The following is a 72,089-nucleotide window of genomic DNA, read 5'->3' as shown; positions in this document are numbered from 1 at the left end:
CGACATGCTTGTCAAGAGCAAGCAGTCTAAGTCGCATCTCTCCGACCTGACCGAAGCCTTCGAGGTCTTGAGGGCATATCAAATGAAGCTCAACCCTGCTAAATGTGCCTTTGGGGTCACCTCGGGAAAATTCCTTGGCTTCATGGTAAACAACCGGGGAATCGAGGCCAACCCCGAAAAGATTAAAGCCGTGATCGAGATGGAGGCACCGAAAACGCTGAAGCAGCTTCAGTGCCTCAATGGCAGGATTGCGGCCCTGAACGGGTTTGTCTCAAGGTCGACCGACAAGTGCCTCCCTTTCTTCAAGGTCTTTCGAAAGAAGGGGCCGTTTGAATGGACAGCGGAGTGCGAGCAAGCGTTTCAACAATTGAAGAGCTACCTCTGTTCGGCACCCTTGCTTGCCAAGCCCATACCGGGGGACAAGCTTCAATTGTACCTAGCAGTGTCTGACAGTGCCGTCAGCTCGACCCTAATCAGGCAAGAGGAGGCGCGGCAAAACCCGGTCTACTACACAAGCAAGGCTATGACCGAAGCCGAGATTAGATACCCTCAAATGGAGAAGTTGGCTCTCGCTTTGGTCACCTCGGCCCGACGACTTAGACCATACTTCTAAGCCCATACGGTGGTGGTGCTCACTAACTTGCCCCTAAAAAGCATCTTCCATAAGCCAGAAGCTTCTGGTCGCCTAATGAAGTGGGCAATGGAGCTAAGCGAGTACGACATCCAGTTCGAACCTAGAACTGCGTTGAAAGTTCAAGCAGTGGCAGATTTCATAGCCGAGCTCACACCACCTTCCGAGCTGTGTGAGTCCGACCTACCGTGGACAGTCTATGTCGACGGATCCTCCAATGAGAAGGGGTGCGGAGCCGGGGTCCTCTTGCTCAGACCAGGAGGCGAGCGATTTGAGTATGCCTTGCGGTTCGGCTTCCGAACTTCTAACAACGAGGCAGAGTATGAAGCATTTATTGCCGGCCTGCGACTCGCTCGAGCATTGGGGGCCTCTTGTGTTAAGGTCTTCAGTGACTCCCAGCTGGTCGTGAGCCAAATCAAGGACGAATACCAAGCCAAGGACGCCCGAATGGAGAGGTATTTGGGCAAGGTCAGATCATGCCTCGCCCAGTTTCGAACTTACGAGGTAAGCCGGATTCCGCGAGCGGAAAATTCTAATGCTGACGCCTTGGCCAAGTTAGCATCGACGTACGAGACCGACCTCGCCAGGTCGGTCCCCGTCGAGGTCTTGGATAATCCTTCAATCTCGGAGCCAGGTCTGATGGAGATCGGCGCTCCAGAATCCTCATGGATGGACCCGATCGTGGACTTCATTAAGGGCAGCTCACTGCAAGACCCCAAGGAGCGCAGAAAGTTGGCAATGCGGGCAGCTCGGTTCGTGGTCCGAGATGGTGCATTGTACCGACGCGGCTTTTCCCTGCCTCTATTGAAATGCCTAACCCCTGAAGAGGGCCTGTACGTCCTCAGAGAAATCCACGAAGGAGTGTGCGGCAATCACTCGGGCGCCCGGTCGCTGTCAGCCAAAGTGATCCGGCAAGGATACTATTGGCCGACCCTCAGCCAGGACGCCAAGACGTTCGTTAGAACTTGCGACAATTGCCAACGCTACGGAACCATAATCCACCAACCTCCCGAGCTGCTCACCCCCATCTCGGCCCCATGGCCATTCGCGCAGTGGGGGGTAGATATCATTGGTCCTTTCCCCTTGGGCAAGGGCCAGACCAAGTTCGCTGTGGTTGCTGTGGATTACTTCACCAAGTGGGCCGAGGCCGAGGCGCTCTCCCACATAACGGAATCCAGGGTCACGTCCTTCGTATGGACGAATATCATATGTCGCTTTGGTATACCGCAGGCCATAGTGACGGATAATGGAAAGAAGTTTGACAACGCCAAGTTCAAAGACTTCTGCAGCAAACTTGGCATAAGTCATCTCAGCTCGTCCCCCGCACATCCACAAGCCAATGGGCAGGTGGAGGCGGTCAACAAGATCATCAAGCGAGGTATCAAACTTAGGCTAGACTCCAAGAAGGGCAGGTGGGCCGAGGAGCTACCAGAGGTTCTATGGTCGTACCGGACCACCCAAAGGGAATCGACGGGTGAGACCCCGTTCGCCCTGGCCTTCCGCTCCGAAGCTGTAGTCCCGGTTGAGATCGGCATGCCATCTGACAGAGTCGAGCGTTACGAGCCTACGGCAAACGCGGAAGAGCTGCTCCTCAACCTCGACTTGTTGGAAGAAAGAAGAGAAATGGCATAGCTACGCCTGGCGGAATATCAGGGCAGAATGGCCAGACATTACAACGCCCGCGTTCGACCTCGGACCTTTCAGGTCGGACATCTGGTCCTAAGGAGGATCCAAACCCATGTGGGTGCCCTTGATCCGACCTGGGAGGGCCCGTTTGAGGTCAAGGGCATAATCCGACCTGGGACGTACGTATTGGCCAATCTGAAAGGAGACGTCCTCGCGCACCCGTGGAATGCGGAGCACCTGAAGCGTTATTATCCTTGAAATAACAAAAGGATTTTCAATGCACCTGTAAAGACTGTTCCAAAGGAATTATCATCGGAATAAGTGTGATGATTTAATTTCATGATTCCGAGTTCGACAAGAAATTAAATGGGGGACACGGACTCCCACGCGATCGCATTCCAGCAATTAGTTCAAATTCAATCCTTCGAAGCCTAAGGGTACGAGGTGCGATGTCAAAACCACTGACGAACTTAAAATTCAAACCTTCAAGGCAAAGGGGGCGATGTGAAAAGTTCAAAGTGGTCAAGCCTCCGAACTTGAGGGTACGAGGAGCGATGTGAAGAATAGCTACGGACTTGGGATTTTAGCCTTTTAACGTTTTTAAGTTAAGAGCACGATGTTAAAAAATCCAGAGTTGGTGCAATGCATTGAATGCTAGACAGAGATTCAAATTCAAACTTTCAAATTATGTTAATTAAAGGCGCGACTTCAAAAGTAGGAGGTGCGAGGTGACGTTAGCTGTAGTTCAAAGGAGAAGCAAAGAAAAACGGTTGCCAACAACAAAGTGGAGGCCAATGGGAGTCTCTTCATTAAATGAAGAGCAGAGCCAAGGCTTATAGACCTTGCAGCTCTGCCCTGACACTTACAAAAAGAAAAGGAGGAAGAAGAAAATGGGGGTCGCCTAAGAGCCTGCTGGGGGGGAGCGCCCTCCTGAGGAGAGCCGACCTGGTCCTCTTCGGGATCAGAGCAGTCAGAATCCAGATCCCTGACATACTGATCCACCAATGCTTGGGGGCCAGGGGTGCCGCCAGGACCAGACGCCCACTTCTCGGCATACCTCCTTTTCAGACCGCTGAGATCGATCTGAAGGTCGGGCATGTCGGAAGCAATGCCCTTCATGAGGAACTTGAAGCCCGCGTCGGAGAAATCTTTGGCAAATCCATCGAAGTCAGGATGTTGCCTAAACGCTTCCTCCAGTAGGACTCCATTGTTGAGGCGCTCCTTCACCGTCTCCAGCTCGGCAGTCGCATGCTCCAGCTCCTTATCTTTCGCTTCGAGCGCCTGGAGCATGTCGTCCTTTTCCTTCAAGAGCTGGAACTTCTCCCTCTCCAGGCCCCTGGTAATAGCATGGGCAGCTCGGAGTTGGGCCTTGCGCCTGTCCTCCTCCTTCTTCAATAGCTCGGCCTGAGACTCCACCTCGGCCTTCAAAGTCTCCACCTCAGATTGAGCCTTCAGCAGCTCATCCTTCATGGTGGAAGAAGCAGCTTCCAAGGCAGCGGAGAACTCCTCTTTCTCCCTCGGTACCAGAACTTCCCTCCCATCCAGCTCGGCCTTGACAGCCAGAGCCGACTGATGGAAGCAACGAACGCCTGCGAAATGGTACAAGGAAACAGTTAGATCGAACAACCTGTTGGGCGGAAATCAAGCAAAAAATGGGGCACTGGTCTTACCTTGGCGGCGTAGTCAATGGTCCTCTGCAGAACGGACCCAGGGGCGCTCACAAATTTGGACGCCCTCCTTAGGCAGCGGTCCAAACTCGCAGCTGAGATGCGGGTCACCTGCTCCCTCACCCCGAAACTTGACGGCTGAATTCTGAACTGTGCCGTCACGTCAGACGTCCCGCCCATCCTGGCCGCAGGATCGTCCACCCGATCAGCAAAGCCTGCAGGCAAGACCCTGCTAGCTCCGACCTCCGAGGCGGAGGTCGCCTTCTTCTTCCTGCGCTTCGGAGGAGCTTCCTCCCTCGCCTCCTCGCCCAAAGGCGGGGCGTCCGCCGCCTCGGTCTGGGCGTCCACCGCGCCTCGGTCAGATCCCTGGGGCGCTTCTCCCTCGAGGGACCCCCAGAAGACTCCAGCTCGATCACCGGGGCTGGATCTTCCGAGGCAGACCCTACCACGGCAGGGGTGGCAGGTTCCGAACTCTGGGCAGCCTCAAGAGCATGGGCTCGGCCCTTAGACTTGCGCTTCACGCCGCTTGCAAATCCGCAAACCATTGCTGCAAAATAAAACAAGGGTCAGCATAAGGTTAGAGGAAAAAAGGGGGGAGGCAAGCTCGGCATACCAAGTTCAGAGTTCGGTCTTGAGGATTCAATAGGACGAACTGCGGGGTTGTAATCTAGTAGCCCGGACTCAAGCAGCAGTTCGTCGGTCACCAGGGTTCCGACCTTCCTACCCTTCGGAAAGCGCTCCTTGTAGTATTTCAGCGTATCGAAGGAGGCTTGCGTAAGCTCGGGAACTGGTCGGATTGAAACTGCACGAGGACAAGATCCGAGTTAGACCTGAATGGCAGAAGAAATTTACGAAAAGTAAGAACTATTCCGTACCTAGGTTTCCAAACCTAGTGGGGACGTCGAAGAAGGAACGACCTGACTCGTCCTTTGCGAGCCATTCCCCGGGACGCATAGAACCACTTCCTCACCCATCCCTTGATGGAGGTCGGCCCCTTAACTATACCGCCTGCGCCTTTCCTTGCGCACATGTAAAACCGACCAGGCTTCTTAGCTATCCTTTTCGCCTCGAAGCACGCGAGGAGCTGGTCTACGTCCAACAGCTCAGCCTCCTCACTGTCCCGAGCTCGTAGCCAAAAGAGGATGGCCAAAGCGAAAATAACACCCCACCCATTGGGGGCCACTTGAGCCGGTGCCAACCCAGTCCGGAAGAGAAATTCTTGGACAAAAGGGTGAAGGGGAAGTCTGAGGCCGTACTCAAACATTTTGAAGTAGAGAGTGACCCATCCCTCTGGAGGATTGTCAGCTCTCTCCCCCTCCTCCGGAAGCCTGAGGAGGATGTTCTCGGGGATGGCGAACCCCTTACGGAGGGATCCGAGGTACTGCTCAGGTATCCTAGAAGGGTATTTCAAACCCTGACCTGAGGTGGAGGCATCGCTATCCTCCCCGTCATCGGAGATTCTAAAGTTTTCTATCTCCTCGAGCTCGGACTCTAACCTACGAGCTAACTCGGATCCTAGGTTGCTACTAATAGAGGACGACATGACAAATACGTTCGAAAGAAAAAAAGGGAAGAGACCGACCTACCAAGGGTTCGAGCTGCCTTCAGATCGAACTCCAAGAATTCAAGGAACGTAAGGTATGAACTGAAGGATTGTGGGTATTTATAGCCCGTCGGAGGAATTTCCCACCGTACACGTGTAATCAACGAGCGGCTAGGATCCTCTCTGAGATCCGAAGCGTCGGAATATTTGAATATTCCGACGATAAATCTTCCGCGACGGTTGCATTTTCCCACGAATAGGAAGTCGCCACGTGTCCAAAGCAAGTCGAATGAACTTCTCTGCCAGGTCGATATCGAACCAGACAGAGAGGGGGCCAATGTTTGGGGATTAAGTACCCTGGACACGTGGAGGACCACTATTGGTGCTCCAAGATGGCCCATGAAGTCATGCCTAGCTCGGATAGCCGAGATGGCTGCCACCAACGTCGGCGAAAGCTAAGTATGAGGGCCGAGGTGAACCTGGCTCAGGTCCGACCTGCCCAGAGGCTCGATAGGGGCCGATGTGAGCAACTGTCTGCGGCGTGATTACCGGACGTAACCGTTGGTCCCGAGATCACCGGGCGTAACCCACGGTCCCGAGATTACCGGGTGTAACCGTCGCAAGATTGGCGGGACTACCACCCATAAGTAGAGGGCCTCACTCCACGATCAGGTACGATGATTCTTGACCTCGAACTAAACTGGGAATCCGACCTATGCTGACTTGATCGTCGGAGTGCTCACCTTTTTGTGCAGGTCCGCCCAAGTATTCAGATCGGTCCGGAAGCCGAGTTCGAGCTGCAATCAAAAATACACTGTTGTGCATATCCTTGCATAAACAAAACCCATCATGTTTGAATAAAGTCAAACAACTTTTGGGTAGGGTTTGGGCATAACGGAAACGACGACTTTGCTTTTTGTTTCACTACCAATAAAGATAATTATCCTCATTTATATACCATGGATCACTCGCTTACCTAGTTAATGTGGAACTTTATTTGCACTTCTTTTTAACCTATCAGAGTTACTTATATGTTGTTAAGGTATATTTTTAAACTCATCACATTCGACATTCGATTAAAGCCGAATAATTTTTTTCTTAACCGGCTCACCAAATCTTACTCTAATGTACATTATTTTGTTGTGAGAAAATAATGCAACCAACTATTAATTATTTCAATCACAAATGCATACAAAATTTATTAGATGATCTCACACCAGGTTCTAGTTCTAATTAATGAGGAATTCAATGTTACTTAAAACTTAAAATAATATATAAACTAATAAAAAAAACTTTTAAGTAACAAGACTTATAAATAAAAGGAAGAAGAAAATTAAACATCGAGTTTATACTACTTCATCCAATGTGGATACGATTAGTTCTCTACTACAGTTGTAAGTTCTAATCAAATGGCAAGAAGAATCTCCCAATAATTTAGAAGCATTTTATAATGATTTCTCTAAGTTTATCTATCACAATGCTCACAAAATCACTCTAAAGTTTTTCAATCTCTCTAATAAATACACAAGTATATTACTTTCAAATTCACACTTATGGAAAAATTTCTCATGACTCTCTATCTGTACTCATGTGTTAAAAGAGCTTATCTATCTCTATTTAAAATAGATTATATAACAAAAGCTAAAAGAAAAAATGAAAATAAATAAAACACCTAAGCGGAGTAGGACAAGAAACTTTTGAAAATGCCTACAAACGAATAAAAGATTTTCCCTTCCTTTATTTGGCTCCATTTTCTCAATATATTTGAAATTTAATATATCTCTTCCTTGATTTCTTTTATTAACTTGTTGGAGGTAGATTTCAGCATACACGTGGCAAGCAGTAAGTGGATGCAAAGTGTGACACGTGGCTTACATCACTCGCAGAATAACGACCGTGTTCACACTTCGGCTCGTCCCATGGGTTGAGCCGAATCCGTTCAGTGCTGAGCCGAACGACTTCACTCGAGCATGCGTTCTTACGAAACTGCTCGAGTCCGTTGGCTTACCTCAGCTCGGTCACGCCTCCGACATACTTGACGACAGCACGCCGCATTTCACGGCAACCTTAATGAGCTGTTGAGGTCATGTCGGGAATGCTGTCGGGGTTTCTGCCTATAAATATGGTCATTTCACTCGTTTAAAGGTACGCGAACATCTCGATTCTCTCTCGATTTAGTTCAAACTCTTACTGACTTCGGCATTGGAGTGCTCACTCTGTCTTGTAGGTCCGGTTCCGAGAGATCGCGGTTCAGCTCATTCTGTGTGAGCCGACGTTCGTTAGGTTGGACGATTTTCTGATTCAACATAACACTAGATATTTTAATTTATTTATTTTCTAATTAGTTCTACATATTACAGTTTTCAAAAGAAAAAAAGAGTGTATTTTTTTTTTCAGGTCACCCAGCTACAGTTAGCTAAAATTGCTCCATGATTCTTTGCTAAATTTATGCCTGATCTCTCTTAATTTGCCACTGACTTGTCTAACATACATATCTTCCCTATAAGAAAATAATCTATAAGGAAATATGTACTCTAGGTCAAATTCTCGTGACCATTAAATAATTTCCTAGTTTATCTTTTATTGCCGTTGGAGATATGTTCCTTCTCTGATTTATTTTTTCCTTTTGTACTGTCCATTCTTCTTTTGTGCAAACTACATAATAGCTAGGTTGCATAAGAAATGTATAATTTTTCTCTTTTGAGGTGAGATAGAACAATCACGTTTTGGAGCATTTCTAGCAACCTTTTATGGTATCAGAGCTTCTCTACACAAAAGAAATCGATTTCTTATCTCCTCTCTTAACACTCATGGCCAATACTGAAACATCCCTCACTATTCAAATTTTTCACCAATGCTCCAGCCTAATTTCTATTAAGTTGAACTCCTCCAATTACTTGCTATGGAAATCACAAATTGTACCCCTTATCAGAAGCATGGGGATTGAACATCACTTGCTTGAAGATAGTGCTCCAAAACAAGAACTCATAGATAAGGAGGGAAAAGTGACTGTCAATCCCTAGTTCAGTATATGAGAGAATAATGATGGGCTGTTGATTTCATGGCTTTTGGGAACAATTACAGAAGAAGTTCTCTTTATGATGGAAGCAAATGATAGTGCCTATCAAGTCTGGAAATCACTTGAAGAACTTCTCCTAACCATGACCAAGGAGAATGAAATCCATCTAAATGAATCCTTAGTCAGTCTAAGAAAGGGGAGTATGAGCATGGAAGACTACCTCAAGAGATTCAAGGGATTATGTGACAAACTTGCAGCTATGAAAAAACCCCTTGATGACATAACCAAAGTATTCCACCTTGCAAGGGGTTTGAGAGGTAAGTAGAAAGATTTCAGAATTGCTATGCTTTCCAAAGCCCCTTATCCATCTTACAATCAGTTCGTGCTAGCACTAAAGAACCATGGAACTACAACTTACTATTCAAGTTGAAGAAGAAAAATCACATTCTATGGACCACAATCAAGCCTACTTTGAACAAAGAGGAAGAGGCTATGGGAGAGGAAGAAATTACAACCAAAGAGGAAGATTAGATCAAAGGAGAAAGTCAAATAGAACATCAAAACATACAGTCTCCTACTCAACACAATTCAAGAAGCTTTAATAGCCTAAATTCTAACCAAAAAGAAAGAATACAGTGTCAAATATGTGGGAAATTCAACCATACAGCTCTTAAATGTTGGAATAGATTTGACCATTCATATCAGACTGAAGAAATACCGAAAGCTCTAGCTGCCTTAAGCATGAATGAAGTGACTGAGCCTACTCTCTTTGCAGACTCTGGACCAACATCTCACATAGTCAATGACTCAGGTATGGTCTCTCACATCAAACCTTACAAAGGTATGGATAAATTGTATGTAGGTGATGGAAAAGGTTTGAATACCTCACACACTGCTTCATGTCTTGTTAACATTGATTTTTCCAAATTTAAGCTTGAAAATGTTCTTGTTTGTTTATGCAGAGATGTGCACAACAGTGTGTTCCTGATTGTAGCTCGAACTCGGCCTCCGGACCGACCTGAACACTTGGGCGGACCTGCACAAAAAGGTGAGCACTCCGACGATCAAGTCAGTATAGGTCGGATTCCAAGTTTAGTTCGGAGCCAGAAATCATCGCACCTGATCGGGGAGTGAGGTCCTCTACTTATGGGTGGCGGTCCCGCTAATCTAGCGACTGTTACATTCGGTAATCTCGGGACCGTCGGTTACACCCGGTAATCTCGGGACCGACGGTTACGCCCGATAATCACGCCGCAGACAGTTTCTCATCTCGGTCCCTACCGAGCTCCCCGGTAGGTCAGACCTGGGCCAGGCTCACCTCGGCTCTCATACTTAGCATTTGTCGGCGTTGGTGGCGGCCATCTCGGCTATCCGAGCTGGGCATGACTCATGAGCCATCTTGGAGCATCAATGGGGGTCCTCCACGTGTCCAGGGTATTCCCTTCCCCAAAAATTGGCCCCCTCTCTGTCTGGTCCGATCTCGACCTGGCAGAGAAGTTCATTCGACTTGCTTTGGACACGTGGCGACTTCCTATTCGTGGGAAAATACAACCGTCGCGGAAGATTTATCGTCGGAATATTCAAATATTCCGACGCTTCGGATCTCAGAGAGGATCCTTGCCGCTCGTTGATTACACGTGTACGGTGGGGAAATTCTTCCGGCGGGCTATAAATGCCCCCAATCCTTCAGATCATACCTTACGTTCCTTGAATTCTTGGAGTTCGATCTGAAGGCAGCTCGAACCCTTGGTAGGTCGGTCTCTTCCCTCTCTCTTTCGAACGTAATTGCCATGTCGTTCTCTATTAGCAGCAACCTAGGATCCGATTTAGCTCGTAGGCTAGAGTTCGAGCTCGAGGAGATAGAAAACTTTAGAATCTCCGATGACGGGGAGGATAGTGACGCCTCCACTTCAGGTCAGGGTTTGGAATACCCTTCTAGGATACCTGAGCACTACCTCGGATCCCTTCGTAGGGGGTTCGCTATCCCTGAGAACATCCTCCTCAGGCTTCCGGAGGAGGGGGAGAGAGCTGACAATCCTCCAGAGGGATGGGTCACTCTCTACTTCAAAATGTTTGAGTATGGCCTCAGACTTCCCCTTCACCCTTTTGTCCAAGAATTTCTCTTCCGGACTGGGTTGGCTTCGGCTCAGGTGGCCCCCAATGGGTGGGGTGTCATTTTCGCTTTGGCCATCCTCTTTTGGCTACAAGCTCGGGATAGTGAGGAGGCCGAGCTGTTGGACGTAGACCAGCTCCTCGCGTGCTTCGAGGCGAAAAGGATAGCTAAGAAGCCTGGTCGGTTCTATATGTACGCAAGGAAAGGCGCAGGCGGTATAGTTAAGGGGCCGACTTCCATCAAGGGATGGGTGAGGAAGTGGTTCTACGCTTCCGGGGAATGGCTCGCAAAGGACGAGTCAGGTCGTTCCTTCTTTGACGTCCCCACTAGGTTTGGGAACCTAGGTACGGAGTAGTTCTTACTTTTCGTAATTTTCTTCTGTCATTCAGGTCTAACTCGGATTTTTTCTTCGTGCAGTTTCAATCCGACCAGTCCCCGAGCTTACGCAGGCCTCCTTCGATACGCTGAAATACTACAAGGAGCGCTTTCCGAGGGGTAGGAAGGTCGGAACCCTGGTGACTGACGAACTGCAGCTTGAGTCCGGGCTGCTAGATTACAACCCTGCAGTTCGTCCCATTGAATCCTCGAGGCCGAACTCTGAACTTGGTATGCCGAGCTTGCCTTCCCCATTTTTCCTCTAACCTTGTGTTGACCCTTGTTTTTATCTCGCAAGCATGGTTTGCAGATTTGCAAGCGGCGTGAAGTGCAAGTCTAAGGGCCGAGCCCATGCTCTCGAGGCCGCCCAGAGCTCGAAACCTGCCACCCCTGCCGTGGCAGGGCCTGCCTCGGAAGATCCAGCCCCGGTGATCGAGCTGGAGTCTTCTGGGGGTCCCTCGAGGGAGAAGCGCCCCAGGGATCAGACCGAGGCGGCGGACGCCCCGCCATTGGGCGAGGAGGCGAGGAAGGAAGCCCCTCTGAAGCGAAGAAGGAAGAAAAAGAAGGCGATCTCCCCCTCGGAGGTCGGAGCTTGCAGGGTCTTGCCTGCAAGTTTCGCAGATCGGGTGGACGATCCTACGGCCAGGATGGGCGGGACGTCTGACGTGACGACGCGGTTCAGAATTGAGCCGTCAAGTTCTGGGGTGAGGGACCAGGTGTCCCGCATCTCTGCTGCAAGTTTGGACCGCTGCCTAAGGAGGGCGTCCAAATTTGTGAGCGCCCCTGGGTCCGTTCTGCAGAGGACCATCGACTACGCCGCCGAGGTAAGACTAGTGCCCCATTTTTGCTTGATTTCGCCCAACAGGTAGTTCGATCTAACTTTTTCCTTGTACCATTTCTCAGGCGTTCGTTGCTTCTATTCAATCGGCTCTGACTGTAAAGGCCGAGCTGGATGGGAGGGAAATTCTGGCAGCGAGGGAGAAAGAGGAGTTATCCGCTGCCTTGGAGGCTGCTTCCTCCACCATGAAGGATGAGCTGCTGAAGGCTCACTCTGAGGTGGAGACTTTGAAGGCCGAGGTGGAGTCTCAGGCCGAGCTGCTGAAGAAGGAGGAGGACAGGCGCAAAGCCCAACTCCGACCTGCCCACGCTATCACCAGGGGCTTGGAGAGGGAGAAGTTCCAGCTCCTGAAGGAGAAGGACGACATGCTCCAGGCGCTTGAAGCGAAGGATAAGGAGTTGGAGCATGCGACTGCCGAGCTGGAGACGGCGAAGGAGCGCCTCAGCAATGGAGTCCTGCTGGAGGAATCGTTTAGGCAACATCCTGACTTCGATGGATTTGCCAAAGACTTTTTTGACGCGGGCTTCAAGTTCCTCATGAAGGGCATTGCTTCCGACATGCCCGACCTTCAGATCGATCTCAACGGTCTGAAAAGGAGGTATGCCGAGAAGTGAGCGTCTGGGCCTGGCGGCACCCCTGGCCCCCAAGCGTTGGTGGATCAGTATGTCAGGGATCTGGACTCTAACTACTCCGATCCCGAAGAGGACCAGGTCAGCTCCACTCAGGAGGGCGCTTCCCCAGCAGGCTCTTAGGCGACCACCCTTCACGAGGCCTTTCGCTGTTCTCCCTCCCTTTTCTTTTTTGTTTGTAAGTGTCAGGGCAGAGCTGCAAGGTCTATAAGCCTTGGCTCTGCTCTTCATTCAATAAAGAGACTCCCATTTGCTTCTACTTTGTTGTTAGCAACCTCTTTTCTTTGCCCTTCCTTTGAACTGCAGCTAATGTCATCTCGCACCTCTTACTTTTGAGGTCGCGCCTTTAATTAACATAATTTGAAAGTTTGAGTTTGAATCTCTTGATGTTCAATACATTGCACCAACTCTGGATTTTTAACATTTCACCCTTAACTTAAAAAGGTAAAAAGGCTAAAATCCTAAGTCCGTAGCTATTCCTCATATCGTTCCTCGTACCCCCAAGTTCGGAGGCTTGATGATTTTGAACTTTCCACATCGCCCCCTTTGCCTTGAAGGTTTGAATTTTAAGTTCGTCAGTGGTTTTGGCATCGCACCTCGTACCCTTAGGCATCGAAGGATTGAATTTGAACCAACTGCTGGAATGCGATCGCGTGGGAGTCCGTGGCCCCCATTTAATTTCTTGTCGAACTCGGAAGCATGAAATTAAATCATCACATTTATTCCGATCATAATTCTTTTGGAACAGTCTTTACAGATGCATTGAAAATCCTTTTGTATTTCAAGGATAATAACGCTTCAGGTGCTCCGCGTTCCACGGGTGCGCGAGGACGTCTCCTTTTAGATCGGCCAATATGTACGTCCCAGGTCGGACTATGCCCTTGATCTCAAACGGGCCCTCCCAGGCCGGATCAAGGGCACCCACATGCGTTTGGACCCTCCGTAAGACCAAATGTCCGACCTGAAAGGCCCGAGGTCGAACGCGGGCATTGTAATGTCTGGCCATTCTGCTCTGATATTCCGCCAGGCGTAGTTGGGCCATTGCTCTTCTTTCTTCCAACAAATCGAGGTTGAGGAGCAGCTCATCCTTATTCGTCGTAGGCTCGTAATGCTCTACTCTGTCAGATGGCATGCCGATCTCAACCGGGACTACAGCTTCGGAGCCGAAGGCCAGGGAGAACGGGGTCTCGCCCGTCGACTCTCGTTGGGTGGTCCGGTACGACCACAGAACCTCTGGTAGCTCCTCGGCCCACCTGCCTTTCTTGGAGTCTAGCCTAAGTTTGATGCCTCGCTTGATGATCTTGTTGACAGCCTCCACCTGCCCATTTGCTTGCGGATGTGCGGGGGACGAGCTGAGATGACTTATGCCAAGTTTGCTGCAAAAGTCTTTGAACTTGGCATTGTCAAACTGCTTCCCATTGTCTGTCACTATGGCCTGCGGTATACCAAAGCGACATATAATATTCGTCCATACGAAGGACGTGACCCTGGATTCCGTTATGCGGGAGAGCGCCTCGGCCTCGGCCCACTTGGTGAAGTAATCCACAGCAACCACAGCGAACTTGGTCTGGCCCTTGCCCAAAGGGAAAGGACCAATGATATCTACCTCCCACTGCGCGAATGGCCATGGGGCCGAGATGGGGGTGAGCAGCTCGGGAGGTTGGTGGATTATGGTTCCGTAGCGTTGGCAATTGTCGCAAGTTCTAACGAACTTCTTGGCGTCCTGGCTGAGGGTCGGCCAATAGTATCCTTGCCGGATCACTTTGGCTGACAGCGACCGGGCGCCTGAGTGATTGCCGCACACTCCTTCGTGGATCTCTCTGAGGACGTACAGGCCTTCTTCAGGGGTTAGGCATCTCAATAGAGGCAGGGAAAAGCCACGTCGGTACAATGCCCCATCTCAGACCACGAACCGAGCTGCCCGCCTTGCCAACTTTCTGCGCTCCTTAGGGTCCTGTGGTGAGTTGCCCCTAATGAAGTCCGCGATCGGGTCCATCCATGAGGATTCTGGAGCGCCGATCTCCATCAGTTCTGGCTCTAAGATGGAGGGATTATCTAGGATCTCGACGGGGACCGACCTGGCGAGGTCGGTCTCGTACGCCGATGCTAACTTGGCCAAGGCGTCAGCATTAGAATTTTCTGCTCGCGGAATCCTGCTTACCTCGTAAGTTCGAAACTGGGTGAGGTATGATCTGACCTTGCCCAAATACTTCTCCATTCGGGTGTCTTTGGCTTGGTATTCGTCCTTGATCTGGCTCACAACCAGCTGGGAGTCACTGAAGACCTTAACACAAGAGGCCCCCAATGCTCGAGCGATTCGCAGGCCGGCAATAAATGCTTCATACTCAGCCTCGTTGTTAGAAGTCCGGAAGCTGAACCGCAAGGCATACTCAAATCGCTCACCCCCTGGTCCGAGCAAGAGGACCCCGGCTCCGCACCCCTTCTCATTGGAGGATCCGTCGACATAGACTGTCCAAGGCAGGTCGGACTCGCTCAGCTCGGAAGGTGGTGTGAGCTCGGCTATGAAATCTGCCGCTGCTTGTCCTTTCAACGCAGTTCTGGGTTCGAACTGGATGTCGTACTCACTTAGCTCTATTGCCCACTTCATTAGGCGTCCGGAAGCTTCCGGCTTGTGGAAGATACTTTTAAGGGGCAAGTTAGTGAGCACCACCACCGTATGGGCTTGGAAGTATGGTCTAAGTCGTCGGTCCGAGGTGACCAAAGCGAGAGCCAACTTCTCCATCTGAGGGTATCTAGTCTCGGCTTCGGTCATAGCCTTGCTTGTGTAGTAGACCGGGTTTTGCCGCGCTTCCTCTTGCCTGATTAGGGCCGAGCTGACGGCACTGTCAGACACTGCTAGGTACAATTGGAGCTTGTCCCCCGGCATGGGCTTGGCAAGCAAGGGTGCCGAACAGAGGTAGCTCTTCAATTGCTGAAACACTTGCTCGCACTCCGCTGTCCATTCAAACGGCCCTTTCTTTCGTAAGACCTTGAAGAAAGGGAGGCACTTATCTGTCGACCTTGAAACAAACCGGTTCAGGGCCGCAATCCTGCCATTGAGGCACTGAAGCTGTTTCAGCGTTTTAGGTGCCTCCATCTCGATCACGGCTTTAATCTTTTCGGGGTTGGCCTCGATTCCCCGGTTGTTTACCATGAAGCCAAGGAATTTTCCCGAGGAGACTCCAAAGGCACACTTAGCAGGGTTGAGCTTCATTTGATATGCCCTCAGAACCTCGAAGGCTTCGGCCAGGTCGGAGAGATGCGACTTAGACTGCTTGCTCTTGACAAGCATGTCGTCCACATACACTTCCATATTCCGGCCGATCTGCTTGGCGAACATTTTGTTCACCATTCTCTGGTAGGTCGCTCCTGCGTTCTTTAACCCGAAGGGCATGACCTTGTAGCAGTACAGACCTTGGTCTGTTATGAAAGCGGTATGACCTTCATCTGGGACATGCATCTTGATTTGGTTGTACCCAGAGTAGGCGTCCATGAAGGTGAGCAGTTCGTGCCCGGCTGTGGCGTCCACGAGCTGATCAATCCTCGGCAGTGGGAAGCAATCTTTCGGACATGCCTTATTTAAGTTCGTAAAATCTACGCACATTCTTCACTTGCCGTTAGATTTTTTAACTAATACAACATTGGAGAGCCACTCGGGATACGAAATTTCTCTTATGTATTCAGCTTTCAAAAGTTTGTTAACTTCCTCAACAATTACATCACTCCTCTCCTTGTTTATAGGTCTTCTCTTTTGTTTCACAGGTCGGAATGATGGATCTATGCTGAGGCGATGCGTCATAATTCGCGGGTCAATGCCAGGCATGTCCTCATGGGACCACGCAAAGACGTCCGAGTTGGATCTGAGGAAGTGGATTAGCTCCTCTCTGTCGGTGGCCCCCAGCTTGGTTCCTATGCTTACCTGCTTCTCGGGACTAAGCAGAGGAACAAGCTCGAGCTCCTCAGTGGGTGCGGCAAACTCCTTCCTCGGCAGGTCGGCCTCGAACTCGAGCGTCCCATCCCTGAGAGTTTCGAGGGCGCAGACTGATGAGCCTTTGAGTGCGGCGGCATAGCACTCCATCGAAGCGGTCTGTTCTCCTCGGACCGTGCCCACGCCATTGGGGGTGGAATACTTCAAAATTTGATGAAGTGTTGAGGGAATAGCCGAAATGAGTGGATGATGGGTCTCCCAAAGATGGCGTTATAGGCCGATCTACCGTCAACTACCACGAACTCGGCCATTTGAGTGACCCGAGTTTGGTCCTGCCCCAGCGTGACCGGCAAGTCGATGCAACCCTCTGGGATGACCGATTCTCCAGAGAACCCAACCAGCGGCGTCGGGCTTCTCTTCAATTGCGACCTCGTCCAGCCCAAGGCGAGGTAGGTCGGTAAGGACAGGATGTTAGCGGATGCGCCCCCGTCTACCAGCACTCTCCTGACCACCACATGATCAATCAAGGGAGCAATCACAAGGGCATCATTGTGGGGCAGGTGGACCTCCTCCAAGTCTGCACCGTCGAAGGTGATTGGGCAGGTCGGCCCCTGCTCCCTGATGATGCACACCTCGCGCCTGGCTGCACGGGCTAACTCCTTTCTTTTATGTCCGGATTGACCCCCGCTTGGCCCTCCAAAAATGGTATTGATGACCGCAGGTCGGTCGGTGCGCCGGGGTGGCGTCCTTGAACGCTTTCGCTCTTCCTTTTTCTCTGCTGAGCTGGTCCTGGGCTTTCCCACAAACTTCTTGAAGTAGTCGTCTTGAATTAGATCCTCAATTTGGCGCTTCAATTCCCAGCAGTCCGACGTGTTGTGGCCGTGCTCCCGATGGAAGCGACAATACTTGTCCTTGCTGCACCTCTCCGGGGCTCCCCGAAGTTTCTCCGGACGCTTGAGTAGTTTTTCCAATCCAGAATCCTCGATGTTCGTTAGGATCTCGAAAATTGGAATCGTGGTTAGGGTGAAGCGCTCGTAAGGTCGGCTCCTGGTAGGTCCGTTCTCCGCCCTTCGATACTCAGCTCGGCCGCTGGAGAAGGATCCCTTGTCCTTGGACTTGGGATCTGCCCTTTCATCTTTCCCACTTCTGCCCCGGCCGATCTTTCGTTCAGGTAGGCCGGTTTTGGTTCGGAGGAGCTCCTGTCCATCGATGACTTTCTTCGCCTTCTGGAGCACCTCGGCGAAGGTGGCCGGGGCCTTCTCTCCAAGTTTCACCGTGAGGGCTTCGTCGGCTAGACCGGTGAGGAAATAACACATGGCCGAGTCATCGGAGCAGTGTGCAACCTTCAACTGCTCCTCCTGGAATCTGGTGACATACTCCCGCAGCGTCTCACCCTCCTTCTGCCTGATGGTGGCGAGATGGGTCGCTGTCTTTTTGTCATAGTGCCGAGAAGAGAACTGGGCGAGGAACTCCCTTCTCAGCTGAGAGTAGGTCGAGATCGACCTGGCTGGCAGTCTCCGGTACCACAATCGCGCGCTGCCAGTAAGCGCGATCTGAAAGGCGCGACATATGATTGCGTCTAATGCCGCTTGGAAGTCCATGAGGCCTTCAAAGACTTCAACATAGTCCTTGGGGTCCTTCGTCCCGTCATAAGGCTTCACGGTAGGAGCTTTGAACTTCGGAGGGATTGGTGCTTCCAAAACGTCCGAGGTGAAAGGCGATTCTCCCAAGTCGCCATCGTTCAGTGAATCGTCTTTCTGCTCACATTTGGCCTTTAAGGCCTCCACCTGAGCATCGAGCTCCCCCCTCAGCTGGTCGAACTCCTCCCTTGTGATTATCCCCGCGGGATTGTGAGAGGATTCAGCCTGCTGGTTGGAGCTCCTGTGGGAGCGGGATGGTGACTGCCCTTTTCGGAGAGACGAGCCTCTATTTCTGTTGAGATGCTCACGGAGGTCTCCCCTCTGGCGAGTGTACCCCTCACTCTCGTTGTCTTCGGGACGTTCTTCCTCGGCTGGGCCGAGGTGGGAACCCCTTTGCTCGCGTACGTCCATACGCGTCACTCGATTTTCATATCGGGACTTTGCGCCTGCAGCCAGCACCATTTCGTTATACATTGCCTCCATGGAGCGCATTTGTGTGCGCATTGCCTCTATCTCTCTCTGGAGCGCATCAAAGTTCTCGCTTGTTGGAGCCGGGGCTGGACCCCGGGCGCCCTTCTTAGAGGTCCCACCTCGGCCACGGGTGGCCTTGGACGTTCTCGGGTGCGCAGGCGGTAGGGCAGGTGCGGTGATCCGTGCCGACCTGCGGAGGGGTTCCGTTGCTAGGCCGTCGTGACCTTGCCCCTCTACCGCCGCTGCTCCGACCTCCCTCTGGTGGGCATCGCTGGCAGCTAGAGTCCTTCGATCTGTCGTATTAGTCGAATTCGCTGGTTGAACCATGTTCGCTCGCGTGTTGGTTTAAAGAAATTGGGACGACTTAGATTGTCAGTCGTTTCCCACAGACGGCGCCAAATGTTTATGCAAAGATGTGCACAACAGTGTGTTCCTGATTGTAGCTCGAACTCGGCCTCCGGACCGACCTGAACACTTGGGCGGACCTGCACAAAAAGGTGAGCACTCCGACGATCAAGTCAGTATAGGTCGGATTCCAAGTTTAGTTCGGAGCCAGAAATCATCGTACCTGATCGGGGAGTGAGGTCCTCTACTTATGGGTGGCGGTCCCGCTAATCTAGCGACTGTTACATTCGGTAATCTCGGGACCGTCGGTTACACCCGGTAATCTCGGGACCGACGGTTACGCCCGATAATCACGCCGCAGACAGTTGCTCATCTCGGTCCCTACCGAGCTCCCCGGTAGGTCAGACCTGGGCCAGGCTCACCTCGGCCCTCATACTTAGCATTTGTCGGCATTGGTGGCGGCCATCTCGACTATCCGAGCTAGGCATGACTCATGAGCCATCTTGGAGCATCAATGGGGGTCCTACACGTGTCCAGTGTATTCCCTTCCCCAAACATTGTTGTTCCTGAAATAAAGAAGAATTTAATGTCCATTAGCAAGCTTACCTTGGATAATGATCATCTAATTACTTTTGATGCTAATGATTTTGTTATTAAGGACAAGCAGGGACAAATCTTGGGTAAAGGACGTAAACAAGAAGGACTGTATGCTTTGAATGAGCAAAATCAGCAAGTTCATCAAGTTTTTTATGCTGAAACAAGTTCAAATAAAGCCAATTACTCCATTTGGCACAAACGCAGGCACAAACGCATGGGGCACCTCAATGATCAAGCCTTGAGATTCTCATCTCTTAAACATTTCTATTTGGGATAAAATTAAAACTATTTGTGACTATTGTCAAATGAGCAAAAGTTGTAAACTTTCATTCAAGCAAAATAATCATATCAGTAGTTATCCTCTTTATAAAGTTCATTGTGATCTTTTGGGGACCTTCTCCTATTGTTTCTTGTCAAAATTTTAAATACTATGTTAGTTTTATTGATGATTTTTCAAGGTTTTGTTGGATTTATCCATTAAGGAAGAATTCTTACTTCTTCTCATGTTTTCTCAAGTTCCAACAACTAGTGCAAAATCAATTTGAGAGAAAGATAAAGGTCTTTCAAAGTGACGGAGGAGGTGAGTTTACATCTTCAGCTCTCAAAAGTTGGTTTGAACAAAAAGGTATTTCTCATCAACTTTCTTGTCCTCACACTCCACAACAAAATGGAGTTGTTGAGAGAAAACATAGGCATATAATAGAAACAGGGCTAACCCTCCTATTTCAATCTAAAGAACCTATAAAATATTAGGTAGATGCCTTTCGTACTGTCGTTTTATTGATAAATCGCGTGCCATCAAAGTCTCTTGCAATGAAATCTCCTTTTTCTAAGCTCTTTAATAGAGAACCTGACTACAGTGGCATAAAGATTTTTGGTTGCAAGTGTTTTCCATATCTTAGAAACTATACAAAGAATAAACTTTCTAAAAGAACTTATCCGTATATATTTATTGGATATAGCCCCAGTCACAAGGGATATCGATGCTTAGATCCTATGTCGAACAAGGTATATATATCAAAGCATGTGGTATTTGATGAAAACATTTTTCCCTTTGAAAGTACAAATATTACTAACTGTGAACACACAGATGCTTTTGTTGTTACAGAATTTTCAGAACTTGAGGAATGGAATAACCCTGCAGAAGACCACTACAATAAGAAAAATTTCTTTGGAAGAGCCTAGTGAAGTCCATTCAAATCAACAAGAAAACTACACATTAGAAACTTCACAAGACTACAAACTAGAAAATTAACAAGGCACTACACAAAAAAGTCTATCAAGCAATGAAAATCCAACCCAAATGTGAAGTCTAATGCATGAACCTCAACAGAAGGGGACAACTTGTTGCAAATGGCTACAAATTTCCAATTTGATAAAAATCTGCAGCTGCTTGACTCACATCAGGTATCAACACTTCCTAATATAAGTAATGGCTTTTATATTGACCTACCTTATTCTTTTGCAGGTACACCTAATCTCAACTCAATCATTGGATCATCTGGAGAAAGTTATGTGGAAAATACAAACACTCATCCATGAGAACCAGAAGAAAATTGAAGAATAATCCACTGCTCAACTCCAACCTACATCAGGAAACACAAAGTCAGAAAGACACCAATCACCACCAACATGCTCTCATAAGCTCAAATCAGGATGTAGAACCAAAACACTATAAGACAACCCTAAAAATTCCTCATTGGAAGGCTGCTATGGAGGAAGAAATGCAGGCACTTCAAGAAAACAACACTTGGAATTTGGTACCTTCGCCACCACACATCAATATAGTTGGATCAAAGTGGATATTCAAAACTAAACTAAAGGAGGATGGATCAATTGAACGTTACAAGGCAAGATTGGTCGCTCAAGGATACTCTCAGATAGAAGGAATGGACTACGAAAAAACTGTTACTCTTGTAATCAAGCCAACAACAATTCGGCTCATCCTTTCATTGGCAGTGACCTTCAACTGGCCCTTGTGACAACCAGATGTCAAAAATACATATCTCCATGGCTTTCTCAAAGAAGAAGCCTACATGTCTCAACCACCTTGATTTCAAGATCTAGAAAAACCACACTTCGTATGCAAGCTCAACCGATCTTTATATGGTATGAAACAGGCACCCGAGCCTGGTTTGAGAGATTATCTCAATTCCTTCTTCACATTGGCTTTATCTGCTCGCACTCTGATCCCTCTCTTTTTATATATAGAGATGACAATGTACTCACTCTCATGCTTGTGTATCTAGATGATATAATTATGACAGGGTCAAGCTCAAAACATGTTGAAGAACTCATGTCATAGCTAAAATCCGAATTTTCTCTAAAGGACCTTGGCCCCTTACACTATTTCCTTGGCATAGAGGTACACCAAACTAACACTGGTCTCATGCTATCATAAGGAAAATATGCTAAGGAAATACAAAATAAAGCAAGAATGCTTGAAGCCTCACAACTTAGCACACCAATGTCAACCTCCACTTCAAGCTCCTCAAACGACAATGAGACTATTGATGCAACTCAATATATAAGTTTAGTGGGATCTTTGCAATACCAAACACTCACAAGACCAGACATCATATTTGCTGTTAACAAAGCCTGTCAACATTTACATGATCCCAAACAAAAGGACCTAAATATGGTCAAGTATATCCTGAGATACCTAAAGGGCACTCTAAGGTATGAAATATCCTTTTACAAAAATAGTTCACTAAATCTCTATGCCTTTTGTGATGCAGATTGGGGAGGCTGTCTTCACACAAGAAGAAGCACCTCAAGATGTTGCATTTTTTTAGGCTCAAATTGCATCTTTTGGAGCTCCAAGAAAAAAACTACAGTAGCTAGATCAAGTTCCAAAGTTGAATATCGTGCCATGGCAACTACAGCAGCTGACTTGACTTGGATCACATTCATACTAAAAGATATTGGAGTGAAGCTATCCAAACCACCTCAACTGATGTGTGACAACATGAGTGCTCTACATATGGCCAAAAATTCAGTGTTTCATGCTAGAACAAAGCATATAGAGATGAATTAACATTTTGCTCGAGAAAAGGTGTGCCTTGCACTCTTAACAACTAGTTTTGTTCCATCCAAAGACCAACTAGCGGATATATTTACTAAACTTCTACAAAAAGCAACATTTAAAGACTTGAGAACCAAGCTGGGCGTCCGTTGATGTCAAAACATATAGCAGCAGCCATTGATGGAGACAACACAGCAGCAGTTAGCTAAAATTGCTCCATGATTCTTTGCTAAATTTATGCCTAATCCCTCTTAATTTGCCACTGGCTTGTTTAACATACATATCTTCCCTATAAGAAAATAATCTATAAGGAAATATGTACTCTTGTCAAATTCTCATGACCATTAAATACTTTCCTATTTTATCTTTTATTGCCGTTAGAGATATGTTCCTTATCTGATTTATTTTTTTCCTTCTGTACTGTCCATTCTTCTTTTGTGCAAACTACATAATAGCTAGGTTGCATAAGAAATGTATAATTTTTCTCTTTTGAGTTGAGATAGAACAATCACGTTTTGAAGCATTTCTAACAACCTTTTACTGGTGGGTTTCAAACAAACAACATAGTCGTCGCTCAAGGTAATTTTGATAACCATCGTGATACATTATCTATTTCATGTTATAAATTCTTTTTATTTTTGTTACCATCAACGTCATTTTAGTTTTTTATTTTTTTCATATTAGAGATATAATACATACATCTGATAATGTATATCATGAATACATATGATAATGCATATCAGGGTACATCAGATGTATATCGAAAGTATATTAGAGATACGTCAGATGTATATCAGATATACATTGGATTTATATCAGATACAGATATACATTCAAATATCATAAGGGTAAAATTGGAATAATAAAAAGTCCGAACATAAAAATTCAAATATTTTGCTATATTTGAAATTTTGAAAAGTTGGTGACATTTTTTGAAATACATGAATTATGTTTGCTACCCACTACAATTACCTTTTTTTTTTTCAAAAGAACTAAATAGTTAGTTGGTAATTATCATTCATTTACAACGTATTTGAGCAAGGTCAGATTGCACCTCGTCCAGTTCAAAATTTACGAGATTTGCCAAATTCCAAGATCAGAGAATTCGAATGCAGACGCCCTCGTCAAACTGGCGTCTGCATACGAGACCGACCTCGCTTGATTGGTCCTGGTGGAGATTCTAGATACACCTTCAATCTTGGGACTAGATATGATGGAAATTGACTCCAACCTCCGTCTTGGATGGATCCAATCAGAGAATATTTGGCAGGCCATGTCCCAGAAGATCCACGAGAAGGTAAGAAGCTTAAAAGGAGGGCGGCTCAGTTCATAATCCAAGATGGAACCCTCTACAGACGTAGGTATTCATTACCACTCCTAAAATGTTTAACTACTGAGGAAGAAAACTACGTTCTAAGGGAGATCAACGAAAGAGTTTGCGGTAATCACTCAGGGTCCAGGTCGTTATCGACCAAAGTAGTTCGACAGGGTTACTACTGGCCCACCCTAGACCGAGACGTCTAGGAATTTGTGAAATTATGTGACAATTGTCAACACTTCATAAACATAATCCACCAGCCACATGAACTACTCACTCCTATCACGCCCCCCGAGCCTTTCGCCCAATGGGGAGTCGACCTGATCAGACCCTTCCCTTTAGGCAAAGGACAGACAAAATATGTCGTAGTTGTAGTGGATGATTACTTTACCAAGTGGACTGAGGTCGAGGCACTAGCCACGATCACCGAAGCCAGAGTCACAGCCTTTATTTGGACCAACATTGTTTGTCGCTTCGGCATTCCCAACGCCATTTTGACAGACAATGACAAGTAGTTCGATAACGATAAGTTCAAAAAGTTCTGTTCCAAGCTCGGAATCCACCACCTCAGCTCGTCCCCATCCCATCTAAAGGCAAATGGACAAATCGAAGCTATCAATAAAATTATCAAATGTGGTCTAAAGTCGAGGTTGGACACAAGAAAAGGCCAATGGGCTGAGGAGCTCCCTGAAGTCCCCTGGTCCTATCAGACGATCCCACATGAATCAACTGGCGAGATTCCATTTTCTTTGGCTTTTGGGTCCGAGGCCGTGGTACCTGTCGATATTAGAACGCCAACAAAAATAATTGATTATTATGAACCAATCAGAAATGAGGAGGAACTGCTCCTCAACCTGGATCTCTTAGATGAGAACCGGGAAAAATTACAACTTCGGTTGGCGGAATATCAAAATCTAATGACAAGGCACTACAACGCCCGAGTTCGACCTAGGATTTTTCAGGTTGGACATCTAGTCATGTGGAAGGTCCAGAAGCACGTTGATACATTAGAACCAGCCTGGGGAGGGCCATTCGAAGTTCACGCATCGTGCGCGCAGGCACGCACATGTTGACCGATCTGGAAGGGAATCTACTCTGACATCCATGGAATGCAGAGCTGACACAAACTGCCCCAAAAAACCTACTAGTTCTAGAACAAGCCGTGCTGACCATATACCCCAATTTACTACCGAGTCTATAGTCAAACTTCTTTCTAAATTTCTAAAACTAATTTCGATTATTCTCTAATAAATACAATGAAAAGTGTAACACAATTTAATACAGGAATAACTATTCTCCCAGAAAAAGTAGTCACCCCTAAAGCTTTGAGTCGCTCAATCTTGAAGTTTTTCTCGGGATTCCTCCTCAACCCTCTTATTCCCAATGTAACAATTCTTGACATTACACGTTCATCATGATCAACTATATCCTCCTATGAATCCACTGGCCGGTGACTAGACTCACCAACTACATCGTTTGCTATTGTATTCTGTTTACTAGGGACCTGTTGAGTTTCAAATTCTTTAAGCCTACACATTCTACCCTCATGTAATAAAATAAAATGATATGCATATCACACAATTATAACATAAACCATTAATGCATCTTCTATTCATGTTATGAACGATCTTTATTCTCTAATACCAAACTGACACGACCCGACAAAAACACCTACTAGTTCTAGAACAAGCCGCGTCGACCATAGACCTCAATCTACTACAAAGTCTATAGTCAAACTTCTTTCTAAATTTCCAAAACTAATTTAGATTATTCTCCAATAAATACAACGCAAAGTGTAACACAATTTAATAGAGAATTAACTATTCTCCCACAACTTCTAAACATGTTGGACAACTACAAAAGGTGTAGCTAATCTATTATAAGTTATTTTAATGTACATACAAAATGATATACAAGTTCTGAGACGATGAGTGGCTGAAACTGGTCGGCTATCTCTTTGAAACTCAGGTGCAACTTGATGTAGAAAATAATGGTAAACAGTGAGCTGGGAAGCACAGTGAGTCGCAATATAATAAGAAAATAGTTTCGTAAAACTTATTTCATAACAATTGAGATTCTCAATATTTTCGAACATTATAAGAAACTGAATTAATAAACTTTCGCATAAAACTTCATAAAACTTGAGCAACTGAAACTCAGAAAGATTTCTAATAATAACTAGTAACAACATACAATTTCTAAAATCACTTTCTAAACACATAAAATATCTCATTTCAAACAACAAACAGTTTAAGAAACTCAACACCATATATGTATCCATATTCAATTCTTATTTTGGTCTACTAGCACAGAGTAGTTTCAATGCGCACAACAAAGTAATTCTATTTATGGTGTAGTGGCATAGAGTAATCTCAATACACACAGTAGAATAATTATCTCAATGTGCGGAGTCAAATGGTCCTGAAGACCTTCTATTTCTTGGTATACTGTAGAAACACATTCTTATAGCATACGAGTAATCACCTGGATACAATAATATGGTGGTTTGAAAACTATTATCTGCATAAAATTCTTAAATCTCATAAACGGTTCTAAAATTCTTCTTTTCTTCTTTCTAACAACTTTTCTTTCTCAAACCACATCAAAAAATATTTCTTTATAACCATACACATTAAATACAACAATTTATTTGAAATCATAAAACATTTATAAATTATCAGAAATATTCCTAAATTAACAAAAACATTTCTAAATTCTTAGCAAACCCAATTTCTCATCACAAATGATAATAATACGTAATATATTTTCTTGAAGTTCTATAATAGATATCTAAAAACATTTAGTAATTTAACCACTCACAAATAAACAATAATATCCAAAACGTCGTCTAATAAATTAACCAGTCACAAATCCTACGAATGAGGTGAATTTGGATTGTACGCTGCTCCAATTTGTGTTCGTCCTGAAATAATAACAAACCAAATTTTAACACATGCTTAATTTCAACCTAAAATTACAATACTCTAAATTAAATCACAATATTCAATCAACAACCTCATTCTCTCTCTACAATCCAATTATATATTTTTTTTCTCTCATCTTCCTTACAAGTGGAACCCCATCCCACATTTTTTACCTTTCAAAATTCATTTCTCACGTGATTAGCCCAATCTCCGAAAATTTTCTTTTTTCTTTCTTATTTAATTTAACCCATTCATTTCTCTCTCCTCCACTATTCATGATCTTCTTCCTTTAACTTCATCCATCTTCTTCTTCCTCATCCCACGAAAACCTTCACTGTGCTACCCAAACAAACGCTTTTCTTTTTAAGCTATCACAATGATAACACATATAATTTCTTACCCTTCCCTCTACTACAGTTCCAACCCCCTTTAATTTGCTAACATCACACTATTCTTCTTTGCAAGAATTCAAGGTATAGATTCACAAATCCTCCATTAACACAAGACATTCACCATCTCAAACAAAGGTCACGATTATTATCAATATTAAAACCCTAAAATACTCACAACCTCAAATAAACTTGTAATTAAACAAGCCCACAATTAAACTTATTGAGGAGTTTATATCCTAGAAATTATTGGTTTAAAACTTCAAAACTTACCAAAATCAAGTTCCAAAAACTTAAATTGGTTTCCAAAATTCTTGCCTTCCTTTTTGCCCAACACCTTCAGTTTCTTCCTCTTCCCCTATTTCGATTCTACTCTGCGATGGATCCCCCTTTTCCCTTTCTTTTCTTTCATTTTCGTTTCCTTTATGTTCTTTATCTTTCTTTTCTTTTTTTCTCTTTCTCTTTTCCTCACCATGTGTCTTCTTAAACATCTCACACACATGCACCTATTTTCCAACTTTTTTTTAACACAAAACTGGATTTTTTTTTGTCTCAAAATTACATTAATGCCCTTACAAAATATTACCTTCTTTTATGAATTTCGTCCACGAAATTCAATCAGAACAACCAAGAAAAGAGATAATGGTATTGATTTCGCATCTGATCCTCACTTTCCCAGATTGCCTCCTCTACTGCATCATTCCTCCATAAAATTTTAACCAATGGAATAGTCTTATTTCGTAACACCTGTTCCTTTCTTTCTAGAATCTGCCCCTACTTCTTTTCATAAGACAAATGCTCACTCCACTATACTGGCTGTCATCCGAGAATATGTGATAGGTCGGGTACATACGTACTCAACATAGAAACATGAAACACATCATGAATCTTGGAAAGCTCCATAGGCAGTGTTAGACGATACGCTACTGTTCCAATACGCTCAAGAATCTCGTACGAGCCGATATATATAGGACTCAACTTCCCTTTCTTGCCGAATCTCATAACACCCTTACAAGGTGACAAGCAAAGAAAAACTTTATCACCTACCGCAAATTCAAGATCTTTCCGACATTTATCAGCATAACTCTTATGTATGTCTTGTGCTACTTTCAAATTCTCTCTAATTATTCTCACCTTATCAGTAGTAATCTGAATAAGCTCAGGTCCCATTAACTTTATTTCTCCAAATTCATCCCAACAGACTAGAGTTTGACATTTTCTGCCATACAATGGTTCAAAGGGTGCCATCTCTATACTGGAATGATAACTATTATTATGCAAATTCCATGTGATTCAAATGAGTATCCCAACTACCCTTGAACTATAGAACACAAGCTCATAACATATCCTTCAAAGTTTGAGATCGTAACATATCCTTCAAAGTTTGAATCGTTCTCTCTCGCTGTCCTTCTATATGAGGATGAAAATTTGTACTAAAATATAACGTCGTACCTAAAGCTTCCTGTAAACTAGGCTAGAGCTTAGATGTAAACCTAGTGTTCCTATATGAAATAATAGATACAGGAGTTTCATATAAACTAACTATCTCATCCATATATAGCTTAGCAAGTCTATCAAGAGTATAGGCGATTTTAATTGGCAAAAAACAGGCAGTTTTAGTCAATCGGTCTACTATCACCCAGATACCATCATAACCACTCAAAGTACAAGGAAGTCCAAATAGAAAATCCATGGTAACAACATTCTCCTATTTCCATTCTGGAATAGAGAGTGAAATCAAGGGTCCTGCGACTTTCCGACGTATCGGTTTCACTTGCTGGCAAATCAAACATCTGGATACATATTATGCTATTCCTCTCTTCATACCTGGCCACCAGTCATGTGCTTTCACTGTTCAATACATTTTTGTACTTCCTGGATGCATAGTGTTAAGGTTGACTTTTTACTATAGAAACATGTGTCGGTATGCCTGTTTGACCACGTTTTTGACCCATTTCCCATCATTATTTGCCGAAAGGGACCATATATTATTAAAGTATAACATGCATAGAATATTTATGCATAAAAGTCAAGCTATGGTACTTAAGGAAAAATATGAGAAAAATGCGGTCAAAGTTGGAAGAAAATAACAGTTTTCTGTTTTTGCAGAATTGCGCCCGATGCATTTTTGGAGAACAAAATGGCCAAACGCACGTTTTGATTAATGAGGTGTAGAGAGGACATTTTCCACATGTTCAAACACATCCCAAACTGTGAGTCCAAGTCCAAGTGAGGTGGTTAGGTGAATCTCAACCCATTTCCACCTAAAATGGTGGGGAGTTTCAACCAACCTATGGTGCTATAAAAGGAAGCTAGCTATCCATCCAAAAGAATTTCATCCCTTCCAAGCTTCATTTCATCTTCTTTTAGTTGCTCTCTAGTTGTAGAACACGTTTTTAGGGTTTATGTTTATGTTCTAGTTGTTCATTTCTTTGTTTTTCACGCTTCCACCTTTTGTATTGCTCTTAATTCAAGTTCCTACTTCCATTCTTTGTTCATTCTGTTCTTTTAAAGTTCTTTAGCGAGTTTCAACTCCCCTCACGCTCGAGAGAGAAGAGGGTCAAGCTAGAACTCATTGTACGACTTATTTATTCATTTAAATTCAATGAAAAATACTTTCTTCATGTTTTCATGCATTTACTTACCTTTAATTATGTTCTAAATTAGTTGTCAACCTCTTTGCTTTTTGTGGAATGCCTTAGTCAAAATGATTTGATTTCCAACACGCTCAGGATTTTGGCCAGATTGCACCTGACACTTTTTTGGGTTGTTTTCTAAAATCTTCTCTTTACATCTTTTTTCCATTCGGCCGGTGGGAATTTGATTTATACAGCAAAGCTCAACCTTGGGAAAGGTGAGTTAGGTAAAATAATAGGAAACCAATATGGGATGTGACTTAGGTATAAGCACATAAAACATGGTCCTAGACATAGGCCCTCTAACCAATAATACAAGTGAGTTGGTAGATATTCTCTAGGATTGTAATCACACATAGGCGTATGATTATAGGTTACCCTAGCCTCTACAACAACCGAAAGAGGTAGTGAAAGAGTAGAACTCGAATCTTGAGAAAAGTCAGAAATTGCACCTGGTGCAATTTCCCCTTTGCATTACGACTAAGGTAGGAAGTAAAGAGGTCGAGTTTTATTAAATTGCTTGGAATCCGATTTCGGCACCTCTCTGCCCCGGTATTCCCCTGCGACCTGGCTGTGCCACCGTCAAGTTCTAAGCCACTTAGTAGAGCATAGACTACCCCTACAGACCAATAAGAGTCCTTTCAACATGCTTTGTTCTCAGTCACATGCTTCCTAGGAAAGCAACTAGGAGGTCACCCAACCTAAGATTGCTCCAAGCCAAGCACGCTTAACTTTGGAGTTCTTACGATTGAGCCACCGAAAAGGAAGGTGCACTTTGTTGGTATAGGTAGTGACTATCAATTCTTTTTAACCCTTTATTGACCATTCTTCAATAATCTCAGGATCCCTCTCATTCGGATGTGGTATCGGTTCATTCATGTACCCCTCCTCTCGGGCGTCACATGCGAAGAAAAGCATGCTGGTAAAATTGAGCTGTGAATTGAAATGTGGAAGACTTATTTATAGGTTGTCTTTGGAAGATTAGTGGGGATTGTCACGAGCGAAGGGACGGGTTAGTGGTTCGTTAACCTGTGGGGTGTCTGAATTGAAAATACATACTAGTCGCATGGTTATTCAAAGCTTTGAGTGGGTGCCTTGGGAATAAATGGCAAGGCCGAACATCAGGTTTCTATGGAGAAGTATTGGGGTCTTGGGAATAAATGTCAAGAACCAATACGCCGGGTAGTCATCGGTGCCTTGGGAATAAATGTCAAGGACTGGTGCACAGTTCTAGACCTTGGGAATAAATGGCAAGGTCGAACTTCAAGTTTCTGTAGAGAAGTGTTGGGGCATTGGGAATAAATGTCAAGGGCCAAAACGATTAGAGAAGTTAAGTACGGAGGACTAACGTGAAGGGGTGCTTAAGATGTAACAGTTCTAGACCTTGGGAATAAATGGCAGGGTCGAACACCAAGCGTTGTAGAGGGAGGTCGGTATCTTGGGAATAAATGTTAAGAGCCGTTACGCCTCGAAAAGTTAGACTTGGAGTACTAACATAAAGTCGGAGTGTGTGTTAGTTGACTGGGTGTTTATGCTGAACGCACGCACTAAGCGTGGTAACAATTATATAGATGCAAGCGCACACCTGTCAGAGTAATATAAAATGGATGGAGTATCCAAGTATCGATCCTCAAGAACTTCTAAATAATTTCCAAACTCTGAAGTTTTAAAGAATAGTGAATGTTGAAATGAGTGATTCTTGTAAAATGGGAAGTGGTCACAAATAATGGTTTGGATTTGGGATTTGGACTTAGAATGATAAAACCTAGCCCGAATTACTTCAAGTTAGCCAACAAAGAATCAAGGACATGCTAAGGATAATATGCATTTTACTTTAGAAACCAACGACTACGCTTCTCACTTGACTTATGTCTAAGCAAGTTCAAAGTCCTAAGACATTCCCTAATATGTCTATTATGAGAGATATCTTAGTTTTAGGATGGAAATAGTCGCAACCTCGGGTTAAGGTCCTATGTCTAGGCTACTTAAGCGGAACCCTTATGTCTAAGGCGCTCCTCTCCTCGGTTTAACCACTCAACAATGCAAATAAGCAACCTTTTCAGTATTGACTTGTTAAGACTTACAGTGGCCTTCTCTAAATCCTAACTTTTTGGGAAAACATGTTGAGCAATGAATGGAAAGCAAAAACACTACTTCTTAGCAACCCTTTTTAGACATAAAAGGCTAACTATCCATAACCGGGCTAGAGACGGGAATTTATAAAGACATATTGAAGAAAATACAGCAAGTAAAATGGTTGAATGTGGAATGCATGTGTGAAAAACAAATGTTAACTAACGGAGAGTTTTTACCGGGATTGAGAGCTTCGCCCTTCTTTTTCAAGCAAGGGGGAGTGTCACGTGCTCTTTCCTTCAAAAACACAACTCTCTTAACTAAAAATAAAGTAAAGGCAAAGGGAAGATAAGCAAAGTGCTGGATTTTTATATATTTGAATAAGTAGAAAATGACTAAGTACAAATGGAAACAAAACAAGCTCAATAAAGGAATGTAAAGTGCTCGGGATTTAAAAACCAAAAGTAACTAATGAAAGCAAATCAAAAGTACTTAGAAAGCAACAAAGAAACACTAAAAATGATCAAGAGAAGGAAGCAAGGCTTGATGAATTTGGTGGAGAAGTTGCTGGAATTTATAGCTGTGCAGAATTGGTTAGGTAGGTCCTAAAACGATGGTGAATCACCCATTTCCAACTCTTTTGACTGACCAAATCGTGCTCAAACTGATAGTGGAACACTTCTTCTACACGTATGCATCGGTTGGAACCACCAAAACGCATTGGAAGACGCGTTTCATTAAGGGCAAAGTTGGAAGAAAACCAGTTTTTCTGCAGGCTTCCCAGGCGCCTAGCGCCTCCCATGATGGTTTTTCCGTCTTTTTGCTTCTTTTGATTAATTTGCACTCCCAAATGGTCCTAAAATGTCATAAATACAATATAAGCCAACCACAAACCATAATATATGAATTTTGCATGAATTGGAACTCAAACGATCGAGAAAAATCCGAAACAAAGCTGAAACATTGTAAAAACAGCATCTAAAACCTTCTTTTTACGCATGTAAACAAGCGTAATCACACCCCTAAACTTAACTTTTTGCTTGTCCTCAAGCAAAACTTAGCAACTTTTAATCAGCTTTCTAACACATGGACAAGGAAAAGCAAAAGCAACCGAGATGTTCAATCATAAATTGTCTCAGGGAAAAGATGTCAAAGCCTACCATTCTATTGCCTTTGTAAACTTAGTCACTATAAACCAAGTTTGAATGATAAAAACTTTTTCTTTCAAAATCTTTTTTCTCTTTCAAAAACAGAAAACGTTTTCAAATACCCCTAAGGAATCTGCACACTCCCTCCTTACACTAAGACTTTTACATCTGACAGACCGGCTACTAGCCCCTGAGGTTTCCACACATTAACATCGGTTTCAACCACAGCTACTCGTAGAAAGACTTTGAACTAACAGCTAGGTCATAAAACGACGACAATGAGAAACACGAAGTCACTTATCACCATCTTTACTGCTATTTTCAAAGTCAACACCCAACCTAAAACTAAATGGGTGTCTACAGTAGGACTCGGGAATCATAAATACATTTTCTTTAACTCTCATTGTTTTTACCGCTCTTTTCTTTCTAACACAAGTCTTTTCCCCACTCTTATTTTCTCTCAACAAGACTCTTTTTACTCTTTTGCAATATTTTTTTATTGTTTGTTGTGTTTTTTTTTCTTTTCAACACTTTCTTTTTTTAATAGCATTTGTTTTTCCAACTGACTCTTTTTCAAAAGAAAATAGCATGATTTTTCAAATATAAATAACACCTTATCTTTCTGAAACAACGACTGACACAACGACTGTCCCCCCCAAACTTAAGAGAGACAGTGTCCTCACTGGGAAAAGACTTTTGCATCGGATGAAAAAGGCTTAACAGTAAAAAGGACAAGGACTTCCTATATAGGGGCAAAGAAAAAGCTTAAAGTTTGTAAAGATCAAAAAGACATAAAAGAAAATGAGTTTATCACATAAACAAAGGAAATAGCTCAAAGCTTAGTCAGGCATAGAACAGAAAACTCAACAATCTCTTATAATCATCATCGACATGAAATCACATGCACAGCACAGATGCTTCAAAATAGGCATGTGAAAAGCTAAACTAAGGTTAAGTGAAGGCATACTTTAAGTGATCAGAAGATAAACGATACCAATTTATTCATGCTTCAACTGAGCTCGAAACATAATACAAAAAAAACATGCGTAGTAATGCTAGAATATGCAACTACGTCATTAACCAAAAGAATAAAACACAAAAAATAGCAAAGAAGGAACCTCCCCTTTATGAAGTCGGAGGTTGTGGACTAGGATCAGTGTCAATACTGGGAGATGGATGACCAAGGATAGCAGCTAGCGCTGGAGGCCATGAAGGTAAAACCGCAAAATCCAATGAAGCCCTTAAGTTGTAGATATGTTGCACGACTTCTCGAACCTGAGAGTTTTCGAAATGCTGGAAAAACAGGGCAGGTGCCAGGCGCCTGCATAATTCTTTTTTTTTTTCAACGTTTTCTTTTTTTCTTTTTTTTTTCAACGTTTTCACAAACATTCTCTTAATAAGAAAAACTTTATAATTAAACAAAAAGAAAATACAAGATACAAAGACTTCCTTCCTTTACTTTTGTTCTTTAAAAAACGGATAAGAAGGAAAAAACATTTTTCGCAAAAATTTATTGACCTGAAAGTTGAATAGAGGTTTTTCCTCTATCCACTGGTTCTCCAAAATACGGCTTAAGTCTCTGCCCATTTACTTTAAAAACATTTCCCTTAGAGTCAACTAGATCCACTGCCCCATATGGGTAGACTTTAAAAATTTGAAAGGGACCAGACCATCTAGACTTAAGTTTTCCAGGGAAAAGTTTCAACCTAGAGTTGAATAACAGAACCAGATCACCTTCTTGAAGATTGTTCGGCCGAAGACGCCTATCATGCCACTGTTTAGTTTTTTCCTTAAACAACTTAGCATTCTCATAAGAAAAGTGCCTGTGTTCTTCTAATTCCAACAATTGTAACCTCCTCGCTTCACCTGCAGCCAACAAATCAAAATTTAATTTCTTAGTAGCCCAAAATACTTTATATTCTAGCTCAAGAGGCAAATGACATGCTTTTCCAAAAACTAGCCTATAGGGGGACATGCCGAGGGGAGTCTTAAATGCTGTCCTATATGCCCAAAGTGAATCATCAAGCTTAAAAGACCAATCCCTACAGTTAAGATTTACAGTTTTTTCTAAAATGTTTTTTATCTCCCTATTAGATATTTCGGCTAACCCATTCGACTCAGGATGATACGCTGTTGCAACCCTATGATGCACATTGTATTTAGTCAGCAACTTTTGCATAGACCTATTCACAAAATGAGCCCCCCCATCGCTTATCAGACAACGCGGGGTTCCATAACGCGTAAAAATGTGCTTTTGCAGAAAACGAATGACAACTTTGGAATCATTGGTAGCAGTTGCAATGGCTTCTATCCATTTCGAAACATAATCTACTGTTAACAATATATAAAGCTTACCATTAGAAGATGGAAATGGACCCATAAAATCTATACCCCACACATCAAATATTTCAATCTCCAGGATCGGGGTTTGAGGCATTTCGTGGCGTTTAGATATATTACCTGTCCGTTGGCATATGTCACAAACCTGGGCAAACTTATGTGCATCTTTGAACAGAGTGGGCCAAAAGAACCCACTTTGCAAAACTTTGGCTGCGGTTTTGTGTCCTGCAAAATGTCCTCCATATGGAGACATATGACAAGCGTCTAATATCGCCTCGTGCTCTTCTTCTGCAACACACCTGCGTAAGATATTATCAGGTCCTAGCTTATATAAAAAAGGCCCATCCCAACGATAACATCGAACTTCATTTAGAAATTTCTTTACCTGTTGCTTGTTGAACTCATAAGGAACTATTCGACTTACCAAATAATTTGCTATATCGGCATACCACGGAAGTGAATCAACTCGCAAGAGTTGCTCGTCAATAAACTGTTCACGTATAACAGTTCCATCATCACAGAGCGGGAATTCCAATCTAGACAGGTGATCAACAACTTGGTTTTCAGTACCCTTCCTGTCCCTAACTTCAATATCAAACTCTTGAAGTAACAAAATCCACCGTATCAAACGTGGTTTAGCATCTTTTTTAGCAAATAAATATTTTAAAGCAGAATGGTCAGTAAAAACAATGACTTTTGTGCCTATCAAGTAAGACCTAAACTTATCAAAGGCGAACACAACTGCTAACACTTCCTTTTCAGTAGTAGTGTAATTGAGTTGTGCACCGGTCAGAGTCTTACTAACATAATACACAGGATGCAAGATCTTGTTTTTACGTTGTCCTAACAAAGCTCCTATTGCATAATCACTGGCATCACACATGAGCTCAAAAGGTAAATCCCAATTAGGTTCGATAATTATAGGAGCTGAACTTAGAGCAACTTTCAACATTTCAAATGATTTTAAATAGTCATCATAAAAAACAAATGGTCTATCATGTTCTAACAATTGACACAAGGGTTTAGAAATTTTAGCAAAGTCTTTTATAAAGCGGCGGTAAAATCCCCCATGCCCTAAAAAACTTCTAATCCCTTTGACATTTGTAGGAGGAGGTAGCTTTGAAATGATGTCTATCTTAGCGTGGTCTACCTCTATTCCTTGCTTGGAAATTTTGTGACCCAAAACAATACCCTCTTGTACCATGAAATGACACTTCTCCCAATTTAGGACTAGGTTTGTTTGTTCACATCTCTCCAATACTCTCTCCAAATTAACTAAACAAGCGTCGAAAGAATTTCCAAAAACAGAAAAGTCATCCATAAAAACTTCTAGAATATTTTCTACCATGTCAGAGAAGATGGCCATCATACACCTCTGAAAAGTCGCGGGTGCATTGCATAGTCCAAAGGGCATTCGCCTAAAAGCGAACGTACCATACGGACACGTAAATGTTGTCTTCTCTTGGACTTCTGGAGCAATAGTAATTTGATTATAACCCGAATATCCATCTAAAAAACAATAGAAATCCTTACCTGCCAGACGGTCGAGCATCTGGTCAATAAACGGTAGAGGAAAATGGTCTTTCTTTGTTACCTTGTTGAGTTTGCGATAGTCAATGCAAACTCCCACCCGCTCACAGTTCGGGTTGAGATGAGCTCATTCTCCTTGTTGGCCACCACGGTTATACCCCCTTTCTTTGGTACACACTGTACTGGCTTACCCAGCTGCTGTCGGATATTGGGTATATAACACCGGCGTCAAGCAATTTGAGAATTTCTTTCCTTACAACCTCTTTCATCTTCGGGTTCAACCGCCTTTGACTCTCAATAGAGTTCTTAGCATCTTCTTCCAATAGAATTTTGTGCATGCAAAAGGCCGGGCTTATCCCTCGGATATCTGCTATCGTCCATCCAATGGCCTTTTTGTGCTTCTCCAAAATCTGCAATAAAGAATATTCATTAGTAGGTGATAAATTGGAAGCTATAATAACTGGTAAAGTGTCGTTATCCCCTAGATACGCATATTTCAAATGCGACAGCAATGGCTTCTGCTCCAACGTGGGTGGTTCCACTATGGACGGAAGTAACGACTTGCATTCTTCTTTTTGTATTTTTTCAATAGGACTGGCCACATCTTCTGGTCCTTCTGCTATCTTATCAAACTCTTCTTCAATCTCTGTAACTAATAAGTCATAAAACTCATCAAACATAATAGGATTCAAGCTATTTATAGCAGAGCACTCTTCAAAGTCTCCTGGTAATTTCATGGCGTCTAGAACGTTAAATTTAACTTCTTCATTATTTACCCTCATTGTAATTTCTCCCTTCCTCACATTAAAAACTGTATCCCCAGTGGCTAGAAATGGTCTTCCCAAAATAATGAGAACGTCTAAGTCTGCCTCGCAATCTAGAATGATAAAGTCCGCAGGGAAAATGAATTTGTCCACCTGGACTAAAACATCTTCTATCTTTCCCTCAGGTCTTATGATAGATCTATCTGCTAGTTGGAGGGTAACCGTAGTAGGTCTAGCTTCTCCTATGCCTAAAGATTTGAAAACTGATAATGGCATAAGATTAATGCTAGCGCCTAGATCACATAATGCCCTACCTAAGTTTTTTCCTCCTATTGAACATGGAATGGTAAAACTGCCAGGATCATTACATTTCATGGGTAGTGGGCTGCCTACAGCTTCACTACTACATTTTGTCATGGCTACCAGTTCATGCTCTCCTATTTTTTTCTTCCTATAAACTATATCTTTCAAAAACTTAGCATAATTTGGCATCTGTTCTAGAGCATCTACTAATGGTATATTTATATGCAGTTGTTTTAAAATATCTAAAAATTTTCTAAACTGGGAATCATTAGTTTTCTTAACTAATCTTTGTGGAAACGGGGGAGTGGGGGTAAAAGAAGGTTGTACCTGTGGAGGAACACTCGGGGTGTCCTCATTACCTTTTCTAATATTTTCTTTTTCTGGTGTTGTTGGATTTTCTGGTATCTTTACAATTGGTTCAGTGGACGGAATCTGTACATCTGTTGTTGGCATTGTTGGTCCATCATATGCCAGTCTTCTCCTGAGGGTGACAGCTTTGCACTGTTCTTTCCCTTCTCGTTTTGGTAATTCAGTATGGCCTGGAAAAGAACCTTGTGGTCTATTCTTCAATTCATTGGCGAGCTGTCCCAATTGGGTCTCGAAATTCCTCATTGATGCCGCTTGGGATTGTATCACTGCGTCGGTTCGGGCCATGTACTCCTTCATCATATTCTCAAGATTTGAGTTGTTATTTTGAACTGGTGGAGTCTGTGTTCTCTGTTTGTACTGCTGTTGCGGTGGTGGGATGTATTGCTGTGTAGGTGGAACATAGGGCTGCTTGGTCTGCTGGCTCTGCCCTTGATTAAAACCGCTCGAACCTCCTTGTCCTCCCCATGAGAAATTAGGGTGGTGCCTCCAACCTGGGTTGTAGGTGTTCGAATATGGGTTAAAGTTCCTATTGTTCCCATGTCCTACATAAAAAACGGAAGCAGGGTTATGTGGACAATTATCATAAATATGGTTTTCACTGCAAAATGAACAAATGAGATCGTTGACTTGGCAAACAGGGGCAGGAGTGCAATAATCCGACTGCACAGGTTGTATTGGCGTGGCTGATGGATTTTTTATTCCCAATGCCATCTCTTTCAGCCTCCGGTTCATTGTAACCATCTATTTTTGCATCGAGGTCGCAATGTCCAGAGCCAAAACTCCAGCTGGATCTTGCTTCTTTGGTGCTGCCCTAGATCTTTGCGAACACCATAGTTCGTTGTGTGAAGCTAAGTCATTTAGGATGTCAACTATCTCGTTGAATGTCTTCTTTGTAAAGGCTCCGTTGGCGGCATTGTTTAGCATCATCTTAGTAGGATGATCTAAGCCTCTAAAGAAATGTTCTATCTGGATGCATGCCGGCAAGCCATGGTTCGGACATTTCCTGATTAGTTCTTTAAATCTCTCCCACGCCTCGTGAACAGGTTCACGATCATACTGTCTAAAGGAGATGATCTCCTCTCTGATATCAGCGTGGCGAGTAGGTGGGAAGAATTTTGTTAAGAACTTCTCCACTAACGACCCCCATGTGGTGATGGATCCCGGTGGAAATGCATTGAGCCATGCTCTAGCTTGGTCCTTCAAAGAAAATGGAAAAAGTGTTAGTCTTAGAGCATCGTCTGTTATACCAGGTAATCGAAATGCATTTGCAATTTGAATGAATGATTTCAGATGATCATGTGGATCCTCATGTTCCTGCCCTCCAAAATGTCCAATTGTCTGCAACATTTGGAACATCATTGGTTTAAGCTCAAAGTTTGCGTGGGCTGGAATCAAAGTTCTGAAAAGCCGTGGCGGCATATTCTCGCATTGCCACGTCTCTGTTGTCCGCCATCTGGATATGGTTGAATTCATCATTTCTTGCATGATCCCTCATATTACCGTTAACAGCAGGTGGATCAACCGGATCACGAGGTGGAATATCTGCCATTGATGTGCTCGTACTCTCTACCTCACTTTCAGGACTGATTTCACCTTCTTTCTCTTTTTGCCTTTCTAGTTGTTTTCGAAGTCTTTGCTCCTTTCGAGTTTTTCGAAGGGTCCGCTCAATCTCAGGGTCAAGGGGTAGAAGAAAAGATCTTGTGCTCATGCACTTTAACTTACCCTTGTGAGATAAACGACCAAAAATATAGAACAAAAACGGTGGATGGAAATTACACCCAACAACAATTCACAAAAAAAAAACTAAAAGAATTTGAAAATAATTTTAAAACTAAAGTCCCCGGCAACGGCGCCAAAAACTTGACTGGGTGTTTATGCTGAACGCACGCACTAAGCATGGTAACAATTATATAGATGCAAGCGCACACCTGTCAGAGTAATATAAAATGGATGGAGTATCCAAGTATCGATCCTCAAGGACTTCTAAATAATTTCCAAACTCTGAAGTTTTAAAGAATAGTGAATGTTGAAATGAGTGATTCTTGTAAAATGGGAAGTGGTCACAAATAATGGTTTGGATTTGAGATTTGGACTTAGAATGATAAAACCTAGCCCGAATTACTTCAAGTTAGCCAACAAAGAATCATGGACATGCTAAGGATAATATGCATTTTACTTTAGAAACCAACGACTACGCTTCTCACTTGACTTATGTCTAAGCAAGTTCAAAGTCCTAAGACATTCCCTAATATGTCTATTATGAGAGATATCTTAAATTTAAGATGGAAATAGTCGCAACCTCGGGTTAAGGTCCTATGTCTAGGCTACTTAAGCGGAACCCTTATGTCTAAGGCGCTCCTCTCCTCGGTTTAACCACTCAACAATGCAAATAAGCAACCTTTTCAGTATCGACTTGTTAAGACTTACAGTGGCCTTCTCTAAATCCTAACTTTTTGGGAAAACATGTTGAGCAATGAATGGAAAGCAAAAACACTACTTCTTAGCAACCCTTTTTAGACATAAAAGGCTAACTATCCATAACCGGGCTAGAGACGGGAATTTAGAAAGACATATTGAAGAAAATACAGCAAGTAAAATGGTTGAATGTGGAATGCATGTGTGAAAAACAAAAGTTAACTAACGGAGAAATTTTATCAGGATTGAGAGCTTCGCCCTTCTCTTTCAAGCAAGGGGGAGTGTCACGTGCTCTTTCCTCCAAAAACACAACTCTCTTAACTAAAAATAAAGTAAAGGCAAAGGGAAGATAAGCAAAGTGCTGGATTTTTATATATTTGAATAAGTAGAAAATGACTAAGTACAAATGGAAACAAAACAAGCTCAATAAAGGAATGTAAAGTGCTCGGGATTTAAGAACCAAAAGTAACTAATGAAAGCAACTCAAAAGTACTTAGAAAGCAACAAAGAAACACTAAAAATGACCAAGAGAAGGAAGCAAGGCTTGATGAATTTGGTGGAGAAGTTGCTGGAAGAAAACCAGTTTTTCTGCAGGCTTCCCAGGCGCCTGGCGCCTCCCATGATGGTTTTTCCGTCTTTTTGCTTCTTTTGATTAATTTGCACTCCCAAATGGTCCTAAAATGTCATAAATACAATATAAGCCAACCACAAACCATAATATATGAATTTTGCATGAATTGGAACTCAAACGATCGAGAAAAATCCGAAACAAAGCTGAAACATTGTAAAAACAGCATCTAAAACCTTCTTTTTACGCATTTAAACAAGCGTAATCATTAGTTCAAGTATGGACAAGTGCTAGTGGGTAGTGTGGTTGGGGTCCCGGAAGTCTAGGTGTTGGGTTGTTTGTGTGGAATTATTAATATATTATTATTATCCCGTGTTGCCTATCTGTTGTTCTGCTATTGTTCTTTTGATGTGGTTGTGATTACGAGCGTGTTGCGGTTTCTAGTTAGGGTGGGCTACTTACAGAGTATTTATGTACTCACCCCCTCTACCTTTTTGTTTCAGGTGTGAACCAGGCCGACTGTGGTGATGACGTGGAGGAGGTCTGACTGAGACGGGATCACTAGCTGTGTCGGTTAGGCTAGGGAATGATGTCGTGCAATGCAGACATCGTTAAAATCTTACTGCTATGAAATAAAAAGGGGAATTAGACATTGGGTTAACTCCAAGGACACTTTCTTTTATTGCCTTATGGGTATTTGTTTTTACTACTCGAACTACTGATGTATTTGGGATTACGAGACAAAATGATTATATTCTTGATTGGATTCCTGACCACTGAGGCGGGTATTATCTTCTGAATATTCTATTATTGTGTACCTCCATTTTGTATGATGCATTAGGAGAACATTAAATTTTGGTTACTTTAAATGGGAGGGTTCAGTAAGCATTATAGGGCTGTTACCTCGTTAAACGTGTTAGAAATCTGGGACTTTACAGGATTACTACCAAGTATTACTTGTGACCGTGTGCGCTTGCACGAGTCTCTAATCTTTTTGAAGGTAGAGAAAGTCCCAACAAGTTTTTGGTGCCGTTGCCAGGGACTTACTTTTCAAAACCATACTCTTTTTAAGTAAATTGTTTCATGTGTGATTGTTGCATACCTCTGTCATTGGACTTAATTGTTTTATCTAACATTTAACGGAGTTGTGTATGAGCACAGGGTCTGGTTGGTTGACCTTTGATCCAAAGATTGAAAGAACCCTTAAGAGGATAAAGCAGCAGAGGCTGAGAAAAGAAAGAGAAACTCAAAAAGAGGAAGAAGTTGAAGAAGTTGAAGTTGAAGTTGAAGAAGAGACCATCGAGATGAATATAAATCCACAAGATCCTTCACCTCCACAAAATCCACCTGTAAACGGAGATATGACAGGTGAAGAGCAGCAAACCGAGCAGGAGAAGTGCCTAATCCAATGCTTCTAGCAGATAATCGAGATGTAGCCATGCGGAACTATGTCATTCTTGTGCTCCACGACCTAATTTTAGGGATAAATAATCCTTTACCCCAAGCCGCACAGTTTGAGCTTAAGCTAGTCATGTTCCAGATGTTGCAGACGACGGGCCAGTTCGGAAGATTGACTAACGAAGATCCTTATTCCCATCTCAAATCTTTTATTGAAATAGCTAATGCATTTTAACTTCCTGGTGTCTCTGAAGATGCACTGATATTAAAAATGTTTCCTTTTCTCTCAAGAACGGTGCAAGGACTTGGCTAAACGCGCTAGAACCAAATTCTATCAACACATGGGCGGAACTGACGGAGAAATTTTTGGCAAAGTACCATACTTTGACCTGGAACGCAGACAATCGAGAAGACATTGTGTCTTTTCAACAAAAGGAGAATGAAGCAGTTCAAGAAGCTTGGGAGCATTTTAATGAGTTACTGAGAAGATGCCCAAGCCACGGATTGCCAGCATGTGTTCAGATTGAACAGTTTTATAGAGGATTGGATCGTTCATCGAGAATGATGCTGAACACTGCAGCCAATGGCTCGTTGTTAGAAAACTTGGTAAATGAGATCGTTCATATTTTAAACAAGATGACAGACATTAATCACCAAGGCGAAGTAGGAAGGTCATTGCCAAAGAAGCAAGTATCAGTTGGAATCTTTGAGTTGGACATAGTAGCTTCAATGCAAGCCCAAATGGCGGCTATGAACCAGATGTTAAAGCAGCTGACAATGGAGAAGGAAACCAAAACCGCCACTTCGGCGATGCTTGAACCCTCTCCAGTTTTACAAATTTCAAATATATCTTGTATCTATTGTGGTGATAACCACTTGTATGAGACTGTCCAGCTAATCTAGCATCTATTTTCTATGTAGGTCAAGGTGCAAGCCTAACGGCAACTCAATATGTCAAAGGTGGATTGCGACAATAAGGAACAAAGCCTGATGGCAACTGCACAGTGAAAGGAACAGGTTAGAGCACGAGGAGAATGAAAGTTTGAAATAACAGGAGCGCGACCTTTTACCTAATTTTCCAAATCTACAAAGGACGTTGTAGAATGGTTGGTCGGTCTCTTCTTTTGCCAACCACTCTCCGAAGGCGAAAACCATTTTCCTGCCCACTTATTTATGGAGGTAGAACCTTTAATGATGCCTCATGCAACTTCCCTTGCACAAAGACAATAACGGCTAGGTTTCTTGGAAATGCGTTTCACCTCGAACCAGGATAAGAGTTTGTCGGCCCTAAGTAGCTATAACCCATTTACTTATCGTCATCTAAGCCAAAACAACATAGCAAGGCCAAAGGCGACACCCCACCCATTGGGAGCCACCTTGGGTAAGAGCAAGTCCAGTTCCGACTAGGAACTCTTGCAATAAAGGATGAACGGGTAGGCGGAAGTTGTACTCGAACATTTTTGGGTTGTCAACACATTCCCCTTCCTTGGGAAGGCTAAGAGTGATATTATCAGAAATGCTATATCTTTTGCGAATGAGGCTGAGCTAGTTCTCAGGCATTTGGGAAGGAAATTCCAACCCTTGGCTCGAGGTGGAGGCACTACAACAAATCTTAGTTTTAATGTCGGACAAAAAAAATGCGGAGGAAACGATGTCGGACAAGAAAAACACGGAGGCAACCATGTCGGACACGCTAAAAAACACGCCGAATTTTTTATTTTAATTTTTTTTAAGTATCCATGTCGGGCCTAGCCCGCAATTGTAGTTTTAGTTTTAGTGGCGGGCCAGGCCCGCCATGAAAAGTGTCCAATTTTAACCCTAAATTAAAAATTTCACCCAAAATTTTTACACATGAATTTTTTTTGCCTCCCCAGCTTTCTTTGCCGTGCGAACCCTCTCTACCCTCTCGTAAAACCGGCGCGAACTTTGCTCCATTGTCGGGGGAAGGGGAGCAATCGACCACGTACAAGAGGCGCGAGCGAGACCCAACGGTGAGGAGCAAGTTCCGGCGGCAGAGAGAGACAAAATCAGCAGCGGTGAACTTCGATTCGGTGGCAGGGAGCGAATCATCTCAGATCACATATAAATCTCTCCTCCCGCGCTTAAGCTCCGGCTCTCAAATCATCTCTCTCTCGACGTTGTGCTTTTTACCAGACGCCCACCGACGTTGCATTTTCCGGAGGAGGTTTTCTTGGAAGGTGAGCATTACCAATCTCTCTGCATCTTCCTTAATCTCTATTTATTGAACTCTGGAGGTTATTAGATGGATACTTTGCTGGTCGAAAGCGGTGTAGATGGAGGTTGTAAAGTTACAATCAACTTCATATGTCTCTGTGGAATGTTCCTATCTCGTCTTTGCATTCAAACTAATAATAATTACCAACTGATTTTTATCCCAACTTCAAGACAAACATTTGGTTTGAAGAATCAAAAGACTAAAATAGCATAAAATTGGAAAGGAACAATCAATGTGCTTTACATTGCAGTGTAAGGGTGGGAGGGAACTTACTTGTTACAATATGATACTAGTACTAGGGGCTAACTAAGCCAGTGGTGGAGAGTTGATGAGCTACCTAGCTTGGGAATAGACCATCACTAGTTAAAATTTGTTCTATCGATAGGATAATTCAATGTCTAATTATGAAATTTAGTGGAAATGTTTGTACTGGAAAACAAATACACAAGTAAAGTAATGCAACATATAATTTCTTTTTTAGTGTTCTGTTTGTTTCTTTAGGCTTTTTAAATCATAGGCTTTCTGATTTTACTTGTTGAAATTGTAATCTAAAGATAATCTAATGTCTTGTTAAATTCGTGACTGTTTGATTATATGGTAAACATTTGGACATCCTAGTGAGTTATTTCAAGGTCGATCTTGCTTAGTTATTTAGCGGGTTGTGATTTTTGTTTCAAATATCTTTTAATTTGACTAGATTATTATTTGCTAGGAATCATCTTCAAGTCTGCCACTCAAAGGTATTCATTAACAGAGAACATAAAATATATTGATTATTCTCTTTAACTCTGCGGACTCACAGGTTTATAGTTTTCTGAAAGCAAATTGATGGAGAATATTGAAGGTTTTTGTGGGGATTTAATTAGTGATAAATCTTGGATGACAAAAAATAGAATGTCAACCGAGTATAGTTTAGGGGTTGAGATGTTCATTGAAAATGGATTATGACATTCAAAAACATCAAATGTCATTTGTTGCCCATGTTTAAAGTGTGTAAATGCAAAGTCTCAACATGTGAATGTAGTAAGAGATCACTTATTTGTTTATGGTATTGATCAAAGCTACAAGACATGGATTTGGCATGGTGAATCAATATCGATTAAGAGAAACATCGAAAGTATGTCTACTAGTTCACAAGAAGAAGTTGATGATGACGATTTTGATGACACAATAGAGATGTTTGAGGCTGCATATGATTACTTTGACGATAATCCACAAAATTTTGAGGAGCTACTAGGTGATGCGAAGAAACCATTATATCCAAATTGTAAGAACTTTACCAAAATATCTCCATTATTGAAGTTATATAATTTGAAAGCGAAATTTGGATGGAGCGATAGAAGTTTTACTGAGTTGTTGGCATTAGTTCGTGATATGTTACCAAGTCCTAATGAAATTCCAAATTCTATGTATGAAGCAAAAAAAATTTTATGTACTCTTGGGATGAAGTATGAGAAGAGTCATGCTTGCCGCAAGGATTGTTGCTTGTTTAGAAAAGAACTCTCAGATGCAGATCAATGCCCCATTTGCGGAACATCAAGATGGAAGCTTTGTAAAGATTCAAAGGAAGCAATGAAAAATATTCTGGCCAAAGTGATACGAATCCATTTGTGACCAATTACATATATCAAAGGAGCAATTATTACAAGAAAGGCAAGGAAGATTCGAGAGGCTTTTACACTGCACCTTCAAAAGCTTGTTAATGCACAAGAACCAACAAAGAGTTTTGAGCCCAAATTTATTCATAATGTTACTTCAATGAGTCAAGAAGAGAATGGAGCAAAGATGGCATGGGAAAAGTTGTCTATTTTGAGAGATGGCACGAAGGACAAAAAAAGTGTGCATATTCGTGAACAGGTGCCTTTGCAGATTGCACCTCTTTGGAGTTTGTGAAGTCAAAAGTTGTCAAACCATATCCAAATGTGAAGCGCCTCCTACAGCACATAGATAAGACCATTTGAAGCATGACTACGTTTTCTGATCCGCATTTAAGTGTCTAGAATGATGTGCAATCAAGTTTTAATTTGCATGTCTTATTTTCTACAATTTGCATTAAGTAGTATTTTGAAAAAAACTTTGGTGTTCTTATGTTGAACGACCATTTGGCCTATTTAAAGGCTTGTAATGCTCTTGTTATGGATAACTTAAGATTAAAACATATTGAAATTCAAGAACTTTTGTTCCTTAACACTTTTGGTGTTGCTTCTTTCAAATCTTGCTTTAGGTTTGATGTTAAACCGATTAATTGGATTAGTCTCGATCAAGCTAATTCTGGAGTGAGTCGTCTTAGGATCTAGGAGTGACCATCGTAGATTCTAAGTCCGATCTAAGAGTGATTCATCTTCTAACCTTACTCTTGGTTGGAATCATTCGGTAAGTTAGTCGTTTTTGTGAATGTTTGCAAGGATCCTAGAAGGACCTCTAGCTTTGTAAACACGAGCAACCTTGGCGCTTATCACAAAGTCATGTGGTACTTCTCTCCAATTCCAAGATTTGAACGAATGTTTCGAAGCAAAGAAATATCAAGTTTGTTGACTTGGCATGCCAAAAAAAGAGTAAGTGATGGATATATACGACATCCAACAGACTCAACTCAATTTCGTGGAAAGAAGTAGACAAATTATGGCCAGAGTTTGGTTTAGAGCCTAAAAACCTTCGTCTTGCTCTTTCAACAGATGGGGTCAATCCACATGGTGAACAAAATAGTAAATATAGTTGTTGGCCAGTTATGTAGGTGATGTACAATTTACCCCGTGGTTGTGCATGAAGCGAAAAGTTATGATGTTGATTGCATTAATATCTGGTCCCAAACAACTAGGAAATGACATAGAGGTGAAATATCTTTGGCCGGCTCTAGAGGTGAAATATCTTTACTTTGTCTAATTTTATTTTCTGCTATTTTTTTTAAGTTGTTTCTTACAAAGTGTAATGAGGCATACTACAACTTGCCTTAAAATTCTTGTATTTTTGCTCTCGGATTATTAGCAAAGAAAAAAAAATAGAAGCAAAAGAGAGAAAAAAAACAGAAGCAAAAGAAACAAAAATCAGTAGCAAAAGAAAGAAAACAGTAGCACAAAAAAAAGCATTCGAAGATCCGAGGCACATGAAAAGTTCTTTTCATTATGTTGTGTTTTGTTTAAATTATCAAGTTTTTTATCCTAAGATTGAGTTACTGTAGTCTTAGTTTGTGAGAGTTGATCATTGAATTAGTTATATCAAGCTTTAAGCAAGATTGCACCAAAATTTAAGCCAACCCTTACATCTTTGACCTAGTACCAAAAGCCTTCCCTCGAGTGATAAACACGAGTGTCCTTGAGTGAAATCCTAGTGAGAGGAGTGGAAAGGTCCTTATTTTGTTATTTTATTTTTTAACAAAATGTCACAGGGAGTACCGCAAGATCCTACTATGGCCATTCTTCAATCAATTCAAGGTATGGTGGAAATGATGAGGGAAGATAGGCAGGAAAGAATGGTGCAACAACGAAGAGAAGAACGAGTCTTACAGGAAGATGAAGGTATGTTTGACTTCGATGTCCAAGAAAGACAAGTTGGAGGAAGAGGAAGGAATAACTTTGCCAACATTATGCAACCGAGGAGATTGGAAAGAGTTCATGAAAATAGAGATGGCAGAGTTAAACTCAAAATTCCAGCGTTTCGTGGAACAGCGGACCCTGAGGCTTACTTACAATGGGAAAGGAAGATAGAGCACGTGTTTGATGGCTATACATATAGTGAGAATAAGAATATGAGACTTGTCATTGCCGAATTCATTAATCATGCTAATGCATGGTATCAACATCTCAAATCCGAGAAAAGAAGGAAAGAGGAGTTTCCAATAGAAACTTGGGAAGACCTCAAAGAAGCCATGAGAAAGAGGTATGCTCCCAAACATTATAAAAATGATTTGAAAACTAAACTACAAGCTTTGAGGCAGGGAACAAAAAGTGTTGATGAGTATTATCAAGAGATGGTGATTTTAATGGAAAAAGCACACATTCGAGAAGAAGAGGAAGAAACCATGTCTAGATTCCTTGGAGGTTTGAATCTGGAAATTGTTCATCATATTGATAGAAATCCACCACCTTACTTGGAAGATATGTATCACCATGCTATCAAAATTGAAGATCAATTGAGGAAAGAAGAGGAGCATTCCAAATGGAATGAATTCATGCAACCAAAAGGGAAGTTTGGTGCTGTCAAAAGAGTGAAGGTCGAGAGCTCCAATGCCAAAAACAATGAAGTTCCAAAGGAGGTAAGGGAGAAGACTAATTCTCTTACATGTTCGAAGTGCAAAGGGTTTGGACACATGAGCAAAGAATGTGTCAATAAAGAAGTCATGGTGATAAGAAATGGTGTTGTTGATTCAAATGATGCTTGTGAGAAATATGATGCAAAATTTGAGGAAGATTCTAAAGCACATGTTGATGAATTTATTGAACAAGATCGCAAAGATTCTGATTTTGATAAAAGTGAGTTCAAAGAAAAGAGAGAAAGAGAAGAGTTAAGAGAAAGGAATTCAAAGGAGAAAGAAGAGGAAAATAGCAAGATCCAATCCATTTGTCAATATAAGTCAAATCTTATAGCATTGTTGCATAAGGACCCTTACTATCAAGCTCACATATTTTATCCTAGTCTTTCTACTTTTCTAAGATTTTTGCAGGAAGTTCCAACTTTTCAATTCAAGCATGATCGAATACAAGAAACAAAGGAAGCTATAAAGGAGCCAAGAAGAGTTATCCTATCATCTTCTCATGATCTTGAGATTGTCTTACAAGGTAAGTATAAAATATATCTTGATTTTAAAGATACTAACTTGCTTCCTTATTGTGTAGGTAACCATGGACATAAGAAACCTAAAGTGAAAGGCATTGTGGAAAAGTATTTGTCTAAGAAGTCGCATAAAGAATTCCATGGTCGAGAAAGCAGAATGTTATGTTGGAGAATGCAAATACAAAGTACCAAGTGGAGGAAAAATAAATCCGAGCACAATTTCAACAAACCAAGTGATTGGGTTTGGAAGCACTTTTGGAAGGAACGAAGAATTTGTCCAAGTCCAAACATAAGAAGACTAAGAAGGATGATATTACATGAAGACTTCAAGATTGCACTTCAAGGAAGTCAAAAAGTGGTGTTAACTCAAAGAAGGCAAACAAGAAAGGGCCATAGAAATTTTCAAGACGAAAGAAGTGACATGTCCAACGAAGAAAATCATAAATCTTCAAGCTCCAATATACAACTCACAAGGTAAGGAACAAGTTGTTAAGGCTTATCATTGGACTAACTTGATTCGTTTTGATGAAGGAAATGTAAACCTTGATTTGAGGACAAATCCTTTTAAAGAAAGGGGGGATGATACGAATCCATTTGTGACCAATTACATATATCAAAGGAGCAATTATTACAAGAAAGGCAAGGAAGATTCGAGAGGCTTTTACACTGCACCTTCAAAAGCTTGTTAATGCACAAGAACCAACAAAGAGTTTTGAGCCCAAATTTATTCATAATGTTACTTCAATGAGTCAAGAAGAGAATGGAGCAAAGATGGCACAGGAAAAGTTGTCTATTTTGAGAGATGGCACGAAGGACAAAAAAAGTGTGCAGATTCGTGAACAGGTGCCTTTGCAGATTGCACCTCTTTGGAGTTTGTGAAGTCAAAAGTTGTCAAACCATATCCAAATGTGAAGCGCCTCCTACAGCACATAGATAAGACCATTTGAAGCATGACTACGTTTTCTGATCCGCATTTAAGTGTCTAGAATGATGTGCAATCAAGTTTTAATTTGCATGTCTTATTTTCTACAATTTGCATTAAGTAGTATTTTGAAAAAAACTTTTGGTGTTCTTATGTTGAACGACCATTTGGCCTATTTAAAGGCTTGTAATGCTCTTGTTATGGATAACTTAAGATTAAAACATATTGAAATTCAAGAACTTTTGTTCCTTAACACTTTTGGTGTTGCTTCTTTCAAATCTTGCTTTAGGTTTGATGTTAAACCGATTCATTGGATTAGTCTCGATCAAGCTAATTCTGGAGTGAGTCGTCTTAGGATCTAGGAGTGACCATCGTAGATTCTAAGTCCGATCTAAGAGTGATTCATCTTCTAACCTTACTCTTGGTTGGAATCATTCGGTAAGTTAGTCGTTTTTGTGAATGTTTGCAAGGATCCTAGAAGGACCTCTAGCTTTGTAAACACGAGCAACCTTGGCGCTTATCACAAAGTCATGTGGTACTTCTCTCCAATTCCAAGATTTGAACGAATGTTTCGAAGCAAAGAAATATCAAGTTTGTTGACTTGGCATGCCAAAAAAAGAGTAAGTGATGGATATATACGACATCCAAAAGACTCAACTCAATTTCGTGGAAAGAAGTAGACAAATTATGGCCAGAGTTTGGTTTAGAGCCTAAAAACCTTCGTCTTGCTCTTTCAACAGATGGGGTCAATCCACATGGTGAACAAAATAGTAAATATAGTTGTTGGCCAGTTATGTAGGTGATGTACAATTTACCCCGTGGTTGTGCATGAAGCGAGAAGTTATGATGTTGATTGCATTAATATCTGGTCCCAAACAACTAGGAAATGACATAGATGTTTATTTAGCTCCATTAGTTGATGATTTGAAGAAGCTTTGGAATGATGAAGTTGAATGTTTTGGTGCATATCAAGAACGATGTTTTACACTTAAAGCTATTTTACTATGGACTATTAATGATTTTCCTGCGTATGGGAATTTGTGTGGTTGTGCAGTAAAAGGATATCACGCATGTCCAATTTGTGGGGAGAAAACTTCATCCATTTATTTGCCAAAAGGGAGAAAGATGGCGTATCTCGGGCATCATAAGTTTTTACCTCTTAATCATCCATATAGAAAGCAGAAGAAAGCATTTAATGGTAAACCAGAATTGGGATTCACTCCTAAACCATTAAGTGGAGTAGAAATTCTTGCAAAAACAAGTGGACTTCAATATTCATTTGGTAAGAAAGGAAAAAAGGAAAGAAAAAAGGAAAAAAATGATGGAGATCTTTCAAATAGTTATTGGAAGAAGAAGTCTAATTTTTTTTTTTAGTTGGAGTACTGGAAGCATCTTCATGTGCAGCATTGTTTAGATGTAATGCACATTGAAAAGAATGTGTACCCAAATCTTATTTGCACATTACTTGATATTCCAGGAAAATCAAAGGATGGATTACAAGCTCGTCTAGATTTGGTCGAATTGAATATTAGATCAGAGCTGGCCCCTCAAGTGGGAGAGAAAAGGATATTCTTACCTCCAGCATGTTATACATTATCACGGGTGGAGAAATTGAATTTGTGTAAGACACTATCAGAAACTAAAGTACCTGAAGGTTATTCATCTAACATACAGTCTCTAGTGTCGCTAGTATAATTGAAACTTAATAACCTTAAGTCACATGACCATCACGTTCTTATGCCACAATTGTTACCGGTGGCCATTCGTGGTATTTTACCGAAATATGTTAGATATGCCATTATTCGACTATGCTTCTTCTTTAATGCTATATGTAGCAAAACAATTGATTCGTCCAAGTTAAAAGGCTTGCAAGAAGACATAGTCGTCACTTTATGTTTGTTAGAAAAGTATTTTCCACTGGAATTCTTCACAATAATGGTACACCTTGTGGTGCATCTTGTAAGAGAGGTGGAATTTTGTGGACCTGTGTATTTGAGGTGGATGTATCCTTTTGAACGACATATGAAAATAATGAAGAGTTATGTAAGAAATAGAACGAGACCGGAGGGATGCATTGGAGAAAGTTATATTGTCGAGGAGGCTGTAGAGTTTTGTTCTGAATATCTATCTGGAATTGATTCAATTGGGTTAAGGTCATCGATGAGGAAGGAGAATTCAGACATTGATAGACCATTGTCTATTGCTTCTTACAGCAAACCGAGTAAGGATCAACTAGATCAAGCTCACCTTTATGTCCTTCAAAATGTAAATGATGTGCTTCCGTACGTAGGGTATGCAAATTTCATTCTCTTTCATAACTTTCTAATTAACTGATCATCTAGATCATAACTTTGTCATTGACATATGTTATATTTGCAACAGGCAACACATGGATGTTTTGTCTAAGCTTAATCCAAGTAAGTCTAAAAACAAGAAGTGGCTTCAAGATGAGCATAATTGCGCATTTAGTAGTTGGTTGCGAGAACGGGTAATCTTAATCTCTAACCATACAATTTAAGGTATACTTAAATGTCAGCTACTTATTTGAAATTGAATCGTAGGTTGCACTTGCTTTTGCGGTGCCGAATAACTCCATAACACCTTCTTTAAGATGGATTGCACATGAGCCTCGTCCAGATGTAGCCACCTATTGTGGTTACGTGGTTAATGGTTGTCATTATCACACAAAAAGACGTGATGATAGAAGAAAGGTTCAAAATAGTGGAGTTAGTATAACGGCTAATCCAATGCAAGTTTCCAGTGCTAAAGACAAAAGTCCTATCATTTCAGATATGACATTTTATGGTGTAATACAAGAAATCTGGGAGCTTGACTATCATCATTTGACAGTTATCTTATTCAAATGTGATTGGGTTGAGAATAAGAATGGACTTAAAATAGATGAACTTGGTTTTACTACCGTGGACCTAAATCGTATTGGACATAAATTAGACTTATTTATCTTAGCCTCTCAAGCAAAGCAAGTGTTCTTTGTGAGAGATCCTGTTAATCCTCGTTGGTCGGTGGTTTTAACATCTCCTCAACGAATAGTTGAAGATGATTTCTACGAAGATGAATTAGGAGATAATGTTGAAGATTGTGGTTATGGAGTTTTACCTAGTATGCCAAATATCGAGACATTTCATGAAAGCGATGAAACATCATCTACGTATGCCAAATATATTAACTATATGTTTTGTGTTTTGGTTGCAGAGCTTTTAAATGGGTGATTCTAATAGCAGTGGTGACAATGAAGTTGCGGTCAGAAAAGTTGTTCGTCGAGGCCTAACAACCATGAGTGAATTGGCTAACGTAAGAAACTCTGAGGGTTCGTTGTTGGGAATTCAGTATAATGACATAGGTCAACCAGTTGGCGATAATGCATAAAAAATGCAAAGCTTTATTGGAGTTTGTGTTCGACAACAAATTCCAATCATTTACAATAATTGGAAAGAAGTTCCCCAAGAACTTAAAGATAAAATTTTTTATTGTGTAAAGGTAAGAAGTATAGAATTTTTATTACAGTAATAAACTTTTCTAGATTATAATTTAATTTGCAATTATTTTGTGATTTTCATTACACAGATGTCATTTGTGGTGGACCCTAAATTCAAACACAATATTCTTCAATCCGCATCGAAGAAGTTTCAAACCTTCATGTCAACGTTAACTAAAGAATACATTCGCCCGTTCAAAGACGACCCATCTTACTTGGAGACTCCTCCTGAAAAATATTCCCATATTGATAAAGAACATTGGGCTTCATTTGTTCATAAAAGACTAAGTGAAGAGTGGGAGGTAACTACATTCTATCAATATATTTTTAAATAGTGTAACTATTTTAGTGCTTGAATAAAATATCTTCTATTTTCTGGACACTTAGTACTGCTCAGAGAGAAAGGAGGGCGAAATGCATGTATAATCATCACATATCTCGCAAGGGATATGCAAATCTTGCAAAAGAATTAGTAAGTTACTATTTAGATTAAGTGTCTTACGATAATTAATGTGTGTGCCATTTAATAATATATATGCCCATATAGGAATTATCAGATGATCCTTCTAATCGTGCAACTTTATGGAAAGAAGCACGAAAAGGAAAAAATAACGAATACTTTGATGTTGCCACAAAAGAATGTGTTGCCCGAATTGTAAGTTTCTATGTTTTTCTTTTTCTATTTCAATGAGATTTAGAAAGTGTGATATTTTGTGGTTAATATGATGATAAATATTTGTGACAGGATGAATTGGCTACAATACACAAGGGTGAAGATGTTTTAACTGAAGCATTAGGCACCCCCGAACATAGAGGTCGTGTGAGGGGATTAGGTGAGTTCGTTTCACCATCTCTATATTTTAATGTTGCCAAAAGGAAGTCCAAACTGGGATTGCAGCCTCAAGACCAAGTCGAATTGAGGACTCAAAGCTCACAACCAAATAAATCCTCAACAGAAGTCAGTAATGTCTCAAAGAAAAAGGAGAAATGGAAGGAAGTTGTCAATGCACCGACTAAAGTTTTTATCCCGGATGAAGAACCAATAGTGGTAACTAATCTGTTTTAGTTTTGGCACTTACTTGTTTTTGACATGACACTTAGTTTTTTTCCGCATGACGCTTAGCATTTTTCTTTTAAATTTTCTAAGGGAAAACCGTGCCACCTAGCTATTGGATCAGTGGAGAACATTATTGCAGTAGGCACAGTATTTGATGACGACGTTCAATGTCCAACAATTCATGGAGTGCCATTAGGTGTAGACAATGTGAGAGTCATGGTAGACATTGTCATTGGTGAAGATGCTACACTACCAATTCCTGTGAAGGGTGAGATGGAGACATTAAATCAAACCATTGGTAGCTTCGTGGCATGGCCACGTAGACTAATAATTTTAGATGAGGAGAAAAAGGTATGTCTTATTCTAACTTGAGTGAGGTTTTAATTTTTCATTTGTTAAATGTTTGTAATTTTGTTTGTCAAAGGTTCCTTCTCCTCGAACGTCGAAGCCAATAACACAATCATCTAAACATATTGATGTCCATATGACTATTAAACTCCTAAATCAATATGTCATGCGTACGATGAACCAGAAGGATGTAATTGGATTCAATATTGGTGATTACATATTTGGAAGAGAGAAGATCATTAGTTTAACACGTGACGACATCATGTAATACTGCGAGATGATTGAAATAGGCTACATGTGTGTGCTCACATACATCGCGTAAGTATATTAAATCTATTTCATATTTTAGATTCGTTAACTAAGAAGTTTAATGTCTTACAATTATATTTTTAGGTATCTTTGGAATGAATGTGAGGAAGAGACACGTAAGAAGTTCTTGGTGGTTGACCCAGACAACATTGTACCGCAAATAATGTCTCAAGAAACTTGTTCCAGACATCTAGCCAACATGTTAGACATGGGTAACTTAGAACAAGTAGTACTCATCCCACATAACAACGGGTAAGCTAGCAATTTAACTTCATTTTACTTATTTATAGTTTCTTTTATCCATGCATGAATGATAATATTATCATGCTGGTTATTAATAGTTTTCACTGGAAGTTGTTTGTTATACATCTCCGAGAGAATTGTGTTTATGTATTGGACTATCTAAGAAGTAAGATTGAAGAAAATTATAAGCGAATCATAAACACGTAAGTGCCTTGAACTCTTATAGTTGAATTTTTTACAATTATGTTATTCTAATGTTTCAAATTATTTAAATCATTGAAAATGTGGCAAGCCAAACATGCTACTCAACAATCTCGTAGTACTACAATTTGGAAACCTGTGAAGGTAAATTCGCATAACTCATAACAATGTCGCAGTAAATCCTTTGTATAACTCATAATTTTGTTATTTTTCAAATTTTCTATATGTAGTGTCCTCGACAACCAGGTTCTATCGAGTGTGGGTACTATTTGCAAAAGTATACACGAGAAATAGTGCGAAACCCTCATACTTCTATAGCTGAATTGTGTAGTACCCTATGGATTCATTAGTTGTGTTTATTTGATGTAAGTATTTGGTTCAGACTACTTTCTGTGTAGTACTTGGTAGATTAGAAATACTTTGTCTTGTTTATAATATGTAGAAGTTTGAAGTTTGAAGTTTGAAAGGTACTGCATAACATATTAGTTTTTGAGTATTATAGAAGTATTTGACTGGATGATGCTGAATGTGTAGGATTGTTTTGCTAATAATATATAGAAGTCTGGATTCTTATGCTGAATGTAGTTTTGTTGGAGGGGCGGGCGGTCCCATTTGTTCTTGTGTGGAAGGGTGTTAATATAGAAGTGTTTGTTTTGTTTATAACCATGCTAGTTTTGAGTTATTCTAAAAGTGGAGAGGTTATGTTGAAATTTGTACTTTTTGATTATCTGTGTTTTGAGTTTAAGGTTAATTCTTGAGTTAAATTTTAGAATATCATGATGTTGAAATTAGTTTTACTTGCATAATAGCTTTTGAGTTTCAATAATATTGAGAATTATTTTGTGAGAATAGGTTGGAAGGAGATATATTTTAGTTGGTTAGTTTTGAGTTATATTCTAAAGTGGGGAGGTCATGATGAAATTTGTACTTACTCTTGATTGTTTGTGTTTTTGTTAAGCTTTTATAGAATAGGTTGGAAGAGAGAGATATGTTGTTGGCTAGTTTTGAGTTATTCTAAAAGTGGAGAGGTTATGTTGAAATTTGTACTTTTTGATTACCTGTGTTTTGAGTTTAAGGTTAGTTCTTGAGTTAAGTTTTAGAATATCATAATGTTGAAATTAGTTTTACTTGCATAATAGGTTTTGAGTTTCAATAATATTGAGAATTATTTTGTGAGAATAGGTTGGAAGGAGATATATTAGTTGGTTAGTTTTGAGTTATATTCTAAAGTGGGGAGGTCATGATGAAATTTTTACTTACTCTTGATTGTTTGTGTTTTTGTTAAGCTTTTATAGAATAGGTTGGAAGGGAGAGATATGTTGTTGGCTAGTTTCGAGTTATTCTAAAAGTTGAGAGGTTATGTTGAAATCTGTACTTTTGATTATTTTTGTTTTGAGTCTAAGGTTAGTTTTTTAGTTAAGTTTTAGAATAGATATTGTTTTATAATGGATGCATGTGTTAAAAGTTTTAGTTGCATTGTAACGCCCCAGAACTTCCCACACACTTCTAGGTCACGTTAACTACCCACCTGCCTAAACTTAACTCCAAACACGAGATGACAGCTCCCTGTGAAATAATTATATCAAATAAAGCTTTAACTCTCATCAATTTACCAATGAATCAACTCTATAGAATATCAATCAAACATCCTCCGTGGACAACCCCATGAGGCAACTTCATTATTCCAACTAGGCAAACTCAATGAATGGAAGAAAAACTAAAATAAACACCTATCCCGAAATAAAGTAAACAACGAGTGGCAACCTCCCAATTATTCAAATAAGAACAAGTAGTTTATTGACCAAACCATAAAGTCTTAATCATCTAAACCTAAGCTAAGCAAAAGCAACTATGCAGCCTATGGTCCTCGCTCGTCATGTCTCCTCCGTCTCATCACCATGGTCGCCAACGAATCCTTCGCCCAAAACAATAATTGTAGGGGGGGTGAGTATATAAAATATACTCCGTAAGTAGCCCTCACCAACAACATACAAACATCATGCTCACACAAAATCATGAAACATTCATAGTCATGCTCTTCATCACATTATGAAATAAAACATAGACACACTCTATAAGATCCGGCGACAACCACAGTCATGGACAATTAGCTACCAACCTCGAGTCTCCCTAACATCTCAAGCACCTCTACGCTTATCACAGCTATCCTAGCCTTCCACAGCTAACTCTTTCGAGTAGAGTCGGCCCCTGACCATTTATACCTAGAGCCCCGACACTACTGCATCGGCCCTCAACCATTTTTACCCAAGGCCCCGATGACTTCACCATCTATCGGCCCTTGACCATTTCTACCCAAGGCCCCAATAGCTTTCCTTCCAAGAGACTCCTCGCATCGACCCTTGACCATTTATACCCGAGGCTTCGATACTCAACTAGTGACGTATCAGCCCACGACCATTTACACCCGAGGCCCTGACACTCACCCATTCACTTTCCCCAAGAATCCAACGTTCCTTATCATAACCAACTCCACATCAGCCCCTAGCCTGCGAACAGGGTCCGAAAAGATGCTTCAATTACACCCACATCTCATAAGGAACTAATATGACTCAGACCAGCACGCTCGCATCATAAATGAACATTTATATAAACTGTACAAGCACGCTTACATCATAAGAAGCATAATCACAATAATTCTATTTTATCGTGCATTCTTTGTAAACATACATCATCCCACAACAATTTTCAGCAGTTTAGCAAGGAAAAATTCCACCGTTATCACCGACGGATATTTGACACTACACCAAGTATACAGAATAACACAAACGAGAGTTACCTAGCACAATAACGTATCAAAATCAATACTAAATATCACGAAACAACACATTAGAGACCAACTAGCACACATTAACGCACGCACACACCCCTTGTCTACTTACACACAACTGCGCCCCTAAGTTTTGCGTCGATCTCACACCTAGGCACACAAACAGAAAAAAACAGCAAGTTACATATACTATTCAGCCTTCGAAATCAATTCTAAGAGGGTTCAAATAACTCATTACCACAAATTCGACTTCGTATAGGTGTGGGTAACCTATATCTAGCTTGCCAAGGTGTGGGTAGCCTACATCGGGCTTCGAACGAATGTGGGTAAGCCCGAATGCCACTGAAACGCTGCTGTCCACAAGTTGCAACAGAGGAAAAATACTCCAAATCCTTTTTCGAGGCTGTTGAACGCTAAAACAACGTTTGGGTCATCCAAACCACGCTTCCACGGGTCACGAACGCCGCTGAGGAAGAAAGGTCGCGCCGCCGTTCGTGGGTCTCCACTGGAATCGTGCACGCTACCACTGGGTGTTGCCGTCGTTGCCGCCGATCCGAGGAGCCGCCACTGTGCTGGTCGCCGGCGTGAAGAGAGGAAGAGAAGGGGGGGGGGTGGGCGGCTAGGGCAAGGGGAGGAAGAAGAAGATGGAAACCTAATGTGTTTTTTTTTTCTTTCTTATTAATTTCCTTTTCCTTTGTTTTAAAACCAAACCAACTCAATAAAAGTCCAACATGACCAAGCCCAAGAGAAAAAGAAACCCATCCCAACTTAAGATAAAACCAATCCCGCGGAACCCGATATGTACAATTTTAATTAAAGTTTAATTAAAAAAAATTTAAATGAAATTCCTGATTCGAGATTAACTAACTTGAGGGACTCGGGGCGTTACAGACTTCCCTCCTTAAAAAAACTTTCGTCCCCGAAAGTTGACTGTTCCAGCAGTTCAGGGTACCTCGCCTTGATATCGTCCTCCCGTTCCCAAGTAGCTTCTTCCACTTGGTGGTTTCTCCACAGAACCTTAACCAAGTGAATCGTCTGATTCCTTAACAACTTTGTTTCTTTTGCCAAAATTTTGACAGGTACCTCTTCGTAGCACAAAGACTCATCTAGTTGTAATGGTTCAGGATCCAAAACGTGCGAAGGGTCATGAATGTACCTCCTCAGCATGAACACGTGAAACACATTGTGTACCGCAGCCAACGATGGTGGCAAAGCCAACCTGTACACAACTGGGCCAATACGTTCCAATTTCTCAAAAGGCCCAATGAACCTTGCACTGAGCTTCCCCTTCATCCCAAAATGTAAAATTCCCTTCACGGGTGCCACACGAAGAAACACCCGCTCACCTACCACGAACTCGAGTTCCTTACGCCTGATGTCTGCATAACTCTTCTGACGGCTCTGAGCAATTTGCATCTGATTACGCTTGTTTACATGCGTAAAAAGAAGGTTTTAGATGCTGTTTTTACTATGTTTTAACTTTGTTTCGGACTTTTTCTCGGTCGTTTGAGTTCCAATTCATGCAAAATTCATATATTATGGTTTGTGGTTGGCTTATATTGTATTTATGACATTTTAGGACCATTTGGGAGTGCAAATTCATCAAAAGAAGCAAAAAGACGGAAAAACCTACATGGGAGGCGCCAGGCGCCTGCGTGCCTGCAGAAAAACTGGTTTTCTTCCAACTTTGCCCTTAATGAAACGCGTCTTCCAATGCGTTTTGGTGGTTCCAACCGATGCATACGTGTAGAAGAAGTGTTCCACTATCAGTTTGAGCACGATTTGGTCAGTCAAAAGAGTTGGAAATGGGTGATTCACCATCGTTTTAGGACTTACCTAACCAAGTCTGCACAGCTATAAATTCCAGCAACTTCTCCATCAAATTCATCAAGCCTTGCTTCCTTCTCTTGATCATTTTTAGTGTTTCTTTGTTGCTTTCTAAGTACTTTTGAGTTGCTTCCATTAGTTGCTTTTGGTTTTTAAATCCCGAGCACTTTACATTCCTTTATTGAGCTTTGTTTTGTTTCCATGTGTACTTAGTTATTTTCTACTTATTCAAATATATAAAAATCCAGCACTTTGCTTGTCTTCCCTTTGCCTTTACTTTATTTTTTTAAGAGAGTTGTGTTTTTGGAGGAAAGAGCACGTGACACTCCCCCTTGCTTGAAAGAGAAGGGCGAAGCTCTCAATCCTGAGAAAAACTCTCCGTTCGTTAACTTTTGTTTTTCACACATGCATTCCACATTCAACCATTTTACTTGCTGTATTTTCTTCAATATGTCTTTCTAAATTCCCGTCTCTAGCCCGGTTATGGATAGTTAGCCTTTTATTTCTAAAAAGGGTTGCTAAGAAGTAGTGTTTTTGCTTTCCGTTCATTGCTCAACATGTTTTCTCAAAAAGTTAGGATTTAGAGAAGGCCATTGTAAGTCTTAACAAGTCAATACTGAAAAGGTTGCTTATTTGCATTGTTGAGTGGTTAAACCGAGGAGAGGAGCGCCTTAGACATAAGGGTTCCGCTTAAGTAGCCTAGACATAGGACTTTAACCCGAGGTTGCGACTATTTCCATCCTAAAACTAAGATATCTCTCATAATAGACATATTAGGGAATGTCTTAGGACTTTGAACTTGCTTAGACATAAGTCAAGTGAAAAGCGTAGTCGTTGGTTCCTAATGTAAAATGCATAGCGTCCTTAGCATATCCTTGATTCTTTGTTGGCTAACTTGAAGTAATTCGGGCTATGTTTTATCATTATAAGTCCAAATCCCAAATCCAAAACCATTATTTGTGACCACTTCCCATTTTACAAGAATCACTCATTTCAACATTCACTATTCTTTAAAACTTTAGAGTTTGGAAATTATTTAGAAGTCCTTGAGGATCGATACTTGGATACTCCATCCATTTTATATTACTCTGACAGGTTTGCGCTTGCATCTATATAATTGTTACCACGCATAGTGCGTGCGTTCAGCAAAACGCCAGTCATGTTTTTGGCGCCGTTGCCGGGGACTTTAGTTTTAAAATTATTTTCAAATTCTTTTAGTTTTTATTTTTGTGAATTGTTGCTGGGTGTAATTTCCATCCACCGTTTTTGTTCTATATTTTGGTCGTTTATCTCTCAAGGGTAAGTTAAAGTGCATGAGCACAAGATCTTTTCTTCTACCCCTTGACCCAGAGATTGAGTGCACCCTTCGAAAAACTCGAAAGGAGCAAAGACTTCGAAAACAACTAAAAAAGCAAAAAGAGAGAGAAGGTGAAATCAGTCCTGAAAGTGAGATAGAGAGTACGAGCACATCAATGGCAGATATTCCACCTCGTGATCCGGTTGATCCACCTGCTGTTAACGGTAATATGAGGGATCATGCACGAAATGATGAATTCAACCATATTCAGATGGCGGACAACAGAGATGTGGCAATGCGAGAATATGCCGCCACGGCTTTTCAGAACTTTGATTCAGGGATAGTCAACCCTATTCCAGCCCACGCAAACTTTGAGCTTAAACCAATGATGTTCCAAATGTTGCAGACAATTGGACATTTTGGAGGGCAGGAACATGAGGATCCACATGATCATCTGAAATCATTCATTCAAATTGCAAATGCATTTCGATTACCTGGTATAACAGACGATGCTCTTAGACTAACACTTTTTCCATTTTCTTTGAAGGACCAAGCTAGAGCATGGCTCAATGCATTTCCACCGGGATCCATCACCACATGGGGGTCGTTAGTGGAGAAGTTCATAACAAAATTCTTCCCACCTACTCGCCACGCTGATATCATAGAGGAGATCATCTCCTTTAGACAGTATGATCGTGAACCTGTTCACGAGGCGTGGGAAAGATTTAAAGAACTAATCAGGAAATGTCTGAACCATGGCTTGCCGGCATGCATCCAGATAGAACATTTCTTTAGAGGTTTAGATCATCCTACTAAGATGATGCTAAACAATGCTGCCAATGGAGCCTTTACAAAGAAGACATTCAACGAGATAGTTGACATCCTAAATGACTTAGCTTCACACAACGAACTATGGTGTTCGCAAAGATCTAGGGCAGCACCAAAGAAGCAAGATCCAGCTGGAGTTTTGGCTCTGGACATTGCGACCTCGATGCAAAAAGAGATGGTTACAATGAACTAGAGGCTAAAAGAGATGGCATTGGGAATAAAAAATCCATTAGCCACGCCGATACAACCCGTGCAGTCGAATTGTTGCACTCCTGCCCCTGTTTGCCAAGTCAACGATCTCATTTGTTCATTTTGCAGTGAAAACCATATTTATGATAAATGTCCACATAACCCTGCTTCCGTTTTTTATGTAGGACATGGGAACAATAGGAACTTTAACCCATATTCGAACACCTATAACCCAGGTTGGAGGCACCACCCTAATTTCTCATGGGGAGGTCAAGGAGGTTCGAGCGGTTTTAATCAAGGGCAGAGCCAGCAGAACAAGCAGCCCTATGTTCCACCAACACAGCAATACATCCCGCCACCGCAACAACAGTACAATCAGAGAACATAGACTCCACCAGTTCAAAATAACAACTCAAATCTTGAGAGTATGATGAAGCAGTACATGGCCCGAACCGACGCAGTCATACAATCCTAAGCGGCATCAATGAGGAATTTCGAGACCCAATTGGGACAGCTCGCCAATGAATTGAAGAATAGACCACAAGGTTCTTTTCCAGGCCATACTGAATTACCAAAACGAGAAGGGAAAGAACAGTGCAAAGCTGTCACCCTTAGGAGTGGACTGACATATGATGGACCAACAATGCCAACAACAGATGTACAGATTCCGTCCACTGAACCAACTGTAAAGATACCAGAGAATCCAACAACACCAGAAAAAGAAAATATTAGAAAAGGTAATGAGGACACCTCGAGTGTTCCTCCACAGGTACAACCTTCTTTTACCCCTACTCCCCCGTTTCCACAAAGATTAGTTAAGAAAAATAATGATTCCTAGTTTAGAAAATTTTTAGATATTTTAAAACAATTGCATATAAATATACCATTAGTAGATGCTCTAGAACAGATGCCAAATTATGCTAAGTTTTTGAAAGATATAGTTTCTAGGAAGAAAAAGATAGGAGAGCATGTACTGGTAGCCATGACAAAATGTAGTAGTGAAGCTGTAGGCAGCCCGCTACCCATGAAGTGTAACGATCCTGGCAGTTTTACCATTCCATGTTCCATACGAGGAAAAAACTTAGGTAGGGCATTATGTGATCTAGGCGCTAGCATTAATCTTATGCCATTATCAGTTTTCAAATCTTTAAACATAGGAGAAGCTAGACCTACTACGGTTACCCTCCAACTAGCAGATAGATCGATCATAAGACCTGAGGGAAAGAAAGAAGATGTTTTAGTCCAGGTGGACAAATTCATTTTCCTTGCAGACTTTATCATTCTAGATTGCGAGGCAGACTTAGACGTTCCCATTATTTTGGGAAGACCATTTCTAGCCACTGGGGATACAGTTTTTAATGTGAGGAAGGGAGAAATTACAATGAGGGTAAATAATGAAGAAGTTAAATTTAACGTTCTAGACGCCATGAAATTACCAGGAGATTTTGAAGAGTGCTCTCCTATAAATAGCTTGTATCCTGTTATGTTTGATCAGTTTTATGACTTGTTAGTTACAAAGATTGAAGAAGAGCTTGATAAGATAGCAGAAGGACCGAAAGATGTGATTAATCCTGTTGAAAAAATACAAAAAGAAGAATGCAAGTCGTTACTTCCGTCCATAGTGGAACCACCCACGTTGGAGCAGAAGCCATTGCCGTCGCATTTGAAATATGCGTATCTAGGGGATAACGACACTTTACCAGTATTATAGCCTCCAATTTATCACCTACTAATGAATATTCTTTATTGCAGATTTTGGAGAAACACAAAAAGGCCATTGGATGGACGATAGCAGATATCCGAGGGATAAGCCCGGCCTTTTGCATGCACAAAATTTTATTGGAAGAAGATGCTAAGAACTCTATTGAGAGTCAAAGGCGGTTGAACCCGAAGATGAAAGAGGTTGTAAGGAAAGAAATTCTTAAATGGCTTGACACCGGTGTTATATACCCAATATCCGACAGCAGCTGGGTAAGCCCAGTACAGTGTGTACCAAAGAAAGGGGGTATAACCGCGGTGGCCAACGAGGAGAATGAGCTCATCTCAACCCGAACTGTGAGTGGGTGGAGAGTTTGCATTGACTATCGCAAACTCAACAAGGTAACAAAGAAAGACCATTTTCCTCTCCCGTTTATTGACCAGATGCTCGACCGTCTGGCAGGTAAGGATTTCTATTGTTTTTTAGATGGATATTCGGGTTATAATCAAATTACTATTGCTCCAGAAGACCAGGAGAAGACAACATTTACGTGTCCGTATGGTACGTTCGCTTTCAGGCGAATGCCCTTTGGACTATGCAATGCACCCGCGACTTTTCAGAGGTGTATGATGGCCATCTTCTCTGACATGGTAGAAAATATTCTAGAAGTTTTTATGGATGACTTTTCTGTTTTTGGAAATTCTTTTGACGCATGTTTAGTTAATTTGGAGAGAGTATTGGAGAGATGTGAACAAACAAACCTAGTCCTAAATTGGGAGAAGTGTCATTTCATGGTACAAGAGGGTATTGTTTTGGGTCACAAAATTTCCAAGCAAGGAATAGAGGTAAACCACGCTAAGATAGACATCCTTTCAAAGCTACCTCCTCCTACAAATGTCAAAGGAATTAGAAGTTTTTTAGGGCATGGGGGATTTTACCGCCGCTTTATAAAAGACTTTGCTAAAATTTCTAAACCCTTGTGTCAATTGTTAGAACATGATAGACCATTTGTTTTTTATGATGACTGTTTAAAATCATTTGAAATGTTGAAAGTTGCTCTAAGTTCAGCCCCTATAATTATCGAACCTAATTGGGATTTACCTTTTGAGCTCATGTGTGATGCCAGTGATTATGCAATAGGAGCTATGTTAGGACAACGTAAAAACAAGATCTTGCATCCTGTGTATTATGCTAGTAAGACTCTGACCGGTGCACAACTCAATTACACTACTACTGAAAAGGAACTGTTAGCAGTTGTGTTCGCCTTTGATAAGTTTGGTAAGTTGAAGTTCGATGTTATCGTTGGGATGAGCCTTTTTTATATAAGCTAGGACCTGACAATATCTTACGCAGGTGTGTCACAGAAGAAGAGCACAAGGCGATATTAGACGCTTGTCATATGTCTCCATATGGAGGACATTTTGCAGGACACAAAACCGCAGCCAAAGTTTTGCAAAGTGGGTTCTTTTGGCCCACTCTGTTTAAAGATGCACATAAGTTTGCCCAGGTTTGTGATAAATGCCAACGGACAGGTAATATATCTAAACGCCACGAAATGCCTCAAACCCAGATCCTGGAGATTGAAATATTTGATGTGTGGGGTATAGATTTTATGGGTCCATTTCCATCTTCTAATGGTAAGCTTTATATATTGTTAGCAGTAGATTATGTTTCGAATTGGATCGAAGCCATTGCAACTGCTACCAATGATTCTAAAGTTGTCATTCGTTTTCTGCAAAAGCACATTTTTACGCGTTATGGAACCCCGCGTTGTCTGATAAGCGATGAGGGCTCATTTTGTGAATAGGTCTATGCAAAAGTTGCTGACTAAATACAATGTGCATCATAGGGCTGCAACAGCATATCATCCTCAGTCGAATGGGTTAGCCGAAATATCTAATAGGGAGATAAAAAACATTTTAGAAAAAACTGTAAATCTTAAAGTGGCAGAAGTTGCAGAAGTGAAAAAAAAAAAAAAAACAAAACAAAACAAAAGTTGCAGAAGAGTAAAAAAGAGTATTGTTGAAAGAAAATAAGAGTGGGGAAAAGACTTGTGTTAGAAAGAAAAGAGGGGTAAAAACAATGAGAGTTAAAGAAAATGTAGTTATGATTTCCAAGTCCTACTGTAGACACCCATTTAGTTTTGGGTTGGGTGTTGACTTTGAAAATAGCAGTAAAGATGGTGATAAGTGACTTCGTGTTTCTCATTGTCGTCGTTTTATGACCTAGCTGTTAGTTCAAAGTCTTTCTACGAGTAGCTGTGGTTGAAACCGATGTTAGTGTGTGGAAACCTCAGGGGCTAGTAGCCGGTCTTTCAGATGTAAAAGTCTTAGTGTAAGGAGGGAGTGTGCAGATTCCTTAGGGGTATTTGAAAACGTTTTCTGTTTTTGAAAGGAAAAAGGATTTTGAAAGAGAGAGTTTTTATCATTTCAAACTTGGTTTATAGTGACTAAGCTTACAAAGGCAATAGAATGGTAGGCTTTCACATCTTTTCCTTGAGACAATTTATGATTGAACATCTCGGTTGCTTTTGCTTTTCCTTGTCCATGTGTTAGAAAGCTGATTAAAGTTGCTAAGTTTTGCTTGAGGATAAGCAAAAAGTTAAGTTTGGGGGTGTGATTACGCTTGTTTACATGCGTAAAAAGAAGGTTTTATATGCTGTTTTTACTATGTTTCAGCTTTGTTTCGGATTTTTCTCGGTCGTTTGAGTTCCAATTCATGCAAAATTCATATATTATGGTTTGTGGTTGGCTTATATTGTAATTATGACATTTTAGGACCATTTGGGAGTGCAAATTAATCAAAAGAAGCAAAAAGTCGGAAATACCTACATAGGAGGCGCCAGGCGCCTGCGTGCCTGCAGAAAAACTGGTTTTCTTCCAACTTTGCCCTTAATGAAACGCGTCTTCCAATGCATTTTGGTGGTTCCAACCGATGCATACGTGTAGAAGAAGTGTTCCACTATCAGTTTGAGCACGATTTGGTCAAACAAAAGAGTTGGAAATGGGTGATTCACCATCGTTTTAGGACCTACCTAACCAAGTCTGCACAGCTATAAATTCCAGCAACTTCTCCACCAAATTCATCAAGCCTTGCTTCCTTCTCTTGATCATTTTTAGTGTTTCTTTGTTGCTTTCTAAGTACTTTTGAGTTGCTTTCATTAGTTGCTTTTCGTTTTTAAATCCCGAGTACTTTACATTCCTTTATTGAGCTTTGTTTTGTTTCCATTTGTACTTAGTTATTTTCTACTTATTCAAATATATAAAAATCCAGCACTTTGCTTCTCTTCTCTTTGCCTTTACTTTATTTTTAGTTAAGAGAGTTGTGTTTTTGGAGAAAAGAGCATGCGACACTCCCCCTTGCTTGAAAGAGAAGGGCGAAGCTCTCAATCCCGAGAAAAACTCTCCGTTAGTTAACTTTTGTTTATCACACATGCATTCCACATTCAACCATTTTACTTGCTGTATTTTCTTCAATATGTCTTTCTAAATTCCCGTCTCTAGCCCGGTTATGGATAGTTAGCCTTTTATTTCTAAAAAGTGTTGCTAAGAAGTAGTGTTTTTGCTTTCCATTCATTGCTCAACATGTTTTCTCAAAAAGTTAGGATTTAGACAAGGCCACTGTAAGTCTTAACAAGTCAATACTGAAAAGGTTGCTTATTTGCATTGTTGAGTGGTTAAACCGAGGAGAGGAGTGCCTTAGACATAAGAGTTCCGCTTAAGTAGCCTAGACATAGGACCTTAACCCGAGGTTGCGACTATTTCCATCCTAAAACTAAGATATCTCTCATAATAGACATATTAGGGAATGTCTTAGGACTTTGAACTTGCTTAGACATAAGTCAAGTGAGAAGCGTAGTCGTTGGTTTCTAAAGTAAAATGCATATTGTCCTTAGCATGTCCTTGATTCTTTGTTGGCTAACTTGAAGTAATTCGGGCTAGGTTTTATCATTATAAGTCCAAATCCCAAATCCAAAACCATTATTTGTGACCACTTCCCATTTTACAAGAATCACTCATTTCAACATTCACTATTCTTTAAAACTTTAGAGTTTGGAAATTATTTAGAAGTCCTTGAGGATCGATACTTGGATACTCCATCCATTTTATATTACTCCGACAGGTGTGCGCTTGCATCGATATAATTGTTACCACGCTTAGTGCGTGCGTTTAGCATAACCAGCAGTCAGGTAGCGTAAATCGGGCTTCGAACGGATGAAGATAATCGCCGAACACCACCGAAACACTGCTGTCCACGTTTTTTGCAGTAGCGAAAAGTGCCCAAAACGACCTCCAACGACTTCGTTTTGATGTCCGTTACTACAAAACAACTTCGCTTAGGTGTGGGTATTCCAAATCGGTTTCGTTTGGATGTGGGTAATCCAAATCTAACTTCGAATATATGTGGGTGAAAGAAAAATTACCGGGTTCCACGGATCTAAGCTATTCGAGGTTGTTAGGCTCGTTAGATCTAAGCTATTCGAGTTCCACGGGGCTGGCGGCTCCAAACGAAAGGGGAGGGCGGAAGAAGATGACGAAGGAGAACAAGATGGGCTAGGGTTGTTTTGTTTTAAATTCCCCTTTTCTTTTTGTTTTGCAACATAGACCCACTTGGGCTCGTTTCTTTTGTTTAAGGCCCATTTACCCAATCACACCTTGTTAACAAAACCAATAATATAATTTCGTAGTTGATCCACTGGCCCAGAGCAAGTGTCACATAGCGGAAACCGAAAAAACATAACTTAATAAATACTACACGTTACTAACTCACCACTAAATCTGTAACAACACACACTAGCCGAGATGCCACACTAAAATTAAATAAAAATCACTGATGAATCAAATAAAATAAATAAATAAATCAATAACTAAAATCCATTTTGTTATAAAATTCCCCGGAACTCGGGGCAAGCTAACCTGAGTAACGCGGGGCGTTACACGGAGGCACCTTGACGGTAGCACAATATGAAAGAAAATTTACGGAACGCTCCTGTTTTGCTCTGGAATTAATTCCCATCGAGGCAGTGAAAATCAAGAGGTTTGTTAAAGGCTTGCGCAATGGGATGAGAGGACCAGTGGATCTTCAGCGACCAGCCACCTACGCAGAATCAGTTAGAGGCGCCTTAATTATGGATAAGGATGTCTCTAACAAGGCCCAACCTCTAATAGAAGTAGGTTCATCTTCAGGTGTGAAAAGGAAGGTCCCTCCGACTTATGCCGACCAGCCATTTAGAGCACCCCAACGCCAGACTCAACATCAGACTACGCTACCAGTGTGCCCCTTCTGCTAGAGAAGACATGTGGGGCAGTGTTGGACTGGAATTAAAGTTTGTTTCAGGTGCGGGAGAGAAGGGCATTTTGCAAGGGAATGTCCCATGTCGGGCTCGAATGCACAGGAGCTAGGTAAGAAGGCCCCCTCAATAGTTTCGACGCAAGGAGGTAAGAGAAGGCTCGTGTTTTCGCACTTACCCGCAAGGAAGCGGCGAATGCCGAAGCTGTTGTCAAAGGTATTTCTGTCTTACTATGGGTTTTTGGGTTATGCGTGTGGGGTTATGTGTTTATCCTTGTATTATCTTTCAGGTACGGTCTTAGTCCATAATGTGCTTGCTTACATATTGTTTGATTCGGGGTCAAGTCACACTTTTATTTCCACTGCGTTTGTTCGTCAAGCAAACCTCGAGCTAGAACCCTTAGGCTTTTTGTTGTCAGTATCTATGTCATCTGGGTCAGTTATGATTGCTAGGTAAATGGTGAGAGAAAACGAGTTATCCTTCGACGATCAGACCCTGGCGACAAGATTGATCCAACTCGACATGCGGGATTTTGACGTTATACTGGGCATGGATTGGCTAGCTACCAACCAAGCCAACATTAATTGCTTGAAAAGGGAAATCTCTTTCCAACTACCTTCTGGTCGGAGCTTTACGTTTAAAGGAGTTACGGGTGGAGTCCAAAGGCAGTCTCAGCGTGAAGGCCAGGCACCTCTTACAGCGTGGTGCTTGGGGTTACTTGACGAGTGTCGTCGCCACTAGTAAGACTACACCCAGCATCGACTCCGTCCACGTGGTCAAGGAGTTCTCGGACGTGTTCCCTAAAGACCTCCCGGGGTTACCCCCAGTTCTTGAACTAGACTTTTACCCGGGACAGCCCCTATTTCGAAGACACTATACTGTATGGCTCCAACGGAACTTATGGAGCTTAAGGCACAACTAGAAGAGCTACTAAACAAGGGCTTCATTCGCCCGAGTGTGTCTTCTTGGAGTGTTTCAGTGCTTTTTGTGAAAAAGAAAGATGGATCTATGCGTCTTTGTGTTGACTACCGAGAGTTGAATAACGTGACGACAAAGAATAGCTACCCCCTCCCTCGCATTGATGACCTCTTTGATCAACTAAAAGGAGCAAGGGTATTCTTGAAGATAGACTTACGATCGGGGTACCACTTGTCAATCTTTAATTGTTCAGTAGGAATATATTGCATTCCAAAACGGGACAGCTCAGTGAACTTCCTCTCGTATTGGGCCACAGTTAGGCTCCCTTGAGTGAGACGGAGAAACTCTGCCCGTTTTTCGTTCCTGACAGTCACGGGGAAATAATACTCATAGAGTAGGTCCTTAAACCTCGTCCATGTGACGGGTGCGTTGGCGTGATCCTCCGTTCCCGCCACCGACTCCCACCAGTTTACTGCTTTTCCCCGAAGCATAAACACTGCTCCCCGGACCTTGAATTCGTCGGAGCATCCCAAATACACATAAAGGGCTTCCAACTCCCTGACCCATTCCTCGGCCGCACTAGGCCTCTCACCCACCCCGTTGAAAACGGGTGGTCCGAAGCGTTTGAAATCCCTGATAAACTGGACCTCCTCTTGTTGAATCTGTGCCCGGTGAGGCTGCTGCGCCTGAGCCCCACCGGCTCCATTCGCATTATCCAGCAATACTTGCAATGCCTCAGCTAGTAACGCCACCTGGGGATTCACCTAGGTAACTCCCTGAGGTGCTGCCTGCGGGACCGGGGGTGCTACCCCTCCAGGAACCGCCGGGGGAACATTTGGATCTGCTGCTTCCTCACTCCTAGGGTTCGGATCCTCGTAGTTGTGAGCTCTCGTGTTCCGTCGAAAAGCCATTGTCTAAAGGAACAGAGAACAGAGCACCAAGGTCATTAACACACTAACCGGGGCACAACACAGGTGCAAAATTCAAGCAAAGTCTACATAGTGAATGAAAGAAACACACCGACCTATCTAGTATCAGTCAATAATAAT

General features: G+C 41.8%; 3 protein-coding genes, 1 non-coding gene and 1 pseudogene across 4 annotated transcripts; 4 read left to right on the top strand and 1 right to left on the bottom strand.

The window, feature by feature from the left end:
• The first annotated feature begins 9,481 nt into the window (after positions 1-9,481).
• Positions 9,482-11,301, top strand: LOC148208616 (uncharacterized protein At3g60930, chloroplastic-like). The gene is made up of 2 exons (XM_088118987.1): positions 9,482-10,943; positions 11,017-11,301. The coding sequence occupies exons 1-2, from the start codon at positions 10,277-10,279 to the stop codon at positions 11,238-11,240; spliced, it is 891 nt and encodes a 296-aa protein (XP_087975113.1). The 5' UTR covers positions 9,482-10,276; the 3' UTR covers positions 11,241-11,301.
• A 27,922-nt stretch (positions 11,302-39,223) lies between these two features.
• LOC148208615 (small nucleolar RNA R71) lies at positions 39,224-39,330 on the top strand. Its single transcript, XR_015788633.1, has one exon. It is a non-coding gene; the product is annotated as a small nucleolar RNA R71 (small nucleolar RNA).
• A 7,999-nt stretch (positions 39,331-47,329) lies between these two features.
• LOC148208614 (uncharacterized) lies at positions 47,330-53,772 on the top strand. Its single transcript, XM_088119126.1, has 5 exons — positions 47,330-47,611; positions 51,350-52,841; positions 52,933-53,038; positions 53,112-53,660; positions 53,764-53,772. Exons 2-5 carry the CDS (start codon positions 52,288-52,290, stop codon positions 53,770-53,772), a joined length of 1,218 nt encoding a protein of 405 aa, XP_087975252.1. The 5' UTR covers positions 47,330-47,611; positions 51,350-52,287.
• On the top strand, positions 53,773-56,554 carry LOC148208613 (uncharacterized; annotated as a pseudogene).
• A 2,339-nt stretch (positions 56,555-58,893) lies between these two features.
• On the bottom strand, positions 58,894-60,408 carry LOC148208612 (uncharacterized). Its single transcript, XM_088119125.1, has 2 exons — positions 59,945-60,408; positions 58,894-58,963 (listed from the first exon to the last, which is right to left on the bottom strand). Exons 1-2 carry the CDS (start codon positions 60,406-60,408, stop codon positions 58,894-58,896), a joined length of 534 nt encoding a protein of 177 aa, XP_087975251.1.
• Positions 60,409-72,089: the final 11,681 nt, after the last annotated feature.

The sequence above is a fragment of the Momordica charantia genome (genome assembly GCF_013281855.1).
Source record: "Momordica charantia cultivar OHB3-1 chromosome 10 unlocalized genomic scaffold, Mcharantia_2.0 BLBB01000010.1, whole genome shotgun sequence".
Lineage (NCBI taxonomy): Eukaryota > Viridiplantae > Streptophyta > Magnoliopsida > Cucurbitales > Cucurbitaceae > Momordica > Momordica charantia.
The sequence above is the reverse complement of the archived record's forward strand: the minus strand, read 5'-3'. Positions and strand labels throughout refer to the sequence as shown.

Excerpts from the sequence above, each read along its gene's own strand:
- LOC148208614 (XM_088119126.1), top strand. The coding sequence starts at position 52,288 with ATGCCACAATTGTTACCGGTGGCCATTCGTGGTATTTTACCGAAATAT. Across the intron at positions 52,842-52,932 it reads GATGTGCTTCCGTACGTAGG|GCAACACATGGATGTTTTGT; the intron begins GTATGCAAATTT and ends TATTTGCAACAG. Across the intron at positions 53,039-53,111 it reads GTAGTTGGTTGCGAGAACGG|GTTGCACTTGCTTTTGCGGT; the intron begins GTAATCTTAATC and ends ATTGAATCGTAG.
- LOC148208612 (XM_088119125.1), bottom strand. The coding sequence starts at position 60,408 with ATGCAAATTGCTCAGAGCCGTCAGAAGAGTTATGCAGACATCAGGCGT. Across the intron at positions 58,964-59,944 it reads GAGGACGATATCAAGGCGAG|TGTCAAATATCCGTCGGTGA; the intron begins GTACCCTGAACT and ends TACTTGGTGTAG.
- LOC148208616 (XM_088118987.1), top strand. The coding sequence starts at position 10,277 with ATGTCGTTCTCTATTAGCAGCAACCTAGGATCCGATTTAGCTCGTAGG. Across the intron at positions 10,944-11,016 it reads CACTAGGTTTGGGAACCTAG|TTTCAATCCGACCAGTCCCC; the intron begins GTACGGAGTAGT and ends TTCTTCGTGCAG.